At 29.8% G+C, this 53403-nt stretch overlaps 3 protein-coding genes and 1 non-coding gene across 5 annotated transcripts; 3 read left to right on the forward strand and 1 right to left on the reverse strand.

The window, feature by feature from the left end:
* The first annotated feature begins 1689 nt into the window (after positions 1-1689).
* On the forward strand, positions 1690-11879 carry LOC107444269 (uncharacterized). 2 transcript variants are annotated; one of them, XM_043051832.2, is made up of 3 exons: positions 1690-2099; positions 9588-9640; positions 11344-11879. In XM_043051832.2, exons 1-3 carry the CDS (start codon positions 1910-1912, stop codon positions 11611-11613), a joined length of 513 nt encoding a protein of 170 aa, XP_042907766.1. In that variant the 5' UTR covers positions 1690-1909; the 3' UTR covers positions 11614-11879. The 2 variants fall into 2 exon arrangements, with proteins under 2 accessions (XP_042907766.1, XP_042907765.1); XM_043051831.2 differs by lacking the exon at positions 1690-2099 and adding an exon at positions 7523-8019.
* Positions 11880-18529: 6650 nt separating this feature from the next.
* On the forward strand, positions 18530-27077 carry LOC107444266 (uncharacterized PE-PGRS family protein PE_PGRS46). Its single transcript, XM_016058365.4, has 3 exons — positions 18530-19548; positions 26179-26231; positions 26363-27077. Exons 1-3 carry the CDS (start codon positions 18807-18809, stop codon positions 26849-26851), a joined length of 1284 nt encoding a protein of 427 aa, XP_015913851.2. The 5' UTR covers positions 18530-18806; the 3' UTR covers positions 26852-27077.
* An 8140-nt stretch (positions 27078-35217) lies between these two features.
* Positions 35218-35301, reverse strand: TRNAL-UAA (transfer RNA leucine (anticodon UAA)). The gene has a single exon. It is a non-coding gene; the product is annotated as a tRNA-Leu (tRNA).
* Positions 35302-40451: 5150 nt separating this feature from the next.
* Positions 40452-46271, forward strand: LOC107444270 (uncharacterized). Its single transcript, XM_016058371.3, has 3 exons — positions 40452-40790; positions 43058-43110; positions 46035-46271. The coding sequence occupies exons 1-3, from the start codon at positions 40496-40498 to the stop codon at positions 46179-46181; spliced, it is 495 nt and encodes a 164-aa protein (XP_015913857.1). The 5' UTR covers positions 40452-40495; the 3' UTR covers positions 46182-46271.
* Positions 46272-53403: the final 7132 nt, after the last annotated feature.

Genomic DNA, 53403 nt, shown 5'->3' on the forward strand with positions numbered 1-53403 from the left:
TAAGACCTGTCAACTCTCAAACTTTTGTTTAAGTTTTATATAATTNGCTCAAATTTATTGGTAAATTTACTATTTTAAAAACGTGTATCTTAAATGCTTTATAATTTTCACTAACTTATCTGACTTTATTCATGCTCCTTACATAACTTTTTAATTTGTTTTTAAATTTTCATTATTATTTACAATTAATAAGTTGTCTCAATATTATAAAAAAAAATTTATTTAATATAATATGCATATTTTAAGAAAAATTAAACATAAATTAGAAATAACATTTTCCAAATAATAAAATTCACAAATTTCCGATTTCCAGATTATAAATAGAATTTATATGGTAAATATTAAATACAAATTCTCCCAATCATATATACAAAAAGTTGGCTTCTACAGCATTCTCTCCTCTTTGAATCAATTTAGGTTCATCAGAGAAAAACTTTACGATATGGAAAAGCTTAATTATACTTTCTCTTGCCATTTCAGTGGTTAAATTCGACTCTATATTAATATATTCAAAGATTTAGTTGACCCACTTTTAACTACATGAGAAACGCCATATTGTTTGCTCCGTTCAAAACAAAGTTTGGAACGAGGAGAGCTAGTGACGTCGTTGATGACGTAGGACTAACCCTGTCTATTCTGATAATTTTAATAATACTTTTTCTCTCAGTACACATTTTGTTTTATATTTTTTAAATCTCATAGTAAATATGCATATCACTTATTTCATTTATTAAAGATCCATCATCAACCCATTTTCATTAATTGAAGACAAATTTATGTTTTTAATTTAAAACAACTTGGTATACTTTTTATTAACTTAACGACAAATTTATGTATTCTTGATTCTTTTTTTATTAAGACATTAAATTTAAGTTTTTTTTTTGCACTGTGAGAAACTCTTTTCGACTTTTAACAATAAATTTATACATTAAATCATAATATGCAATTTTTTTGCAACCTTAACAACGAATTAAGGCTGCGGCTAATTTTAACGATATTTTGGTTATCAAATTACCATTATTACACTGTCGAAATTTCTCAAGTTTTATAAATGTTTGACTTCAGAAAAAAAACATAAATTTTTTTTAGCGAAATTGATCTTAATTTCGAGAAACTTTTAGATATTTGGAACCATGTTGGTTTTAATATGTCTACCATTTGCTGCAATCTTAATATGATGCCTAAGATTAAACATATTATAGAGCAAAATGGTATTTCATATTCTCAGTACTACAGTTAAACTTGAAGCTGAATTAAGATTACATTGTAGTAAAGATTACAATGTAATTATATTGAGTTTTAAGGTTACATTATAATTCTACAACTTAATAAACCCTTTAATGGGAAAATGTTTACTAAGATTGCAGCAAATTTGCATGCTATTAAAGTTAAAGGTATGATATGATGATTAACCGTCTGAGAGGGTAGTTAATTTTTTAACTAAACCGGTTTTATATATACCATTAAAATTTAGATAGAGCAAATTCACTGTCCAAAAAAAAAAATTGCGTTCATAAAGTGAAAGACGCACTGGCCTTTCTATTAACAATTCATAAATAAACACAAACCATAGAACAAACTGACCTGTCACCCATTGTGACAAAACCAAACGATATCACGAAATACATACATCACAACAGGAAGAGCTGAATACAAATTTTCCTGTTCGAAAGTACACATAAAACTTTCTAAATAAAGCCTATAGAGTGCGCACTAAACTGGCAGATGCAATAAAAGCTTAAAACTAAAGTGATAGGTACATCCTTTGTTCAATTTTGGCGACAAAGTGTCGAAATTAGACAAAGAATATAAACAATTTTACTGATAGTTATATATTTAAGAGGTAGAATTGTTCCATACCTTCACAGAAATAACATAAGAGTAAAGTGAAAGATCAGTTAGTTAAGAGATGAAGTTATTGTTTATTTCGGTTGTTTTTCTTGTTCTTGGAGTGGTCAGTTCGGGAAGAAGAGGTCGAAATAGAAATGAGTCAAATGGACAGGAGAGACGTGGTGGTAAAGGTTGGCGGGGAGGTGAAATGTTATTAAAATTTTCTGAATGTAAAGATTTTTCCAATGCTTTGAAAGAAAGCAAAAGAGGTAAATATTTTTTTCCCTAAAATTATGCTTTTTAAGATACAGAGAGGGGTTCTATTTTTACCATTGATTAATGAGAATTGTATAATTATGATTAATTTGTTTACATTTTTTGTTTCAATTTATTCTATGAAATGTGTTCTTTTGAACTCAAAAGTTTTGAAGATAGTCAGTATTTTTGAAACTTTAACTTCGAAATGCTCGAAATTTGGGAAAAGTTGCAACTTTATTTAACTAGTAAACAACAATATTTAACTAGGTATAACTATTATAGTGAAACATATTTCAATAAAAAACTGGAAGCAAAATTCATTTAAAAACATTAACTAATTACTGAATAAAGAGGGAATTGCGTTCATGTAATTCTGGATGGTTTAATACAGAGACAGAAGAATTCTTTTTCGATATGAAATGGAAATATTAATGAAAGTGCGATAAATATTGAAATAATGGGTTTCGAATGTCTGTTTTCTGATAGAGAGAGTGTCAAATAAATTAATTGTAATTAATTGTTTTTTCCCTGTCTGCAGACAGAGCATTTTTTTAAAGAGAAGAATTTTGAAAAAAAGAATTTTTTTTTCACTGAATAAAAATGTCTAGTCCAAATGATAAAATTTCTCATTTCTTTTTTCTTGTTCAAACAGAATATCAAAAAGCTCGGTAGTTTTTTTTTTTACAGAAGTGTTTTGCTGATGACTTTGGTAAAATTAACAATAAAATATGGCTTTATAATGCGTGATAAAATTTGGTAATTTTATCAATATCTAGAGTATGGCATAGAAACCATTCATTCTGTTAAATTTACTTTTCAGTTTGTTTTTTTTTATTAGATGTGTGGTAATAAAAACTATAATTTTGAATATCAGAATTTTCTATAAACCTTTACCATTCGAACGGAAAAAAACGAAATGAATGGTTTAAGTACGGTATAGTTCGTTTTTATTAACCAAAATTATTGTCAAAATAGAAATGGTAGAAAAGTCAATGAATGGTCAAGGCAGAAATGTCATTACTACACAATAATTTTATCAGAACTTTTTTCTCCGTGTGATGAGATTAGCTAATGGTTGCATGCAATATCTTAACAATATTTCAAAATATATTTATAAGATATTTATAAATATTTTGAAATGGTATTGGGATCATGTTTTAAGCCAATCACCCCAACATAAATGAATTAAAATAATTACAAATGTCTTATTCACTAAAATTTAGCAATGGATAATAGCCTCTTAAATTGGAAAATGTTTCAGAGAAACATTCATATAATAACAGTATTTTGCAATTATATCACTACATACACTGAAAAGGGCATAAAAATTAAACATTCCTGCTATTTCTGAATACTTCTGATTTTTACTTCTGAATTAAAATCTGATTTTAAATAATATTTTCTGATGTGAATGATTTATTATTTAAACTGATTTTTAATTCTTAATTTCATTGACAACTATATTCTATAATAAATTTAATACATTATGCATAAAAGTTTTAAAGTCATTACCGTTTTTGAATTTTTAAAAATTCGTGTTAAAAAGTTTTATTATTTAAGCTATCATTTGTGAAAATTAATTTACAATGTTACAGCTAAAGATTAAATCGTACATTCATACATATCGTACATATATATACAATCGTACATATGTATTATATTTTTAAAAACCCTTGTTAAAAACTGTATCGATTGAACTATTATTTGATTAAATTAGCTTATAATCCTAAAATTAAATTTTAAATTGTAAAATATAAGACATATTTATAATTTTATAAACGCTTGTTAATATTTATACTGTTTGAAATTAAAATTATTATGTGCGTAGAAGTGAAGAAAGACTAGCGAACATTATCAATAAACATAAAATAATCAAATTCTCCTTTAATCGGAAGAACGTACTTTCCTTTATCAGGTAAACAAAATGATAATGAGAGGAAAATGAAAAGGATAAGAGTGAAATTTACATGCGGACGAAGGGAAGGAAAAAAAAATACAAGAAAAGTGAATTTGGAAAAAAAAATGAAAAAACAATAATTAGAGGAGAGAGAGAGAGAAAAGGGAAAAAAAGGAAAATGAAAAGAATGGAGCGAATATTGGAATAAAATAATTTAAACAAGTTTTTCCAAGCAGTTTCATGAAAATAAAATAAACAATATTGGATTGTTAAGAAATATAAATTTAATTTACTCTTTTAAACCCTTACATTATTTATGTTTTGAATATTAAATGATTTAAATCTACGACTTTTTGTTTTTATTAAAAGATTTTCGCTGTTTGTATATAAGTAGATTTTATTACTGGCTACCACCTCTTCATTAATTAGAAAAACCATTTAGAAATATGTTTTAGTTATTTTTAAGTATTAAAAGGAATGGTGTTAAATATTATCAGGTAAAAATTACATTTATTATAATTTTGTTATTCTTTATCCCTAAAAGTTAACATTAATTCAAATCTTCCTTGAAAGAGAAAAAAATAATTACTTCGCACAATATCAGGTAATATTCATGTACTTTAGTTCCTGAATATCAAAATAAAGGAATCAAAATAAAATGTTATGGAATAACATAGAACAATCTTATTTCATTAATAATAGATATGAAGCTGAGAAACTAACATCTCCTTTTTACCCATTTGTAAAACTACGTAGTAATTTATAAATAGCATGTAAGAATTATTTTTAATAAATGTTTATTATATGCTTTATAAATACGTGAGATATCTATGAAGTATTAAAACGAATATAGGTATTAAAACGAATTGTTAATCAAAACTATTATTGAATCCTTTGTAAAATAAAAAGATCAGTAAAAAATTTCCTTGAAAGCTGTTTAATAGAATTATTAAGATATTATTAAGATAATAATAATAGAATTATTATTATTACAATTATTAATTTGAATGATTTTATATTCAAGGAAGCCATGATGCACAGGCAATGAATTGTTTGGTATCCATTTCCTCAAATATGATACAGCACGAATATTACTATTTTATAAGGATAAACATACTTTCCATTTTATTTGTTCAATAAACATTAAAACTGGTATGAAAGAGAGTAAATATAATATTGTCACGAACTACGTTATTGTGAACATTCACAAAAGAACGAACTTCACACGCTTTGGAACAGGATACAACATGAAAATGACACATTTTTCGCTCTTACAAAAACACTCTTAGTCCAGGTATCTCATTTCGTTTGAATAATGAAGTGCCTTGAACCAATAATTTTAGTAGCTTGGTTCGTGTTACATGAAAAAGCACAGGTATTGTTTACCAAAGACATGACTGGGGAGAACAAAGTGGTGCTCCGGGAGCTATTTTGTCACCAGGATTTAGAAGACCGAATGGCAAAAGAGTACCTTCTTTCTACAGATAACCTGGAGTCGCAGGGGCAATTGAGAGATATGAGTCACAAATGATTAGTGCTGTCCGAAATGATGAACACAAAAATCCACGAACGGTTCAAAAAGGCTGTAAGATTCCGGAAAATTGGTATGGGCAATTGTCTCTGGGTCCCCATGGATTTCGCATAGCCTGGTAGACCTTATGACCTAGATAGTTTAATTACCTTTCGTGAACTAGTATCCGTGATGACTTCTGGTACTTCACAGAGTATTTTGTATAGGCAAGTGAGCCTCATGGTCAAGGCAATCCCAATAGTTTTAATGGATCAGTATAAGAAATTGTTTTGGGGCCCCCTGGTGGTTTTGTAAGACCTAATAGAATTTCTCATGGTTTCAATGGACCGGTACCACCAATTACTTTCAGCAAACTTGAGGGTTTCGCAAGGACTGGTAAACTTCTGGATCATTTTGCTCCTAACTTATCAAGAGACAAAATTGTAATTTCCCATCTACCAGAATCTGTACCAGAGATTGTTAATAATCTTCCCAGAGGTATTTTTCAAGGTTTTAGTTTACCGGTACCTGGGACCTGCGATTCCATCAGGATACCCAGGGGTTTCCGTAGGAACTGGCGGATCTCATAGTCATGGTGGTTTTACAGGGCATCGTAGTGATATACCTCTTGCTGGGGGACATAATGAGCAGTGTATGTTGATTTCTTTGTATGAGGAATGCAAACATTTTACCATAGCCTAAAAGGTATACACAAAAATAAGAGTAAGAAATACGCATTTCGTAGTTTTTTTAAGTTTAATTAAATTAGTTTTCTTTTAGTTTTCTGTATTCCCTATTGCCATGCGAAGTATCTTTTTTTCCCATTTTAGTTTTTTATATCTTTCGTTTCTCCTTTTTATTATTATCAACAAAATATTGATATTATTAGTATGCAGATAAGGAAAATATTTTGAGATATTTCGAGAAGAGATGATTAAAATCGTACCATTACACTTATAAATGTTTTTCGATTTTTCTTTGTTGTTGAAAATTTGCTTTTTTTTGTTTTAATTAAGCTGCAATTTCATAACGTCAAATGAAAGATTATTAAAAGATAGATAATTTGTGACAATTAAATGAAACATTAAAATAAAAAAAAATACTGTTTTTCCGAATCTCACAATATACAGGGCAATATAATGTTGAGAAAGAGACGGAAAACGTTGATTGACATTGAGGAAAAACGTTATTATTGTTTAATGAATACTTAATAAAATGAATAATAACTTATGTTTCGGAAACTCTTGGTAAAGTTATCCTTTTTCGCTGTTTTATTTTATGATGATGATTCCGTATCTACTGCTGCTTTTTCTAACATGTTTTGAATAAAATTAAAAATTATAATGCAGTTAAAATGTTGTGGATCCAGTAAACAATAAAGAATCTGTAATTCAACTCAATGCAATCTTTTTAAAGGGTTTTAAATACCTCAAATGGTGAAATTGCAATAACAGTTAACTGAAATTATTCCATGTATATAACATCAATCAATCGCAATATTGACCCATAACATTAATTTATCATAAACATTGATAGAGATTAGTGTTATAGGTATCAGTTATGAGTATAGATCAGTATTATAGGTACCTATGTTTTACTAATTTTTACATACATGGTTTTAGCGATTTTTATACCAAATTAGGACTTTAAGTAACAAATGCATAAAATTTTAAAATCACATTAACAAATGAAGCTAAATATTGTGTAACAGTAATAATATTATTTTGAATTAAAATTAATGCACGCGTATTTAACATAGCAATGTTCTAACAAAACATCAAAAAAATTTCAACAATGCTAATTCCTTTTTTTTGTTATACTCGATGAGTAATGCTGAAAAAGACTATTGTTTGAGTTCCGAATTGTCACCTGTTTCTTCTATGAAAAAAATCTGTCACCACCAATAAAGCTTTGACAGCTATATCTAATTATCATCTCCTTCTCTTTCATTAAAAATCTGAAGTCATTCTCATTAATTCGACAGCTGCAATCTTACTTTTAAATTGACTTTAGGCATAGTTGTTCTAAAAGAAAATAGAACATGCCAACACAATATCCAGTCAGCATACCTGTCTATAGACCAACTAAACAAGTATTTACTTCCCATTTTGTTAAGAAAAATAAGAAAGAGCAGCCACAGATTTTCAGTTAGAAGAGCTTGTTCAAACACCATTTCTTTTAGACGATATGAAGTGTTTTGTAGCATTAGTTCTGCTGTCCAAAGTTGCTATTTTTGCAATAGCCCAAGAATCGGAAGCCGAAGGAACACGACGTGGTATGCTTGATGGCAGTGAAGAATCTGGGGATTTTATTAGAGATATATTAATTGCTTTCGAACCCATTTTGGAAAAAAGAGGTTTCAGAGAACCTCAAGAATCACATCGCCCTGGAGGTTATGAACATGGTAAACACCACGGTCGTGGTCGGCATCGCGGTCATCACCGTAGAGGGAAGACGGTGATAATGATACCATTGTATGAAGAATGCCAAAATTTTACCGCAAGCATGCAATCAATGTTTAAAGGTGAGATTAAAATGTATCGTTATAGTATTATACCGTATCGTACAGCTTTTCGTATCGTATAGATAGACATAATATTTTGTATTGTTTCGTACAGCTTTTCGTATCGTATAGATAGGCATAGAATTTCGTATTGTATCGTATCGTACAGCTTTGCGTATCGTATAGATGGACATAGTATTTCGTATCGTAGCGGATAGATTAAATTTATCGTACAGATGAAATATTTTTCATATTTCTTACAGTGTTTTTACTTGTTAGTTTCAAAAAGTATAAACTTATTTTACGTAATAATATTTTCTAACATTAACTGGAAGTCTGTTATGTTTTAACTGCATATTTGTGTAATTTCCAGAATGAGCATACCAATGCATTATGAATCCTTATTTTCTTAATGAGTATTGATCTTCTTGTATAGTGGTCAAGGAGATCATACTACCGGTCTGTATTCCTCAGGTGCGAAAGGTTCGGGGGTTCGATTCCCGCCTCGAGCATGGATGTTTTCTCTCTCTTTGTTCTATTTGCCTTTGCGATGTTTGGGATGACCTACGAAGAATGGAGAAACAAAAAAAGGGTAAAAAAAGGGTTTCTCAAAATGTGCCAAGATAGCTTCAAAACAAATGTAGTCGAATTTGAAAACCCCGGTTCGCATTAGTGAGTATAGTGATATACTCAAAACAGTTCCGAGAATCTGTCTTTTATTTGTAAATAAACATGGCATGTTGATTACCTATTTGGAAACATTATTTATTCGTGAAATAAATCTAGAATAGCGGTAAGTGCAATAAATCTTTATCTAATTAGATTTTCTCTTCGAATATTTGATAGTTATAAACTGCTAAAGTTTGAACTTAGTTACATTTGATGACCATATGTTATTTTATCATAATGTGTCATTTTTGTGATTATGCATTTTTTTTAAAAAAAAATTATTATTTGCTGTTTCAATTTTTTAGTAGATCACTATACTCAGCAATAATGAGTACATGGATTTTATAACTAGACTGTATTTGTTTCAGAGCTATTTTGACATAATTTTGTTCAATATTAAGAAACCCTTTTTTCACAGTGTTGTTGATAAAGTTGAACAAGTGTTATTTAGTTTGTATAATGGTTTTTTTTCTTTCTCTTTTAAATGCAGTAATTACTAGAAGTTGCAAACTTGCATATTGCCAGGCTTCTTGTGGTGATAAATGCACTGTCAACAGCGGTGTTTTTTTAACAATCTATTTCCTTCAAATGTATCACAAAATAAAATATTTTTATAATAATTCATGATTTGGTGCGTTATATGTTTTTTAAAAATTTTATTATGTATTTTAACGCTTATTTTAGTTGTTATTATTTCTAGTTTTCGGTGAAAAGGTGTTAAAATATATATTTTTCTTAAAGTAATTTCTTCTTTTTGGAAAATTTAATAACTTGCTAATTTACTTAATAATTTACTAACTTCTTAACAAACATTAAGCGTTCTTGGACTTATTTAAATGCGTTAAATGTTTACTATTTAAAACAATACATTGGACACATTATTGTATTTATTAATACTTCTATATGATTAATATTTTCAGAACTGTGGACAAATCGAGAAATTGGACCAAGTCAGTGTCAAGGAAATTTTGATGTAAGTAAACACAATCAATATAATAAACAAAACCTACTTTTAAAATAACATCCATTATTAATAAGCTCTAAAATAAAAATTGCCCCGTAGTGAAATAGTCGTATGAAACGATTCCCATTAGATCACCTAAATCAAGCATCACTGGTTACGGTAAGTGAGCTGGTGGGTGACCACTTTGATCAACCTGCGACGGAACCGAGGGTGTGCCGTATCGGTTCTCGTCATGCTGTTATACCTTAAGGTTATCGATTCCATGCGTAGATCATCGGGCTATAATAACGGGAGATCCCATCTTCGCTGAAGAGGATCAAAATTGTGATTGCATGTTTTTGGATCTTTCTCAGGAGTGTTTTCTTGATCAACGCCATCAACTCATTGTGCTCTAGTGTAACTTACCAAAATTATTGCTATTAAAAAAAAATAGTGCGTTGAGTCTCTCCGCGCGGCAGAAGTTAAACTTCGCAACCTGCGACGTTAATTGTAGAAGAATCAGCAGTCGTAGAAGGATCACTAGTTCTATTCAACGACTCTTTCTCCTGCTCCGCTCGCTTCCGTGCTCTGTAATCACGGTAATATTGTGCATTTTTCCCTCGTGGACCTCTTGAACCAGTGGAAGTGCTTGTGGTTGCCTCATCGTCTCGCCCTGGAAAATGTATTTGTATTAATAATGTATGTGAATGCGTCATAATGTAATTTCAGAAGAGAAAACCTAACAATCAATTGATATTCACAAGAGACGTACCTTGACATAACCTTAAATCCGTCGCATTGTCCGTGGGATTGTTTTCACTCATTTTTTACAATTGTTATCCACTAAATTTGAAAATAAAAAATACTACCCTATTAAATTATATGTGTATCAAAACAAACTAAAAAAATATTTATAGAAAAACAATACTTTTATGACTTTTATTATTTTTATGCTAGTGAGAACCAAAACAATATGGAAATGAATGAGGGAAAACTGGATCCTACCACCTGATTTACCGGCCAATAAAAATGTAGCGTTAAACTTTTAACGCAACCTTGTTGGAAGTCGCATAAGAAGTATAACTTCAATAAAAAATACGTAAGACACATCAAAAATTGACAATAAGACAGAATAAAAATCTAAATACGTGACTAACTTTTGATAAAATGATCGGATTTTTATATACTGAAATAGTCTATATATTTTAACGGATAAACCTTGAGCATGCTTATAGTTTATATGTGCGGATAGTTAGAGAAGACTGTTAGTGCAGAAGATAATTTATGTTAGAAAATCCGACTCACTTAAGTACTTTCTTGGAGTAAGAAATGTAAGTTAAGTGAGTGTTAAGTAAAGTTAAAAATTTTTTACCCAAATTTATATTTTGTTTTCATAAAATTAATTCCAAGCAAAAAGTAAGCTTTTATAACAATTTATAATAGTTTGTTATTATTTAATTTTATTATCTAATTTCTACTTCATTTCACCTATTTTTAAATGACAGTAAAATTGAAAAATTTAAACGAATTAAGTCGAATATTTCGTGTATAATAAATTCAAAAAAGTAAAAATATTTGATTAGAAGAAAATTTGTAAAATATATTTTATTCTGTTTTTAACTCTGGATATATCGTATTTTGGACAGTATCGTTTTGATTATTTTTTTTAATCGCATTGGCGTTTTTTTTATTTTTATTTTCAAGATGTTATATTTGTTTTCCCTCTTTTCTAGGAATGCGTGAAACAAGACATGGAAAAAGTTCGTTGTCGAGTAACAGAGCCACCTAGTAATCAATGCATAGAAAAAGTGACCCAGTATTTGCAAGGTGAGTTTTGTGAGGAAAGTGAAGGAAATGGTGGGACTGGAGGCTCTGGAGGAGGGAATGGTGGTTCTGGAGGTGGAAATGGAGGTTCTGGAGGAGGAGGGAATGGTGGCTCTGGAAGAGAAAATGGTGGTGGTGGAGAAGGAAATGGGGATTCTGGAGGTGAAAATGATCCATAAAAAAGCTATATCTATGAAACATTTTAGTCACAATCAGCCTTATCTAACCATTCTATATAGGGCGTATAATTTATACCTCACGTATAATGGAGGTTTGCTACATGTATAATTTATACCTCATGCACATTGGATATTAACATGGTTTACTGAGTTTTATGATATGATTTAATGAGATTAAATATTTTTTTTAATGTAACACTGCTTTCTTTTATATAGTAGTGTCTTGGTGGAATGTATTTTGTTTTATTAAAAAATTTATTTTATTATTTCATGTATTTCCTCTTTAAATATTAAATTTATTTTTCATGTGGCATATTTACATTAACAGGAAAATCATTTTAACGTGGAGCCCTCATATAGTCCCATGGGTACCTTAAACCATTTTATTGGGAAATATTGTCGTAATCTTACTGTGCTTAAGCATGTTTTCATTTAAATTTAACGATAGTAGAGTGTAATCAAATTTAAGATGGATAAATTTGAAACCATTAAATTTAGCATATCCAATAATTTGAAATGCCTACGCCCTAGGATTTGTTTTCTAACGTTGGTACCTATGGAAAGAAAATAGGATAATATTAAGGTGGCAAAAGGAAAAGCACAGTCTTCTTACTGCGAAAGAGATTTTTCAAATGTTGTTTTTATCATAAATTATTTTCTTGCTTTTGCTCGTTTTGCTTGCATTATTTTGTTACCATACCCGTTGATTTTTATATTAAAAAAACTTTCAAATTTCCATTTATATTGCTGACCACGTGAAATGGAATTTGGATAAGGATTTTTAAATACGAACAGACCTATAATTTTTGAAAATAATACTGATGACGCTTACCCGATATATCACACACTGTTACTTTTTTTATGGTTAATTGCCATTGCCCGGTATACCCCACATTAATATTTCTTTAGGTAAAGTGCCCCTGTTCAGTATACCCTACATTGATGTTTTTTAAGGTTAAGTGTCACTACCCGATATGTTTTTTTACGGTTTAATGCCTCAGTCCGGTATACATTTACCCTACACTGACATTTTTAAAAGTTAAGTGCCACTGCCTGCTATATTTTTGCTCTGCATACCCTACACTGATGCTTTTTAGGGTTAAATGCCACTGCCCGTTATAAACTTTCCCTGCTATCCTGCATTGGTGGTTTTTTTCGGGGGGGGGGAGTTGAAGCTTAACCCTTTCGCGCCGACTGTCACAAATACGTGCCAGCATAAAATCGTATCAACCAGGGTACAAAGATAAAACTGGTAATGAAAGTAATTCCTTAGCAGTTTATTTGTGCGCGGGGTTACAATTGTTTGCTTTATTTAATTCACCACTACTTATTTCGAATTAAAAATTGTATAGTTACACTTTTAACATACACGGTTTGGATGTGTTAGATTTAAAGTGAAAGCAAAAATAAATCTGCCAAATTAGCTATGTCAAAACTTAAGCTACCGCTTTTTACTTTTTACCATCCTGATACTTATTCCTTAGGAATAACATTCGTGACTCGCCCGTCCCGAAAGGGTTAATCCACCAACGGTTTAGCATAGGGACAAAATTGAACCACAATTCACGATTTCCTTATCTAATTAAATATAAAAACCAGTCGTGTTATGCGGAAAGCTCTGCAGGTTAAAATACGACATTTTGAGCACGGGGCTTTCGGTGCGTTAAGTAGCTGTTGTTGTTGTTAATTTACGTCGCACTAGAGCTGCACAATGGGCTATTGGCGACGGTCTGGGAAACATCCCGGAGGATGATCCAAAGACATGCCATCACAATTTTGATCCTCTGCGGAGGGGATGGCACCCCCGCTTCGGTAGCACGACGACCTGCGAGCGAAGTCGAGCACATTACGGTAGCACAGTTTAACGAGGACCAATACCGCACACCCTCGGTCCCTACGCAGACTGATCCAAGTGGTCACCCACCCGCCCAGTGATGCTTGACTTCGGTGATCTGCTGGGAACCGTGTCTTATCAATCAGTCCACTACGGGACGCGTTAAGTAGCACTGCCAGGTATAAACATTTTGGTGCCTATTATAGTTACCCAGATAGTTATTTTAAAACGTTCTGCTTAGTTATTAACTGCTTAAAATCCTCTCCTAATAATAATTTGTTAATTTATTATTACCTTCCTTACTTTTTATTCACTTGGAAAAATTGAAAAACCAATTCAAACGTTTCCTTAAAATAATGCAAATGGGCAGAAATGATCACTCAACTGTCATTACGTAATGATAGATGAGTAGGGAAAAGCTGGGGAAATTTCAGTACAACTTTTGCATGCACAAAACCAGGTTCCAAACTTAGAACGCAGTCATTAGAAATTTATGAAATAGTTTATGAAAAAGTAAAGAACAGTCTCGCGTTCCAAAATATAATTTAAAAAAAAAACCGATGTTAATCAGTGTGCACCTTTGCGATTCTGCAATCCCTGGTTCTCGAAAAAAGCTTTGGTTTGAGAATTACAGCTTAAAATAAATTTGAAAAATTCTGAAATTTGAATTAAAAATTAAATTTAAATTGTATTTAGAGACTCCTATTAGTTATATTCTCATCTGAAAGATATAGTCGGAAGTTTTGGAACCTATCCTCACTGTATCACTTATGCTATAATAGATATGCTATAAAATAAGTTATGAGTTTTCTTCATCTAAACTTTTGGAGATTCACTTGCCATAAAATGCAACATGCACTAATTTTCCATACGAAAAGCTGAAAAAAATTCCCAAAATATACTTATTTTTCCCCATTGCCTAGAAAACATTCCACATTCAAACATCCAGCAACCTTAATATGATGTAATGTTGAACCATATTATAGGACTTCTTAAACTTGATTTAACTCTACTATGGTACAACTGGTTCAATTCAACTCTTCTCTAAGGTTGTAGCAAGTTAACACCGTATAATCGTTCGATTATACGGTGCAAATCAATTCATCTAAGAGTGCAATGTGACCTCACCTATTTATAAAAGTTGGGTAGCTTTTATAGAGATGTCTGAGCCAGAGGCTGAACTATATCACTTGAATGGAATAAATCAATCAATTGTAAAAATTGTATCCTTAATTAAACGTTTCGTATTCCCATCTCAAAGAAACGTATTTCTTTTGGCTGCTATCTGTAACCGATTGATCAGAGAGGGATTGCCATTGGACATCTAAGTTGAGTGACTTAGACGTTGAGTCTATTCAATAAATTATGGTTGGAAAAACTGCAATCACCATAGACACATTTTGTTACACTTATCTAAACATTTGCCAAAATATACGCTTCAAAAAGTAATATTTTTTCGACTAAATAATATCATGTATATAAATAATTACAGAAAATAGGAGCATGTTAATTAAGCACAATGTAAACAAAATGCATTTTATTTCGTGATAAAAATAGCATTTATATGATTTTTTTGCAATTTTTATTTAAAAGCAATGAAAAGTAAATAAGCCAACCTATATTTAACATTGCGCTCAAAATAAATTTAAATTTGTTTTCAAAAGTTTGGTAAAGTTAGAAATGATGGAATTTCGTGAAAAAGACGCTTATGATTTCTTTGCCTTTGTTAATTTTATAACTTAATTACCGAAAATTATGTTAGCATTTTCGAATGAAGTAGTTAAATTACTATTTAATTCAGGTTTTGTTTGATAAAGTGACGCAATGTGTAATTGAAAGTTTTCTATATTTCATGTTAACAATTAATTAAAAGAATAGCAATCAATTATCATCAAACATGTAATTAAAAGATGAATTAATTATTATAAGACATAAAAATTACTATATTTGAAATTATAAGAAAGACGTGAAAAAGAAAGGCAAATATTTTCGCTTGCTCGTGAAGTTTTGATGCTCAGTTTCATTCCTTAACATATAGTATAAATTGACCAGTGAATGAACATTTACACACAGTTTGTTCTTAAAAAAATCTAAATATTTTTAAAATATGTAATTTATGGCAAATGCAATATCAAAATATTTGTTACAAAATGCAAAATACAAACTGCAAAAATAAAAGTAATTTATTAAATATTGTTTTAGGATTTGTAGGAATTCAAATAATAAAGGAATAGTGAGATAACAAAGTAAATGAACAGCTCCTACCTGTGAATAAACACAATTTTCTTTCAGCGTATGAGCACTCGATATTCCGATTATATTATGACATTTTAATGAATTACAATTTATACAAATGCCTGAAAACAACTTTTATCCTGAAATTAAACTATATAATACTATATAATATATTTAGGAAAGTTTTATCCAGTGTCACAGATTGTATATGTGTGTATCGAAAATAAAAGTCGATTAAATAGAGAAAAAAAAATCTTATACGTTGAAGTAAAAAAGTGTACTATATCAGCGACAGCAGGGAAAAAGGAAAAAATAGTTAGAAGATCGTGGAAATGTGCCTGGACGTGAGGAGAGATACGAAAAGTTTTAGAACAGAACAAAATCAGTCGTCTTGGAGATAAAGATATATGAGCAATGACGGAAAAGAGAATGATTGAGTTTTGTTTGACATAAGATGCTGTAGACAGTTGGTCTTTGTCTTACTTAAATTCTTTCTTTTTCTTTTTTTTTGTAATAAAGTTTTAAATTTGTTTCTCGTTTAATGGATTTATCTGGATCGTCACAGAACAGCTTTTTCATTGAAAAAGCTACTGTAAGCAGTAAGGTCAAGTCTGACACTAATTCTAGAATAGCAAGAAGATAGCTCAAAAACAGGTTGAAGAACATCAATAATTATACACTGCTGGCCACCGTAAATGCAACACCCTGAAGGAAGGATGCAAATAACATGAAATTTACAACATGCATCTGCAGAGGTGAGATATGCAAATGATTAGAATTTCAGAGCAGATGCACGTTACGCGCGCCTGTGGCGCCACTTCAAAACGCTATTTAAGGCTTGGAGATTTCGACAATTTCAAGTTGGGTAATTGTGTTTTTCTTGTGGTTTTTTCAAAAAACGATCAATTATGCTTCGTAGAAAACAGCGATCATCTTTTGATCAAGTATCCGAGTTCGACAGAGGAAGGATAGTGGCCTACCGAGATTATGGATTATCTTTCAGGGAAATCAGTAGTCGTGTTGGACGAAACCAAACAACTGTAATGCGGATATGTGATCGTTGGATGCTGGAGGGTACGACGTGTTNGTGACCACTTGTTTATCGATGTTTTTAACAATCAATTACTGAATAAAAACATCGATAAATAATTATGCTAATTTTTTTTTGTTATTTTCTTCATTTGTTGTCTATTGAAAACTAAAAGTAATTAACTTCGAAAATGATTATTCAGGTGACAGGTGATCCTAATTGCAATGAATTCACAAAAATTCTATAATAATTTATAGAAATGCATTTTTTATCCATATGAATGCGGAATATATATATCATTATTTTTTGTTTTAGTTTATAATTCTATTGTTGCGTTTATTGTATATATATATATATATATATATATATATATAAGTGAGTGTGATTACCTCGGACACATGTAGCATCTGTTATTTTCACAAAAAAACTCGAAGAGTTCTTGTGGGATATTGTCAACCATCTTTATCAAGGCGGCTCATCTCTTGCGCGGTTTCAAAAGGGTGTGTTCTTTATGAAATCACGTCTGTCAAGAGCAACCTATGCATACTCTATAGGATTTAGGTCCGAGGAATATGCAGGGCATTGCATATGGTCCTTACTTTCTAGTATGCCTGATTGCTCAGCTCACCTGTGTGTTCAAGCATTGTCACTCATAAGGAGAATGTCTGGACATACCACACCCCAAAAAAGACAAATATGATCCAGAATAATCTCTCTACAATACCGCTGCGAAGTAACGTTATCTCGCTCAAAGGTGTGAAGCGGTGTTCAGCTACTGAACTTGATGCCTGCACACACCGGAACGTCTAAGCCATACCAACCCCATTCATGAACCTATATGTTCCCCGCTCTCTATATACTAACTGGTAACCTCCAACCAATACGTTCCTTACACATACGTAATCTTTCTCGACGATGGAGTGGTTTGAGCAATATGCAGCGAACAGGTTTCCGTACATGACAGAATCCAACTTGATTTTGCCACCGTGTAATGGCTCTGGAAGAAACGTGTGCTCCAGTAGTGGTTGCAAGGTCTGTAGCTATCTGCCTAGGCGTGACATTTCTGTTTCTATGGTGTTCTTACAACGGCAACCAGCATGCTATCGGGTAGAATCCCCATTTTCAGCGGTCTTTTTAATCGCTAGATGACACTTTTTAACAGTCCCGTGTTCCACTATTGTGACATTTTGACCTGCCTCCAATCGTCTAACTGCTCATCCACAATCGCAAGAACTCAAATGATATCTTGCTAACATTTTGCTCTTAATTTCTGCAACACCACACTGAATTTCAAAGAAGCAAGTTCAATTCTGTTGCTATTTTGGTAAAATCCCAAACATTATGAATTTTATAATGAATGAAGAGAATGAAGGATAGCCTGGTTGGTAGGGTACTGGGCCCATGCCCAAGAGTTTGTGGGTTCGATCCCCGCAGGCCGGAGTCTCCCCGTGTACTAAATGGTGACTGATGCGCTTTAAATCAGTCGAGTCACAAAGTCCTCCATGTTCCCATAACAAATCCTACCTCTGGGGGTGCAGATTCAGGAGTTTCCTTGTCTACTGGATTGGTTCAAAATTACAAGGCTATGGATTGAACATTAGTAGTCGTAAACCCGAAATTGGGTTGGCTGTTCAACGACGGATATGAAATATAAAATAAAATACATAAATGTTAAATGTAGAAAGCCTTTTCCTGTATTAAGGCTATACACCTGAGTTTTTAAATATAATCCATTCTACTTGCATTGTGACATTTTTCGAAGAATTTTCCTTAAATTGAAATATTGACCTCAAGGTTTTTTTAATTGGGGTAGTCACGAGACATTGAAATGAATTATTTGTTATCTATTTCCTGAAACATTATAAAGCACGAATCCTAATATTTTATTAGGTTACGCATACTTTCCATTTTGTTTGTTCCTTGAAAAATAGATCCGGAAAGGAGAATAAATATGATCTGGACTATAACTAGATCATTGTGAACATTCACAAAAGAACGAACTTCACATGCTTCACAACAGGAAGTATGAAAAATGACACATTTCTTTATTCTTTTTAAGAACACTTTGTCTAGGTATCAAGCTTCATTTGAATCATGAAGTGCCTTAAGCTAACCATTTTAGTAGCTTGGCTCGTGTTACATGCAACAGCCCAAGGTATTGTTAACCAAAGACATGACTGGGGAGAGCATGGTGGTGCTCCGGGAGCTAGTTCACCACCGGCATTTGGAAGACCAAACGGCAAAGGAGAGCCTCCTGACTACAGTCAACCTGGAGGCCCAGGAGCGATTGGAGGATTTGGATCACATGTGATTAGTACTGTATCAAATGATGATCCTAAAAGTTTAAGAGGTTTCAGCGGATCAAAAGAGCCAGATGATTCTGGAAAACCGGTATCGGTAATTGCTTCTGGGTCCCCAGAGTATATTTTAGTACCTGGTGGACCTCATGGCTTAGGCAGTTCTAATAGCTTTGGTGGACCATCAGCAGCGATTGTTTCTGCTCCCCCTGGTAGTTTTCTTGGACCTAGTGGAGTTTCTAATGGTTTTGGGGGACCGGCATCATCGATTGCTTCTGGCTATGATGGGGGTTTTGTATGGTCTAGTGGACCTCCAAGTCAAAGTGGTGACTTTGGTGGATCAGTACCAGTGATCGCTCCTGGGTACCCAGGGGCTTATGCGAGATCTGGCGGACCTTATAGTCAAGGCGGATTCGCTGGGTATCAGGGTAATGGCGGTATACCTGCTACCAATGGGCATAGAGAGCAAGTAATGATGATGATTCCGTTATATGAGGAATGCAAACAGTTTACCACGTCCGTAGCATGCACATGCAAAGGTAAGAGTAAGGAAATAAACTTTATGCAAAATAATATTTTTGTGATACTTTAATTATATTTAATTACTTTAAATTTTTCTCTTTACAGTTGTTATAAAAATTATTTTTTTTGGACATTTGCTTCAAGTTCGATATTTTAATATTTCATTTGTTTTTTTTAATGCTCTCAACAAAATATTAACAATATTAGAACTGGATATAATATTTTAAGACGGATTAAATTCATACCAAATACTTATAAGATTTTTTTTTTAAATAAATAATTTTCTTCCAATTTTTTTACATCATTTTAAAGATTTTTTAAAATTTCATTTGAGACTTTTTAATTTTAATTAAGGCCTAATTTTTTATTTTAATCTAGAGTTAACTCTATAATGTGGCATAAAATTTTATTTTAGATGATGGGTGAGAGATTAAAGGAAATAAAAAAACAAAAAAAAAAAATGCAATTTTGTCAACCCCTCAATATATACTGCATTAAATTCTAAGAATGTGAGAAGATAATACATCTATTGATGAAAATTTTTATTCTTGCTTACGCTTTATTATACAGTTACAGATAAAGTTAGCTCATTTGTTGTCTTATTTATCACTATATTACTTATCATATTATAGTTACGCATTAATCGCTGCTTTTTCTAACATGTTTCTAGTGAAATTAAACATGGAGTATTATTTAAATGTTAGAAGATTTCAAAGTAGCATAATGAATTTTTAATTTAACTTAATGAAATAACATTAAAAGATAATCAATATATTAAAAGTTGATATGCAAAATGAAATAAGGGTTTGCAGAAACTGAACAATGTACATAATATAAAGTTATCACAATAGTAACCTATAACAATTTCTAATAAACATTAATTTCATAATATTGAACATGTCCCGCAGAAACTCTTCTAAGAGTTTATGAAGTGTATACATCACTCTATCATCAGAATGAAATATTTTATAATATACAAGACTTATAATTCGTAAATATCTGATATAATTAGTAAATACGAAGCTCATAAACTATTCACTACTCATCGCAGGCTTTAAAATAGAATAAAAACTACACAAAACCACAAAACAGCTATTGATGATTTTTTTGTTATTCATAGATAAACGAAATTTTATTCTTTGTGCTTTAAAACGAAATAATGTTTAATAGTTACCAATTCACTACTGAAGAATAAAATTTGATTTTAATTGATAAATGCTTACAAATGTTTCACTCGAAAGTTATAAAATAGAATAATCTTGAATATTACAACATCATCTTTGATCCCTTTTTTGTGCTTTTATTTCATAAAATGCTTTTACATTTATAATTCTCCTTGATTTTATAAACTTTGAATGCTTATCATCATGATTGTTCGAAATTCTTGAGTAATATCACCATCATCCAAATCGAATTCCTCTTTGCTCTGTATCATCCATTATTGAATTTAACAAATTGGGATTTTTGAATGAATATTTAATAGCAGATTTTGTTGATAAAATGCTTTAAAAGTTAAAAATTTCGAGGATTTTATAAATTTCGGTTGCTTAACATTGTATAAGTGGCAGGGTGGCGCAGTTGGTTTGTCGTCGGCCTTCTGAGTCCAAGTCTGCGGGTTCGATCCCCGGGCCAATCACCGGATTTTCGGGATGCAGAAAATCCTCAGCGGCCATGTCGTATGATTATGCGGCATGTAAAAGATCCCTGGAGTGCCTTATTGGCTCTTGGCATTTCCAGCAAAATTAAATTCCTAGTGCACTTTAGCATCCAAAGAGAGTCTCGGTGCTGCCATCTAGTGTGCCAGAACTAGACGTCCAAATTAACATGACCAACGGTATCTCACCCATTGTGGTGGTCCTGAAAGAGTGGATACCACCTCTGGAGAACGCACTAGGTCTGCTCATCGGCAAGACCGATTGTGCAGCTCATTAGAAATAAAAAAATAAAAGAAAACATTGTATAAACCAGCGATTCTCAACCTGTGGGCGCGCCCCCCTAGGGGGGCGCGAGCACACTAGAGGGGTGGCGCGAGAATATTCAAGAGAAAATATTATTTAAAAAAATTGATTAACTGGAAGAAAGGAAAGCGCACATACTAATAGAAAACAAAATATATTTCGACATGTTTAATAACTTATTAAAGGGAAACAACTTATTAAATCAAAACTTAAGGTGCTTTGAGGATTTTTTCTAATTTTCTGATTAAGTCTGTGTGGCTGAATTTTTTTCTGTAACATCTTACATCTATCTCTAATATATACCACGTATACTTTTAATTGTAAAATAAAATTTCATTTATTTTGTAGTTCAATTTCAAAATTGTAGCTTCTGCGCCTAAGGTTTCCCACAGGTTCCATATATTGAAATCACTTTTCCACTTACTCAAATTATCTTTAGCAAAAACACTTGGACTGGCAAACGTCTTTTTAAAAAGCACTTTAAGTGTCTTGCTGGTAGGAACAAGTTTCCCGACTTTAAGAAAGATATTTGTTTTCAGAGTGTATAATTTGTTTATTGATTTTACATTGATAGTCCTTGTGTGAAATCACTAGCGATTCTTTCGAGTTAACTCATTAGAATTAATTAAGAATTACCAAGTTAATTTTTTCAAAAGGATTAACTAACAAGTAAGAGTTAAATAACCATACTAGAGTTAACTTACCTAACCCATAACTAGTATAAAAATACCCAAATTTACAAGAAAATATCAGAATCGACCACGAAAACACTCATAACTACCACAAAAATAAAAAAATACCTGAAAAATAACTTAAAAATGCAAACAAAACAAAAAACTTGAAACAAAATATCGCAAACTCTACTAAAGTGCAAAAAAAGTCAAAATATTATAAAAATTTAAAAAATACCAAAGTTTCACATTTGCTTAAAATAAATTAAATCAATTGGCATTCAATTCAATCATTCCTTTTTGAGAAATAATATGCTACGTAATGATTTATAATTAACACTCTTATAGATTTCACGTTTTTTTCCGAAGGTGGCCCACGTGTCCCTAAGGTAGCACCGGTGTCGGGCCACCTTGGGAACATGCATATGGTCTCTCTCACCATTTGCACGACTTAAAGCTATTAATCTGATAGATTAATTCGAATTAAAGTGATGTGGTTATAGAAAAAGAAATACATTTTCAGAAAACATATCATAACTCAAAGTTCTAAGAATTTAAACACATATAAATTACAATATCTTCTCACCCGGATATTAGAATGACAACTGCAAAAATTAAATCACTTCATACAATGGAGGCCATTCAAAGAAATATCTTCCAATTAAGCCTCGTGCACCTCAGATACAAGATTTACAATGCAGCAGGGACATCTTATGATTCAAAATAAATTTAATTTTACTTTGGGGGGTGGGCTACGTTAGGAGCACTGGCCACCTTTGGCTTACCCACCTTACTTAATCAAAACATACTAAATTTTTAAAAAAAATTATTTATTTTTAGTGATTTCCTTAGGCCTGTCTTGCAGAGCAAAGTTTTTTGAGGTGAGGCTTAATATTAGAAATAGTCACTCTCAGTTTTGTTTCTATATTTAACCATGATCTATATTTTGTCTTCAAAGAAGCCACAGCAGAAAATACAGTTTCACAAAGGTAGGATATTGAAAATGGTAATAGAATGCAGAATGCCCTTGTTTTCAGTGCAGAAAAATCATCCTCCTGCCAAAATTCAAATAGTTATTTATTACTAAATTGTATTTTGGTTTCGCCACTTGTCCTGAAGTCTATGAATTTTCCTTCCTCAGCAATTGAGAGTCCTTCGGGAGTTTTATGAAATGGATTCCTAACCCACTCGTAACTTGCTATCAGTTTGTCGTCAGCAGGAAAATACTTTTTAAAATTCGTTGCCTGCATGGCTAAATGATTTTCAATGGTTACAAAAACAACTTTTGCGTGTTTTTTCGTCAGCCTCATAAGTTTTAGTACAATTATCCACATTTGCAAACATTGTTAAGTTTTTTTTCTTTAAATTTCTGCCCCACAATTCCAATTTTCTACAAAAAGCATTAACTTTATCACTCGTATCCAACATATGTGTATTTGCTCCTTGGAGTTGAAGATTCAAGTTATTTAATTTCTCGAATATGACGACCAAGTAGCTCAATTTCATCACAAATAAACAATAGTGAAAATTCTCGGTTTCCGGTCTATTATCGTCTTTTAAGAAAATGGCGATTTCTTCTCTTAATTCATAAACACGTTGCGGGAATTTCTCACGTGATAAGCATCTTGCCTCGCATTTAAATAGTAACTCTGAATGTACTGAACCCATGTCTTTACAAAGTGCGGAAAAGATTCTCGTTCTCAGGGTTCTCATTTTTATATAATTTACAACATTTACAACAGTAGTTAACAGAATATTCAAACCAGTACTCATTTCTTTCGAAACCAAAGCTTCTCTGTGGATCATGCAATGTGTCCAGACGCATTGAGGCGATTTTTGTTTTACAAGTGCTTGTATACCTTTGAACCTTCCTGATATTGAACGAGCACCATCGGTGCATATTCCGATGCAATTTTTACATTCTATGTTTGCCTCATTCATAACATCATTTAAAATAGCAAATAATGCTAGCGCTGTTGTTTTGAGTTCTATTGATTTGCAGAAAAGTAGTTCTACTACTGACATATTATCACAAAATCAAACATAGGCAATTAAATGAGCATCTTTATTAATATATGTTGCTTCATCAAACTGTATTGAAAACATTTTGTCACGCAACATCGAGAAAAGCTGACACTACATTTTCAGCTGTATCACCAATTCGACGAGCAACAGTATCATTTGAAAGAGGTATGGACTGTAATTGTTTTGAAAAATTAACTCCAAACATAGTTTCTACAATCTCAATTGCTGCTGGCTTTTACTTTACTTTTGTTTTGGCAGTTAGTTAAAAATATTTTAAAGACAGAATTCAAAATACTCAATATACATTATTGTTGTATACATTTTACTGTAAGTGGGGGGCGCGATGAAAATTATGATTGAAAACTGGGCCGCGAATACTGAAAGGTTGAGAAACGCTGGTATAAACAATTATTGTGTAACAACGTATCACCCTCATCCACGTCAAATTCCTCGTTATTTTGTATTTTAGACTGCTATTTTTAACAAATTGGAATTTTTGAATGCTTAATTGCAGACAAAATATTAAAATTTATTGGCATTATAATTTTAGAGCTTTAAATTTTTGATATCATAAATTTAGGCTTCTAAACATCAAAGTTATTAAAAATTATAAAACAAGTAATCACCCTCATCTAATGCGAATTCATATTTTCATTGTATCTTTAACTAATATTTAAAAAAAATTAATGGATTATCATAGTATTTTGTATCGTACAGCTTTTCGTATCGTATTTCCGCATTGAATTGGATAGATTAAATTTATCATACATATTATGTATTTTTCATATTTCTTACAGTGTTACTACTTGTTAGTTTAAAAAATATAAATTTATTTTAACTAATAAAATTTTCTAAAATTAACTGGGAATCTGTTCAGTTTTAACGACATATTTGTGTAATTTCTAAGATGGGCACACCAATGCACTATGGATCTTTACTTTCTTAATGAGTATTGATCTTCTTGTATAGTGGTCAAGGAGATCATACTACCGGTCTGTATTCCTCAGGAGCGAAAAGTTCGGGGTTCGAATCCCGCCTCAAGCATGGATGTTCCCTCTTTGTTCTATCTGTCTTTGTGTTGTTTGGGGAGACCTACAATGAATGGAGTCCACCTGCGAAGAATGGAGAAACAAAGAAATAAAGGTTTCTCAAAAAGTGCCAAGATAGCTCCAAAACAAATGTAGTCGAATTTGAAAACCCCGGTACGCATTAGTGAGTATAGTGATATACTCAAAACAGTTCTGAGAATCTGTCTTCATTTGTATATAAACATGGCATGTTGATTACCGATTTGGAAACATTTTTTATTCGTGAAATAAATCTAGAATAACGGTAAGTGCAGTAAACTTTTATCTAACTAGATTTTGTTTTCAAATATTTGATCATTATAAACTATTACAGTTTGAACTTAGTTACATTTGATGACCATATGTTATTTTATCATGATGTGTTAATTTTTGAGATAATGAATTTTTCTCAAAAATGAGTATATACTGTTTCAATTTTGAGTAGGTCACTATAATCAGCAATAATGAGTACATAGATTTTATGACTAGACTGCATTTGTTTCAGAGCTATTTTGACACATTTTTGCTCAGTTTTAAGAAACCCTTTTATTACAGTGTTGTGGATGAAGCTGGGCAAGTGATATTTAGTTTGTGTAAAGTTTCTTTCTTTCTTTTTTAAATGCAGCAATTACTAGAAGTTGCAAACTTGCACACTGCCAGACTACTTGTGCCGATAAATGCATAATCAACAGCTGTATTTTATTTTACAATTTATTTATTTCAAACATACCACAAAATAAAATTCTTTCATGTTAATAATTGGATGAGTTATATGTTTTTTAAAAATGTCATTATGTGTTTTAACGCACATTTTAGTTGTTATTATTTCTAGTTTCTGGTAAATGAGATGAATGTTTATTATTTAAAGCAATGCATTAGACACATTATTGTATTTATTAGTATTTCTATAAAACTAATATTTTCAGAAATGTGGGCAAATCGAGAAATTGGACCAAGTCAGTGTCAAGGAAATTTTGGTGTAAGTAAACACAATCAATATAATAAACAAAACCAACATCTAAAATAATTTAAATTATTAATAAGTTATAAAATTTGTATTTGATTAGAAGAAAAAATCAAGATGTTATATTTGTTTTCCCTTTTTTCTAGGAATGCGTAAAACAAGACATGGAAAAAGTTCGTTGTCGAGTAATAGTGGCACCTAGTAATCAATGCATAGAAAAAGTGACCCAATATATGCAAGGTGCCTCTTGTACGGAAAATGAAGGAAATGGTGGAACTGGAGGTGAAAATGGCGGCTCTGGAGGAAAAAATGGAGGTTCTGGAGGAGAAAATGGTGGTTCTGGAGGAGGAAATGGAGGTTCTGGAGGAGGAAATGGAGGTTCTGAAGGAGGAAATGGAGGTTCTGGAGGAGGAAATGGTGGTTCTGGAGCAGGAAATGGAGGTTCTGGAGGAGGGAATGGTGGTTCTGGAGGAGGAAATGGAGGTTCTGGAGGAGGAAATGGAGGTTCTGGAGAAGGGAATGGTGGTTCTGGAGCAGGAAATGGAGGTTCTGGAGGAGGGAATTGGGGCTGTGGAGGAGAAAATGGGTGCACTGGAGAGGGAAATGGGGGTTCTGGAGTTCGTAATGAACCATAAAAAAGTTATATCTACAAAACCTTTAGCTACGATCAGCCTTTTGTTACCATTCCATAGAGGGCGTATAATTTATACCTCAAGCACATTGGATAATAACATGGTATACTGCAATTTATGATATGATATAATGAGATTAAATATTTTTTTCTAATATAACACTACAATCTTTTATATAGTAGTGTCTTGGTGGAATGTATTTTGTTTCATTAAAAAATTTATTTTATTACTTCATGTAATTCGTTTTTAAATATTAAATTAATTTTTAATGTGGCCTATTTACATTAACAGGAAAATCATTTTAACGTGGAACCCTCACATAGTCCCATAGGTACCTTAAACCATTTTATTGGTAAATATTGTCGCAACCTTACTGAACTTAGAGCAGGTTTTCATTTAAATTTAGCGATAGTATAGTGTAATCAAATTTAAGATGGAAAAATTTGAATGAGAATATATGGTTGAATTTGACAATATATTAAGATTGCAGCAAATTTGCACGATATTATGTTTCTAACTGTGCAGAAAAAATATATTTTGATACACATTCCAAACTTCAAAAATAAAAAGGAAAGAAGAAGAGCCTATACTTATTACCAAGCCGAGTAACATCACACAGGTTTTACATGTTAAAAAGTTTTAAATCTTTTGAGGATGTTTGTACTAGATATTCAAAATTCAAAGAAATTTAATATTCAGTCTATAAAAAAAGCTGTGTTATTCGTAAATTTAGAATGGAAAGATGGCGCATTTTTTAAAATATAAAGAATAACCCTATGAAGACGTATAACTACCTGAGTAAATTTAGCATATCAAATAATTTGAAATGCCTTGGGTTTGTTTCCTAAAGTTGGTACTTAGAGAAAAAAAAAAGGTAGTATGACGGGGCTTAGTGAAAAGGGAAAAACGCAGTCTTCTTACTACGAAAAGGATTTTTCAAATGTTGTTTCTATCATAAATTATTTGCTTGCTTTTGCTCGTTTTGTTTTTATTACTTTGTTATTATACCTGTTGAGTTTTATATAAAAAAAAAACTTTTATATTGCTGACCACGTGAAATTGAATTTGGATAATGATTTTTAAATACGAACAGACCTATAATTTTTGAAAATAATACTGATGACAGGGAACATATTGTGGACGGTTTACGCTTTCCCGATATATCATACACTATTATTTTTTAAGACTAATTGCCATTTCCCGGTATATCCTACATTAATGTTTTTCATGGTAAAATACCCCTGTTCAGTATACCCTTCACTGATGTTTTCAAAAGTTAGGAACCACTGCCTGCTATATTTTCGCTATGATTGAAAAGAGAATGATTGAGTTTTGTTTGACATAAGATGCAGTAGACATAGTCTTTGTCATAGCTAAATTCTTTTTTTTTGTAATAAAGTTTTAAATTTGTTTCTTGATTAATGGATTCCCCTGGATCGTCACAGAACAGCTTTTTCATTGAAAAAGTTACTGTAAACCGCAAGGTCAAGTCTGACACTGATTCTAGAATAACAAGAAGCAAAAATAGGTTGAGGAACATCAATAATTATCTTTTTATAAAAAAAAATTAATTCGTAAATAAATACCAAATTTTGCCATTATGTAGAGTCCATTTATAGTAAAATCTTGTTGGTTACACATGTGGGGAATTGACTATAGACTATGTAAACCTTCAATCAAATGATACCCCACGATATAATCGAGTGAATATGTTTTATGTGCTAGTAAATTGGTATTTAATAATTGTAGCGGTAGACACTTTACACACATTTCCTTACCTAATACATATTTAATTTTAATTTCTTTTCTTTAATTTAATTCCTTAATTTTACTTTTCAAGATACGTCAAATTTCTTAAAACTGAATCAGTTTCTACAAGGTTTGTCTTTTAAATTTACTCAGTGTTAAACTGAGTTATCGTCTTAAAATGATTCACCTACTTCTCATCAGAACAACTTCCTGAGAGTCTTTCTTCTAATTTCTAAGCATAAAACATTGTATAGCCAGCAATTTTCAAGTCGTTCACAAGCTTATGAAATCCTGTTTTTGATTTCTATTTATTGAATTTTCTAATGACAGTACCACAAAAAATGCCTGTACTTATAATGGTCCTAATTTGCTTGCCTTTACTTGTTATCATCCTAAATTTTGTTAACAAGTTTTGCTTTCGGAGCATGAAACTGAACAGATGTTGTTTAGATTGAGTTGTTGTGACCTCGAAGCTTCAATGAAACGTTGTCAAGATCGGTTTCTGAATAACTAAATTTCTCATACTTCTCTTTTAGTGAACATCGCTAATCGAAAGGTAATATTTGTCTCAAATTATAATCCTAAATAGAAAAGTTATAAAAATAATATCTTATTATAAAATAATATCTAAATAGCTCAGTACAAAATACAATCTACACCATTAGTTTCAAGCAAATGTACATAACTAAAAGCCATGTAAAATCATATTATATGCACACTATTCATTCACTGGGAGATTTGCTTCCAGTGAAAGAATATGCATTTTCAGTCGCTGGTTAGAAGATGTATGTCTTATTTATATTACCATGGAAAAATCCTGGTGAATGAACATTTTGTCCATTCATTGGTTTTTTATCATTTGATAAGTTTGATAATAAACACCTCCTAATCTTAGTATTGGCTTATGCTATGATGCTTAGAAAACTCTTACGTAACTTCAATAATCTTTTGATTTTTCTTTTTCACAGTGAGAAAAAAATCTATTACACACAACTAGTTCTAATTTAAACAGATAACTACACACACTCACTTTATAATTTTGTCAAAGAAATAAGGTGCTACGTAGACACTAACAAATTTCAAAACTTTCCCTGCGAAGACCATGTGACCAGGTACTTCAATAAACTGTCATATGGCTTCCTATTGTTATGCAGTAAGTTACTGTTGCCAATCAATCAAAAGAATAACTTTTAAACTATCATTTTTTAAAAACAATAATGAAATGTTCTTTCACTGATTGGTTTACCCAACTTACATATTTTTGACGCACAAGTTTTGCTTACATTTGTTGCAGAAGTGCTTTAAATAGAATTGTTCTGTTAATTACGGTATATCGGGAACCAATAAAATTAATATTTTAGAGTTAAGTTTTGATGATTTTCATTTTTTATTATGTCTCTGACAGTTAGAAAAAAATAATTAAATAAACAGATAAATAAGTAAACAAAAAAATAATAAATTAATAATACACCCGGCTGTATCATTTTGAATACTTTTTAGTGAGACTTTTAAGTAGGAAAAAAAATTATGGTTGGTATTGCCGTGTTAGTTCTGACGTTTTAATTTTTATTCTGAAACTTTTTCTTAAATAAAAAAGAAGAAAAGTTAAAAAAAAAAATTAAATAAAAAAGGAAAAGGAAAAAAATCACTACGCATACGAATTTTAGTAGTTTTGACCCCTCTCCGCAGTGCTACTAAATATTAAAAACAATTAAAGTTGGCTTTCTTCCGTTTAACAGAAAGTTATAAGTTCTTAAAACAATAAAAAAAAGAAGAAAAGAGAGCACGGTCAGAAAAAAAGAAAGAAGGGAGACAAAGAGAGATAGAATGAAAACTTTTACTCATTAAAAAATTTAAATAAATTAAATAAAATAAAAATAATACTTTTTGCACGTGATATACTAATATGAAGCATTTTAACTTCTCCTACAGTTTAGCTGTAAAAAATAAAGAGTTAATAGGTATTATGTGCTCCTGGATTAAAAACGAAATTTTAATCCCTATATTTCGACTGCAACTTGCTATCCGTATTTTTAAACTAGTCTTCAACAGTTATGACTAGTTAAGACTAATTTATAAACTATATATATAAACTAGTATACTGGAGAGTTCATAAGTTTAATATAATACTTCCTATTTATTTTAGGAATATCGATTTAAACACAACGGAAAGACCATTTTAAATAATTCTTTGGTCAAATGGTTTACGCTTCAAATAATAATAATAAATTCTCATTATTAAAAGTTTAGCTCGTTTGAATGCTCAACAGTTTAAAAAATAATCTAGGCAAGTATTACAAATTGTCACTTTCTTTGTTTGAAAATACTTTAAATGAAGCAACAAAAAAATACAGCGTTTTTAAATTAATTGTTTCTCAAAAAACTTGCAAACTAGTTACACAAAAGCAATTATTTATGAATAAATCTGTCTTTTAAAGTACGTAATTTGATCTGCACCGCGACCCCCCTAGGCTTTTATTAAAGCCCCAACACCTCGCACTTAGCAGAGCCACAAAATAAAATGCCTTAGGAGATTCAAGCTCATTTATCCGAACTTTCTCATTAAATGCGGATTACTGATATTTGGATAAATCTTTTAGTTAAAGTTTTCAAGTTAAATGGATAGTTTATTGATTTTTGTTCGTCCTTGAGACGAATCGTTTTAACTTTGATTTGAAAAGCAGCATTAGAATTCATTTATGATTTCAAACACAGTTTAAACAGTTTTAAGTTTGTTTAAAACTATTTATTGTAATCGTGGTGTGGACTAAACTGATTCTTCTAAAAAATTTTGAGTATTTATTTCTTCACTACTATTTTTTTTAAAAAAATTACACTTTTCATCTGAAACAAGTTTCAAATAAATTTCGATTTGCAAAAAATTATTAAAAATTCGAAAGTTGTCCTCCATTATGTTATTGATAAATATGCTCATACCGTGAGTCAATAAATCCTTCATAAAAATTTTGAGTATTTATTTCTTGAAACAATTTGTTATTTTCTAAAAAAGTAACGTCCACTTTGAAATCTTAAAAAAGTTTCAAATGCAAAAAATTTAAAAAATTCACAAAGCGTCCTTCATTATGTTAACCATATATATATGCTCTTAACGTGGCATGATTTTTAGACTAAACAGATGCTTCCTAAAAGTTTTTAGTAGTTATTTATACACCAATATGAACATTTTTAAAATAATTGATTGAAAGAGCATACATATAAAAATAAAGAAGGACACTTTGCAAATATTTTATAACTTTTTCCAATGAGAAATTCAATTGAAACTTAATTCAGATTACAAAGCAAGGGCCAAATTATTCAAAAAATACCCATAGATGTGAAGAAATACATAGGGGAGAGGGGGGCACATGTGAACAGGGGGCACATGTGAACATGGTATGTTTTACCAATATGATTTGAAATAAAAAATCTTAAAAATTTTTCAATTGATGGCAGTACTAGTCCTACCTCTTTGCAAAACTTTCAGAGCAATGAGACATTTTGTTGTTCTATTCTGACAATTTCTTTGTATCAGCTGGTGTTGCATATATTATAATCGCTCGCTTCTTCAAGGAAAGCATAGTATAAAACAACTAATAAACTAAAGTTAACTATTGCAGACCATTATATGAACATTCAGGTAAGTTTATGACAGTTATTATTTTTTTTTTACTCAATTAAAAATTCTTTATTTTTCAAGTTAGATTTAAGAAGGATGATGGGGAACTTGTGAACAAAACATTTGGGGCAGATGTGAACAATTCACATGTGCCCCTACATAGTATTAAGATTATTATCCTCGTGATATTATAAGTTTGAAAAATATGTATGCACTTAAAATTATTATTATTTAATTTTCCATAACTAATTTATTCATTTTTTCTTTAAAATTTTTTTTATTAAATGGTTGATCGCGCATCACGCATATTAACTGGTACACATGAGATAATAGAATTGCTAAAGCTACAAATGAAAAGATAGAAAAAAAAGCATGAAAGAGTATTAGAGAAGAAAGAAAAAGGCCCATTACAACTCCTGCGGAACATGAAGCTGCGAGAGACCCAACAGTGGAAAAATTATTGTGCAGCTGAAAAATTATTTTCTTATTGACAGTACTGCTGTACAATTTATATTCACATAGTAATCTACAACCCCTTCAGTATAATGCGTATCTATATCTGTTATATAAAATATTTTTTTTTTTGTTGAAATATGATGATTGCTTTGTGCTTTTAATCTTGTTCATATGTGCCCCCTATAGGGGCACATGTGAACAATTGAAGTCATTTTTCCAAAATATCATAACGTAAAGAAATATTTTATTGATAAATCTCCAAAAATTCCATAAGACAAATAAAGGATTATTTAAACATATGGACTTCTTTACTGTGAGAAATTGATGATATTTTTTGAAAAATGAAGAAATAAAAAAATTTGTTCACATGTGCCCCCCTCTCCCCTACTAAATTTTTAAGAAGCATTTGTTTAGTTTAAATCAGGCGACGTTAATAGCGCATATATGGTTAACATAATGGAGGACACTTTGCGAATTTTAGTATTTAATTCATTTAAAACTTGTTTCGGATTACAAAGCAAGCGTCAAATTTTTTAAAAATATGTGAAAAAATAAATTCCCAAAATTTTTATGAAGCATATTGTTTAAACCATGCTACGTTAAGAGCACTAATATAGTTAACATATGAAGGATATATTGCGAATTTTTTTAATAATTTTTTTTTTCAATGAGGAGCTCATTTGAAACTTGATTAAGATTTAAAAATGAGCGTCAGTTCTTTCGAAAATACACATATATGTCAAAAAATATGAACTCATACTTTTTAAGAAGCAAATTTAGTCCAAACGAAGCTACGTTAAGAGCATATTAAAAAAAAAATAAAGAACGAATTTTTGCGAATTTTTTGTAACTTTTTCCAAAGAGAAATTCATTTGAAACTTGTTTCAAATTGCAAAGTAAGATCAAATTTTTCAAAAGATGTGAAGAAATAAGTACGAAAAATATCTTAAGAAGCATTTGTTTAGTCTAAACCACGCGACATTAAGAGCATACATATGGTTAACATAATGAGGACACTTTGCGAATTTTTTATACCATACTACGTAAAGAGCCATGCAACGTCCTCCCTACTAAGAGCTTATCACTGGTGTTGAACTTTCATCCATACTGAGGAAGTGAGGTGCAGTGCTCATTCTATGGACGAGAGGTCGTCAATCCGAAGTGGGGTGAAGCGCTCATTTTTCCTCTACTCACGTCCATGGAATGTCGTACAAACCGGAGAGAATTACACAACAATAAATACAATGGAAATAATTTAATGTCCCTTGGGTAGCCCGGGGATTGGAGACCACTGCCAAAAACTACATATGTAAAAAAATTATAATAAATAAAAGAAAAGAAAAGAAAAACCGTAATAATTCCTTTGAGTTAAATATGACTATTTTAAACCGTTTTTCAAAGACGCATTTGATTTTATTTGAAGATTGTTTAAAATAAAATCGATCATTTCAACGCAAAAATATTGAATCTGGTTCCACTATAGACAAATAAAGCGTATGTCATAAGAAGGGTTCAAACCCTCGTCCTCTTTCTAGACTCAAAGCGCAAATTTTGCGTCTTAGACCACTTGGCCTTCTCACTACGCCCACGTCAATTATTCGTAATTATAGGCATTTTTTCTTCACAATAATAATTTGGTTAGACCAGCGATTCTCAAATGATGTTTCACGGAACCGTAAATTCCGTGCAAGTGTCACAGGAGTTCTGAGAGTTAAGTTTTTTTTTTTTTTTACCAATTATGATTTTTGAAACCTGTAATTAAACTTAATTTTAACTAATCTTTCTTTATTTATTGAATATTTCCACTACTTTAGGGAAATTGTTTAATTGAAATGCTTGTAAATGAGGAGAAGCCAAATTAAAAACAATTTTTTTTCTAATAACAAATATTGAAAATATAGAAGCTTCATGTATAACATATGCATTTATGAATAATTGCACTAGTATTCACATCTAATAGAATTAACCAGCTTCAAGTATGTCCTCTGTAACCATTTTCAATGTTTTTTCTTCGTCTTTTTTTCGTTTTTATTAAGAACTAGACAAGAAAATCAAATTAACTAGACAAGAACATGTGAATTCAACTGTCAGACATAATATCCAAATTTAAGACTATTGATGAAATTATATGAACATTTTTTTTTATACTTCATTCATTCATTTGATGTCTTTAAAATAGTTAATAAAATTTCAGTCATTGAATATTTTCGAAATAGCTTTCCATTTATTTATATGTTCAGTATTGCTAAAAAATTTACTCATTAAATCTCGATAGTTTCACCAGAAAAAGATTTATCCTTTAGGGTTCCATATTTGAAAAAAAAATTGGAAACCGCTGCCAACATTCTATGTCAAAAAACTATTAAGAAATAATATAAAACGAACAAAAAATAGCAATCATAATAATTCCTTAGGTTTAAAAATTACTTTTTAGAACAGTTTATCAAAAGATGCACTTAATATCCTCGAATAATTGAATGCTCAAAGTAAAATTGAAAATTCCATTGCAAAATTATAGAAAGAGGTTCCACGATAGACAAAAGTTATATGTCAGAAGTGGGGTTCGAACCCACGCTCTCTTTCGAGAACCAGAGCTTAAACCTGGCGCCTTAGACCGCTCGGCCATCCTGACGACGAGCACTAAGAACTTTTCTAAAATCAAATAATATTGTAGCATAATTTTATTTTTTTATGAATAATTTGGAATGTTAGACTATTCATCTCTTTTTTAAAAAAAAAAATATATATATACATATTTTATAATATAAATTGACGAATGAATAACGAGCAAACAAATACTCATGATAACTTAGATGTGTTGACTCATATTTGATACGTGGAGTGACGTTTAAGTGTTTATTCAATGACGTCATTCCGCCACCTCTTCTTTATTGTGAAGACAGAATTATTACATTATTTCGAAATATGTTTCTTTCAAGTGTTTGATTTTGATGGTTTTTGTGAATTGAAAATCATTTTCGATTTCCTGTGTTTTATTATTACTTTTTATATAATTATAATCGTGACGTGCAAATATGCGGTTCATTTTAAAAAGAACAAAAACGCATATAGCTTTTAAATTTATAAAAAAGTATTTGAGCTAACGAAACGAGAGTATTTAAAATTTTTTTGTTAAAGTGGTACATTTAATTTAAGAGATTTGGTTGCTTTATGTATATTTCAGTTGTACTACAGTAAGGTGACCAGAGTTTTCTAAACCATGATTTGAGGAAAAATCAGAGGAGAGTCCTTAAAAAAGATTGTGATTTGAAGGCACCCGTATATTTATGTAAAATGTAAATTTGTATATGCAGCAAATATTTCTTTTTTATTTTTAATCGATAATTAATACCAGGTGCAGAGATATCTTCAAACTTAATTTCATTAATAAGGAGCTTTGACATATTTTATGATATTTTTTGATGAAGTTATTTTCAGCTTGTTTTCTTTTTAGATTGCTGATTTCTAACTTTTCGCTTGTTTTCTCCGAAATACAAAATTATATTGTTTATTAATAATCTTATTTATTAATTATTGTGTTTAAAAAACATGAGTTTTTTTTTACATTTTACTGTTTTTAAAAAGGATTAAAAGTTTTCGGATAAATATGAGAACATTCGAGAACATGTGTTAAGATTTGAGATGTTAAGATTTGAGATTCAATATATTAGCAAATTGATAAACAAGTTAAACTGCATCCTGTAAAACTGAATCCGATGCAATATATTAACAAACTGATAAACAAGTTAAAATGCTTCCTGTGAAATTGAATCCGATGCAATATATTAACAATTTGATAAATAAGTTAAACTGCTTCATGTGAAACTGAATCTTCTGTAATATATTAACATATTGATAAACAACTTAAACTTATTCCTGCAAAACTGAATATGCTGCAATATATAAACAAATATCGGAGATATTTAAACTGGTCATCTTACCTAAACTTACCTTAACTTATCTATTGCTGCCATTTATTGAGGATATTATCAAGTAATCTTCCTATTTAAATTTTATACTCTTATTTTTATTTGTAAACATCTAGACACTTGCAAAAAAATTTTTTTGGTGTTACATTAGCTCAGTTAACAACATAAAGGTAGCGAATTAGCCTTTTTTGTCAAAAAAAAAGTCATTGGGGCATATATATCATAAAATAAGTTGTTGTTGACATTTAATTGTGTCACTAGACCGAACTATAAATTAACTCTAAAATGTTCAGTTCTTGTTTAATTTTGATATAGTTAATATTAGCTGTTGTACCATTTGATTCCGTCATCAATTCAACCTATTTCAGTTTGATGAATTCGTATAATTGATATTTAAAAATGGTTTTTATATTAGAAATTTAATTAATTACTTTGTAATTTTGTGTTTTAATTATTCGTTTTATCTAAGATTTCGAAAAAAAAAATCATAAAAACTAGCATAATCTTACATAACTATAACATAACCATATGATAGTGCAACGAAAATGCATAACCTTTTTACTTTAATAAAATTTTGTTTCGATAATGATATTTGATAAGAATTTTTGAAATAATATTTAAATTTACTGTATTTCCTCATTTACCATTATCTTAATTAAGTACATATCATGCTGTAATTAAATACGCTTAGAAAAATTATTTTTTTTGCACCAAGTATAATTTCAAAATTCTTTTCGTATAAAAATCTCGATATTTCTTAATATCTGATTAGCATAGGATTTTTAAATATTTAAGAAAATTTTAAACTTTCAGATGGATTTAATTTGAAATTCAGCAAGCATTTTTAATACAAATTAATAAATTATGAGAGGAATAATTTTCATGGAACTTTTATTTTCATTCTTTTTAATATTTTTTAGTTTTTCAAATTAAAATATTTCTTTATAAAACGTTTTCTGAAAATGTTTAATTCAAATCTAATCCTTTGAGAAATTAAAAATTTGAAAAACTAGCACTATATTTATCATACATTTAAGATATTTACATATTTGAAAGAAAACAATTTTGCAGTCAGTAAATTTTTAATATACTACGTATTCTCAAAATTATGTAGCAGTTTGGCGATATTCTGCTCAAACAGCGAAATAATATGTATTTTTTAATAATTTTCATTTCATAACAAATTATCTTCACTATTTCTTTCCTTTTTAACATTTTTCAGAAGAAGTAAAAAAAAAATGAAGCATAGAATATAAATTTATTACGCATTCATTTAGATTTTATGAATATTTTAGAAAAGGTACAAAACAATAGCACTATTGAAGGCTAGGCAAAAAGATAAATACCTAATCTTTACAAACAAAAAGACTAATAGCTTCCTTTCAAAATGCGCATCCTATTCTAATTTATAAAACATAGAAAAGGGTTATAAAAGAATTCTTTGTAAAAATTTCCTTTTATGTAAGCAAATACATTTTTAGTAGCTAACCATATTGGACTGTTTTTGCGTGTTACGAGATTAGAATCTGTGTTTAGGTTTAATGCTTAGTAGGAGGTTTTTAAATATTTCCAAGAAAGTAGAAGAGTTCTACTTATGACCAACTTGTTCTACTTAGGACCAATTTTAACTTTTTATTTTTCTACTCAGGAAGTAATAATGCATAAAAGCACGAAAATTTTGTTGGATGACACAATTTTGCCTATTTTAGCTACTATATTTTTTTGTGAGTGAATTCTATCAGGCCCTTAAAAAAATTGAAATTTTTATAGAATAACAAAGTTTAAATGAACAGCGTTTAACTATAACTATAAATAACGATAAAATAGTACAATATTTAATCATAAAATCAACCTTTGATCATAAAAGCAAGCGAAATGGCTGTATTCGTAATTAGGGTTGCATTGAATCATGATAACAAACCGTAGAATCTTGTAGAAAATGTAATATGGAATCATTCACATGATGGTATATTTCAACATGGCTTCATATAATGGTTGCAAAAAACCTTGTAATAACGTGTAAGCCTTGTAACCCTTGTAACTATATTTCAATACTCATCAAAATTTCAAACAGTATAAAAAAGTTTTTTGACAAAACTTTTTCCAATAATTTTGATAGCAAATTGTTTGAAAGTTAAAAGTTTTGAAATGTTAAAAAGTGAAATTTTTCTTTTAAAAAGTAAAGACACAGATTAAAGTTTAATAACATATAAATAAGCTTTTATAAAAATATGCAGAGTATTAATAAATAACGTGATTTTACATTTTAAAATAAATTAAATTTTTTAAAGAAATTCTTGTGAGAACTTGGAATATTCCGTCAAATGTCAAAAAAAACTTTTTTTGTTGCTTTTCTTTCTCTTAAATTAAAAATGTTTCGAGTTTTCTGAAATTAAATGTAAATTGTCCTATAAGGCCCATGTTTATTGATATACAAACTACAAACTTTGGCCTAAAATTTTTTCTCTTTAGTGTTTTTTCGATTAGAAGTTTTAAATAAATATGTTTTACTGATTTTAAGTATCGAGATAGCTTTTTTCTATTGGCTGTGCTTTTTGGAGATTCATTGAGATTATATATACTTTATAAACAAACAATCAAAATCAGCTGATTAACTTTAAATTGATTTCAACTGTATTATGCCTATTTCAAATATTAAAGTTACTTTTTCTTGTCTTTCTGCCTTTAGAATTATAGAGTATTTACTCTACGCTTATCCCACTTAAATAATTTAAAAAATAAATCTTATAGAGAAAAAATTTCTTTGCTCAAATCAGCACATCAAAACATGGTTGAAATTAGCTTGAAAATTATGTCGATAGAACTGTGACTTACAAAATTGCTATTAATTATTCGCTTATCAGGATTATAATCCTTAATAATTACTATTACTCGATTCTCATAACTATAATCCGAATAAAGATTTCGCTTCTAATAATTATAATTATGTCGCATAATTATGTCTAATAAAAATAATTTTGTCGATAGAACTGTAACTTACAAAATTGCAGTAATTATTCTCTCCTCATGATTATAATCCTTAATAATTACTTGATTCTCATAACTATAATCCGAATAAATGTTTCGCTTCTAATAATTATAATTATGTCGCATAATTATGTCTAATAAAAATAATTTTATCGATAGAACTGTAACTTACAAAATTGCAGTAATTATTCTCTTCTCATGATTATAATCCTTAATAATTACTTGATTCTCATAACTATAATCCGAATAAATGCTTCACTTCTAATAATTATAATTCGAATTAATTATTTGATTCTCATAATTGTAGTCCAATTTAATAATTCGCTTCTCATAATTATAATCCAAATTAATCCATGATCAATTAATCACTTCTCATAACTATAATCCGAAATAATTATTCTACTTTCATAAATATCAAAGCATTTAATTATAAGAATTTCGTGATTAAATTAAAAAGCGCTGTATACAGGTAAAAAATTTAATGATTATTATCAACGTTTTACCACAGTGGGGAAAAACAAACTTAGATATGCTCAGAAAATTATCTATTGTTACTTAACACGACTTTGGCAAATTTCCACCGCCATCTCCTCCACCACTTTTCTTAACAAATTAGTCGTGAAAACCAAGACAAATATAACAGTAAACTTTTTTGCTGTAAGTATCTCGCATAAAATATATTTTACCTTAAAATCACATTTTAAAGATTGCAACCTCGCATTGTGTTTGTATCTATAAATGATGCTCTTCCTAAAACATAAATGAAATGGCAAAACACAATGGAACATAATTAAATTTCATCAAAAAAACGAAACTACTATAAAGATAATTGATAGGCCATACATATTGGATATTTATAACCGGACATTCTCAACTGACGTCATCAACTCGAAATAAAAGGAGATTATCATGGTTCTTCGTCCCATTGTCAACATGGAACTCCTATTATCTGTCTTTATAATAGTTAGTTCTATGCTTTTAGCATTTGCCCAAGGTCCGGCTTGGGAAGGACGTGGTGAAGAAAGAGGACCTTCTTTTGGCGGATCGGAAGGAGAAGATAGATTTTCAGGACCCAGAGGGTTTGGTGGTCCAGGTAGACACAGAGGACCTGGTGGTCCACCTGGGCACAAAATGCCAATGATAATGATTCCCATGTATAGTGAGTGTCAGAATTTTACATCTGTCATGACTGAGAAATTTAAAGGTGAGTTAATATCTGTTGTAATTATTTTTGTGATTGTTTTAAAAGGATTAAAACGTTTTTGAGATATTTCCACAATGCTTTTAAATTTATTAATGTATATTTTTTTAATCTTTAAAGTTAAATAATAAAATTGTTTCTGTCGAGAAAATGGAACAAAAATAAAATTCAAATTGTAATAAAAAATGCTAAACTTTCTTTTCTTTTTTTTTTCAAAATTTGTTTTTACTTTTAGTACATACTCTTTAAAAACTAAAAACTCTCTTAAACTGAAGTTTTAAGCTTTTTATAATAAAATATATAATCTAAAAAGCTTTGGGCATTAAGCCAGAGTTTCATATTCTTCAAGAGAGCTTTCAGGGAGAAAAACATCGCAAACGACTTGAAGGCTACAAGGTATTTCTGTGTATTCTTAATATGTTCTGTGTCTCATCTTATTATTATGTATTATCTTATCTTTGTTATCTAGAAGGAATTCTCTAAATTTATAGAATGCCCATTAGAGTATCTTTCGCGAATGAGTGCTAAGGGACAGTTTTGGGTAAATTTATTAAGATTGGAAAAAGTATGGTTTACTCCTATTTTGTTCTCAGCCGATTCCTATACATTTAATATAATTGTTTTTTAAAATTTACTGTAACTTTTCTAAAATTACTTATTTTTTTATAAAAAACCACCTCAAATTTAAAAAAATAAAAGCAAAACAGCATATTTTTACCTTACATTACAAAACTAAATATTATGTTCACTTAATATACATATTTAATAAAGAATGCTCTTAATTGTTTTTCCTTTCGGAGTACTTTTTACACAACGTGTACCAAATTCCGCTTTTTTTAAATATCATAAAACTTATTTTTTGTTTCAGTCAAATTCTTATTTTATCTTTTTTTTTAAAGTGATCACTGTTTAAGGAAAAAATAAGTATTTTTTTATTTTAAAATAAATCAGAAGCGTTTATATAAAATAAAAAAATTTCACTATATTATTATAAAGACGTTTCATTTCCCTTAAACTTAATGGAGAATTCGGAGCTAAACTACGAGAGTACTGGAAACCATTACCCACGAGTCTCATGTAAGTTTACTCTGAATTAAAATCAGAAATTAAACTCTGAATTAAAGTCTGTGTAAAGATATTCGAGACTGAAATTTTGCAGGAGGAACATAAATAAAATCCTAATAGCGGCTCTAAGACATTAAGACGTTATCAGACACCCTGCTTTTAGCAAGGAAAATCGTACCGTGGCTGAAGTTTGGTAGGCGAGAACGATGCATCGTATTGTTCATTCCAATTAAAACAGTTTAACTGCTTCAAATTATGGAATTCTAAATGTTTATATATTGATAATATTAGGCAAATGCACACTTGATCATTATTATGGTCTTGTGAATTAGTTTATAGTAGAATTAATTTATTTGTGTTTAATTAAACATCTAATATATACACATAAAGCTCAAATTACGACACAAAAAAGGCATACTGTATTGGCGGCTCTGTAAAAAAGAGCCTTTTTCAATGTCAAGTAATACAGAAAGTTTCAGTGCAGTCATTTATAAGATTATTAATAAATGTTCTTATTTATAACTGAAATTATGAAATGTCTGTTTCTTGTGTGGCTTTTTTTTTGGTTCTATAAACAAGGAGCCTTTTCAGTGCTAAAAACACAGAATATAAAAGTGAAGTCATTAGTACTCAGTAAAATATTGTACCAAGTATGCCCTATATTCATTTAAATCAAATATAAATGCTTATTTTAACGAAGAAACCTGATTAGTGCAGTTTCTAATAAACAAAACGTTCCAAAGTTTGCTTTTCTTTGGTTGTCAAATGTGGTGGAGTTTTTTTTATTAGAAAAAAATAAACATAATAGAATGTAGAGGAGGTATTATTGCATGTTACAATAATGGCTTCAACTAAAATTTGCGTGCAATGAAAAACTTAGTTCGCAGAGAACAGATAGTACAGTTAAGGCGGCGTGATTCACTTTTAAGATATAAGTCTCTCACGCGATTCTTTAAAAAGTATCTAAATTTTTAAATTGTATGTCTAGTTGAGAAAAAGAATCACGTTAGTTGAATTATATGTAAAATAATTTTTAAGACTCTTGAAGAAACGGAACTATTAAATAATTATTTGGAGTTAGCCAGTGTAAACAAAGGAAAACAGTAACGCTGCTATTAAAATTCGAATGATGATTCTAAATAATTTTATTTTAAAACTCAATTTCAAATATTTGAAAGTAAAAATAGTTTATTATTTATTTTCAGAAATGTGGACGAATAAAGAGATCGGACCCGGACAGTGTGAAGGAGATCACCATGTAAGTCGTAATTGTATTAATTCTTCAAAACCTCGAAATATTTATTCTAAGATGCTTTATTTGTTGTTGATGCATTATTTGCCGTTATTTACCATTGTTTTAAGCTTGGAATAGCCTTAAGTCCTGAAGTGGACTGATCGTTAGGACACGGTTCTCAGTCAGTTCACCGAAGTCAAGCATCATTGGCTACGATCAGTGACGTGACCACTTGGATCAGTCTGCATAGGGACCGAGGGTATGCGGTATTGGTTCTCGTTGAACTGTTCTACCGTAAAGTGCTCGACTTCACGTGAAAGGTCACCGGGCTACCGAAGCGGTGGTGCCCTCCCCTCTGCAGAGGATCAAAATTATGATGACATGTCTTCGGATCATTTTCAGGGATGTTTCCCAGACCGTCGCCAATGGCCCATTGTGCAGCTCTAGTGCGACGTAAATGAACTACAACTAGAATAACCTTAACAATGTAATTTTTGTGTAATTAAAGAGTGTTTCTTGAATTTACTTTTTCAAAACTACTATATTCTTTATTCAAAGATAAAATCTCTCTTAATAGTGTCGTTATTTATAACCAACAATTTAAATCTGATGCCATTTAATTGGAATTTACGTATTTATTTTTACAAGACTGCAAAATATTTCAATTCTCAGATACGTCTGTAGTCTTTAAAAACTATAAATAAAAGTCTCAGACAACGGTAGATGAAATCAAATTGTTAGCGTACGCAATATTTTATTGAAATTCTTCTTCTTCGTGCAACTTCCCCTTTTAATATACGAATAAAATAGTTATATTTGGTGCAAAAGAGAGCAATTATTTATTTATTTTAATATTTAAACAATCTTGTGTTGTGAATTTCTAAAGGAAATGCATTTTAACATCTATGCCACAGGTAAGAAAACACTGCTGAAACATTATTTTATATGGCTTAGACATAGATTAGATATGCTTAAAAATTCTCAGACTTGTCAGATTTTTACACATATTTTTATAATCTCTTTTAAATCTTTTATGCATAGTTTATGCATAGTAGCAATCGCAAAGCTTTGAAATGAATTACAAAGCATAATGGATTGTGTTAATTTGCTCATGCGTGTTTCATCACATTTTCATTGATCTGATAAAAATATAAGTTAATTTTAAATTTTTAGTATTTTACTTGATTTCCGAACCAATTTAATAGAATAAAAAAAATAAACACAATCGAAAACAATCGATTATGTAAAAAACATGTTTTATATTTTTTTATTATTTTTTATCATTGAATTTAAAAAGAAATTAAGTTGTAACGTTTATATGATTTCAAACTAAGTAATTTTAAATGGCAAAATTTGAAACTTGAAAGAAATGAAATAAACCGTTCTTAAAAGGAAAATTTAACAATGCCGATTTTAAAAAAAAAAAATCATCTCAGGAATTATTCATCCGATTAAGTTCAAATGTTGTTTTATGTTATTTACAACCATGAAGCACAAAATGAAGTAAAGTTTTCATTTAAGAAAATTTATGGACCAATTATTCATTGTTAAATAAATTAATAAATCTAATTTAAAAATTATATTTTACATGAATTCATATTTTGCTCATAACATTTGTTAAAGTAGTTTCATAATTGCACACATAGTTGCACAATAGTTGGAAAGATGTGACAAAATATGCAAAAATGAAATTAACATAAACTTTAGGCCCATAACTTTTATATTGTGGTAACCACCTTTCCACACTTAAGGCTCAAAAATCGATATCCGCCCGATATATATATATATATATATATATATATATCGTTTAGGAAAATAGAATAGTTCTAATAATTTTTTTTAAAATAAGTCTTAACACAATATGTTACATCTATAATAATTACCACTATTTAATTTTTAAAAAAAAATTGAATTTCACAAAATTGAAAATTTTAAAAATCGAATTTTTAAAAATTGGAGGAAGCGTAAATGACACCAAGACTTATTTTCGAGGAAATTAATAGAATTACTAATATTTTTTGACTGGGTTATAATTTTTTAAAGTCGCAAATACGACATTCAAATATGGTGGAATTTCTCACCATCACTGTAAAAGAAAGTTTGGATAAAAAGATGCAGGCACCCTGAGTGCACGATCCGAAAAATCTATTTTACATTAAAATCTATTTTAAACGTATAATTTTACATCGCAATTTTTACAGTAATATTTATTTAATTACAGTGATTCATAAAAATTACTGTAATTATGACAGTATTTTAGATTTTTTGTTAAGTAAAATTTGAAATTAAAAAGTATCGATGTCAGTACTTTTTACCTTAATTTTTTATGGAATTTCTTACAGAGTAATTATTTCTGCATTGTATAACTTGTTATTTTTTACCTAATCTCTAAGTACAATATTTTATACTGTATTACAATATTGTATATTGTATTTCAATAATTTTTTTATTTTTATTTCCAATGAGCTGCACAATCGGTCTTCCCGATGAGCAGACCTAGTGCGTTCTCCAGAGGTGGTATCCACTCTTTCAGGACCACCACAATCGGCTGGCATGTTAATTTGGACGTCTAGTTCTGCCACATTAGATGGCAGCACTGAGACTCTATTTGGATGCTAAAGTGCACTAGGAATTTAATTTTGCTGGAAATGCCAAGAGCCAATAAGGCACTCCAGGGATCTTTTACATGCCACATAATCATACGACGTGGCAGTTGAGAATTTTCTGCATCCCGAAAATCCGGTGTCTGGGCCGGGGATCGAACCCGCAGACTTGGGCTCAGAAGGCCGACGACAATCCAACTGCGCCACCCAGTCACGTATTTCAATATTATATATTGAATTACAATAGTGTATATTGCATTTTAATATTGAATATTGTACATTTTGTATTTGAATATTGTATATCAATATTGTATGCTGCATTTCAATAAAATATTTTTTGTACAGGATTGTATGCTGAAAGACATGGAAAAAGTTCGATGCCGGGTGCAAGCTACACCTACTAAAGAATGTGTAGAAAAGCTGAGGGCGTTTATGCAAGGTGACACTTGTTTAAATGATGGAGAGGGTAAAGATGAAGATAATGAGCCTTAGTATGAAAATAAACAAAAAAAATAGTTCTGAAATAAATAGAAAAAGACAAAAATTAGAAATAAAGAAACTATAATGTTTTGTTTTCCTCTATTTCTGCCATTTTTATTTGAAAATATTCTGCATCAAGAAATGTGAAAATATTCTTCGAGAAATTTGAATTGTTCTTTTTTTTTATTTCTAATGGTAAAGCATTATGCAAGAACAAAGTAAGTTCTTAAGTAAAGAATTAAGAAAGAACAAAAATGTCCGTAGTGAAAAAAAAAGCAACATTTTCAAAAAAATGGACTACACTCCTGAGATTGCAGTTTTATTTTGTAGCAATTATATCTTTGATTATCTTTAAAAAAGCTTTTCTAAAAATATGATTAGAGTATCTTTAAAAAATATTTGTGTAATACAGAGAAAAGAATTAACTAAAAATAATCCTAAACATGAAGATAATTTTTTCAAATAAATGTTTGGGGACAGGATTGCAAGATTGGCAGGGCGCTTGGCAGATCCACCGATCAAAAACTCCCCATGTAGTAAAGGGTGACTGGTGCACACTAAATCCATCGGATCACAAAGTCCCCCATGTTCCCAAAACAAATTATACCTCTGGGGGTACTTAATTGGAGATTAATCGTTCTTTGGTTAACGTCAAAATTACGATTTGTGGATGAATGAATGAATGTATGAATGAGTTCATGCTATAAAAACGGTTGTGAGGTATAGGTGTGGAAGAAGTCGAATTCTTAGTCATAGATGGCGCCACTGGAGAACAAGAGCAGTCGCACCTCTTTCCTTGATGGCCTATGAAAGCAACAACAACAAATTAATATTCAAAAATGATTCTGCATGATTTAGTTCAATAAAAAATGTTAAATACTCAAATTTTTAAATAAGTTCAAAAAGAGTAAAAATTGAACGGTGTGAATGTTAACTAGATTACACGCTGATGAATTCATTTTTACGGAACATTTTCTAAAAACTGCCAATGCTCACAAGCTATTCTGTTAATAACACTTCAGATTTATAAAGGAGTGCTGCTCTAAAAATTTGATTCGAGTATTTCTTAAGAATTATTTGATGAATATGGTGCAGGGTTTCTAAAAAATGTTAAAAAACAAAACAGAGATACATTGAACATATTTAAACTAAATATTTAGGCGAAGTCTATCATTAAATTATCTAAATTGCATAAAAATAGCTAATACGCTCTAAAATTTAGTTTTATTGGAGCAGTACTTTCAGAAAAAATGTATCTTTTTTCGTCACAGTATAAAAAAAAAAGCAACTAAGAAGGTAGTTAATAATTATAAAAAGTACGCAAGGAGTTCTTGAAAAATCATATGAGATATTTCTAATGCGCATAGAATAAATAAAAAAAAACAGTTTAAGAATTATTAAAATCCGAACTTCTCCATAAAGTAAAAATTAAAGGCTTTTTTAGTCAAAAAAGTTTCCCAGTAATGGTTTTACGCAAATATATTTTCTCAGATTTATGTATATAAAAATGAATGTCAGTCTTTCTGTCTGTCTATCTGTGCGTCCTTTATAGACTCCTAAATCATCTGATCGAGAGCGATGAAATTTGGCATACCGATAGTTCGAGAATTTCTTAGGAATTATTTTATTAATATGGTGCAGGGTTTCTAAAAAATGTTAAGAAACAAAACAAAAATATATAGAAATTTTTTTAAAAACATTTTGGCAAAATCTATCATTAAATTATCTAAATTGCATAAACATAGATAATACATTCTGAAATCCATTTTATTGGAGCAGTAGTTTCAGAAAAAATATATCATTTGAAAAGTAACTGTCAACATAAGAACATTCTACAGCGAAGAATGAAATGGAATTTTCTGATTGGTTAAACATTAGAAATTGTTTAAATTTATCTATAGACGACGAGGTTTTTTACAAGCTATTTAGTACACTCTAGCTATTATTTTTTTAGGTTTTTATGGTCCCTCTAACGGAATAAATACCGTAACAAATCACTAGAAAAGGATAAATTTTGACTGTCATAATTTACATCAAGCAATAGCATAATGCCAAATGATATTGAATACAGTTAATCTCTATTCTGATGGACATAAAGTACAAAAACATGTTTTGCTTAGTTAATTTAATAATGTAAAGCTCCTTGAAGGGAAACAAATAATAATAAATAAAAAATAGAAATTATTTTAGCTTTATTAATTGCGTCAAAATATGTCAGTTTTGTTCATGATTTCGTACTGTTGCTCGTTGAGTTGTTTATTATTGATATTTTTTTTTCATTTTATTTACCTCGTATGAAGAGCAGCCATTCAGCTGATTTAATATTAAATTAGAAAATAGAAGTTTGTTTAAATGAAAAAAAATGAAGGTTTTCAGATTAAATTTTGAAATACATAAAATTAAGCAATTTAAAGAAATTATTATTGATTTTTAATTTTTGGGTCTTTTAGGTCTAAGTAAACCTAGGCGAAAAAAAGTCTATCACTATGATAACTATTGTTCTAACCATTGTATTTTCCCTTACTTTATTCTTAACTTAATCATCTGTAATATTTCTTACTTTATACATGTAATAATATAAGTATTTCTTTATTGGATTCTCTACAATTAATTGTTTTTTTTTTATTCAAGACAATTATAAAAGGGCAAACACCTGAAATACTGATAAATTAAAGACAGACACTAATTAAAATTAGAAGAAAACACATACAAAAAAAGTAGTTTTTCTCAAAATTTCTTTAAAACTATACTTACTTTTAAGATAAGCAATGAATATCAAATTTACGATAATTCAAAGTCATATAGAATGTTACGTAAACACTGCTTTGAAAATATTCTCCCAATAGAGCACAAATTAGTATAAGGAGTCGAAAATTTAAATTTTAGCATAAACGAAAATTTTTTTATCTATATTTAACGAATCATTTGTGAGGAAAACATTCTGATTTCCTGAAAAAACATGGAGTTAATTCGAAATATCATCTTTCAAACATTAAAGACAGTCCTTACGGAACGTCATCAATCGAAAAGAAAAAAAAAACACTTTAAGGGAAATTTGCCGTAATCAGCGTAGTTTTGCTCATTAGAATATAATAGTTCGTTACAATTTTGTTTATTAGAATATAATTGAAATAGAGAGAAATGTCCCATAATTCCAAAACGAGCCTAGTTAGCAGAATGTTTCTAATTGTGTGTGAGATAGAAGAACTCAGAGTTTATTTTCAATTATTTCAAATGTTTGTGCATATAGTTTGTAAAGTAGACAAGGTTGCGTAGCTTATAATTTTAGAGATTAGAAACTCGTTATCTTATTTTCGAATAAGAATTAGGGGTTACAAACTAATTTTTAAACGGGAACGATTCAGAAACTGCAGAATGACTAGTGAGGAAGGAAGAATGAAAAAAAAATTGAATGCTCGATGAAATTTAATATTATTAAACTTAATATTATGATAACTTAATTATTACAATTATTTATAACTTAATAGTATTAAACTGAATATGATAAACTTTATAATAATAGCCTTTCACTCAGTTTCGTTTCGTCGAAATAAAAAATCACGTTTTAACGTTATCAGCCACGCTTTCTCCAGCAGTAATTTTTTTTTGATTTTTCTAACGCTCTTGTTTTTCTCTCGCTTAAATACGAATTTGAAACCTTTAGCATGCACGTTGTTTCACTTCATTTTTAGAGTAAGATACTTAAAAATTACTCACAGATAATCAGTTATATGTAAGTAAATATTTCTTTGGGCAACACAATATTAAAGTTTGTGTAATGAAATTAGCAAAAAATTTTAAAATGAAATCACCTATGAGCTTTTTATTCTGAACTTAACTCAAAAGACGTGCTTAAGAAAACAGGCATAACTCCAAATACGTATTTAATAAAATGGACATATATATATATATATATAGTGTATTTTTTAAAAAAAATAAACTAATGAATGCAAATAAACTTGTAAAGTAATGATGTAAATTTGTGTAAATCGCTTAATTTTTAAAAAATTTAAATTAGCTTTTATAAAGACTTTAAAAGTCGTCAGTTGTTTTTACAAGGTTGTTCCTATTAAATTTATAATAATGGTAATAAATTCACATTGTAGAGGTGTTTAGATTCTTAAAAACCATTTTATCTTTAAGTGTTCTGAATACGAAGAGATCTTTTGAAAACTTACATCCGTAATATATTCAACTACCCCAACCCCGAAATTCTTCTTAACGATTATGATAAATGCTTAAAAAAGTAATGAAAATTACTTTTTTAACTCGTTTAGTAGTTAAATTTGAGTTTATCCAATTTCTTAAATAGACATATTGAGTCATTTCCACTTTTTTAATTATGCAATTTGAGTTGTATCCATTTTTTAAATATTCATTTTTAATCATTTTCTAAGAGACATATATTTAGTATCGGATATTTTCTTAAATATGCTTTTAGAGATTTGATCATTTTCTGAAGCATGCAATTAGAGCTACACCCATTTTCTGAAATGCGCATATTGAGCAAACGACGATTTTCTTAAATGCGAATGTCAAACTCCAAATACGTTTAAGAATAAGTTCATATTCTTAAACACGTTTCTTGAGCTATGCCCATTTTCTTCAATATGCATTTTGAGCTATGTGTATTTCCTTAAATGCGCATATTAAGCTTTGACCATTTTCTTAAATACGCATTTTAAACTAAGTTCAATTTCTTAAGTACGCCTTTTAAGCTATTTTCTATGTCCTAAATGCGCATTTCAAGCTGTGTCCTTTTCTTTAATACGCAATTTGAGCTTTGTCCAGCATAAAAAAGCTCATTGATGAGATGTCTTTCTGAATTGTGCAATTATTTCAAATACTTGAACAATTATCAAACGACAATGCCTTTGATAATTTCTTTTAATTATAATTTTTAAACAAACACTGCTTTCAGGAATTTAATTCATTAGATTTAATTAAGGAAGAATATTAATTTTATTTTACTCGGATTAATCAATATTGCCTAAAATTAATTCGTTTTAATTGGACACAAGCCATTTATGCCAAAATTGCATTAAATTTTATTTAACAATGATTTATTTTAATTAAATCAGCACTAACTACAATAAGAACATTTAAAAAACTACATATTTTTAGTCATTAATTTTTATTTCCCAACTGAATACTAAAATGAAAAATAGCACGTTATAAAAACATTGTTTTCAAGTCACAAGGGTTAATTTTTTTCAGTTAAAACTGCTTCAGCTTTTTAAAAGCTCAGAGAATTTATGTGTACTGAAATTAATAAGGAAGAATTTGAATTTAGATAACATTTTCGCAAGAAAGCACGGTTTTAAGCGTTTATATTATCGATCGGTTAAAATATCAAAGGGTAAGCTAAGAAATTTTACAGCACAGGGCAAATGATGTATGTAGTGTCTTAAAAAAGTAAAGGTTTAATGAAAAAAAAAGCATTTAATTTATTTAAAATTATTTATGTAAAGAATAAGTATTGGTTGATAACACATTGGAACAATTTTTTTTCTTCTGTTGTATGAGATTTTTTTAACAGATCTTAGACAATTTTTTTCGCTGGTTTTAAATTTGAAATTGTTCTTACTCTCCAAGTTGCAAATTTTTTAAATAACGCTTTTAGTCTATATTTTGTCGAAATGTACAAGTTTAAAAAGGTTATATATAAAAGACGATTGCACAAATATTGCGACGAATTATAGGAGTTGAGGCACATCATCATGATTAAATTCACGAAAGAACATATGCCCGGAAGTGTTGTCATACGCCGATAGAGGCACTTCCCCTATTGTGAACTATTTTTTCGCTCACTTCTAAATAAGTCATAATAGGAAAGCACCTCTAGTGGCGTGCGACGACATTTCCAGAGTTCCTATCCAATCTTAATCTTGGTGATGTGCGCTAAGTCTCTTAAAAGTTTGACGCAATATTTTCGCAACCCTCTGTTATATTATAACGTTTTCAAGCTTGTACATTTCGACAAAAAAAAAAGACTAAAAATGTCGAAAATAAATGTGGTTTTTATACCAAAACTAATGTCATATTTGAAATCCCTCGATCCGAATTAGTAAAGATCAATCATTTTGTGTAAACGTAACAAAAAATTTGTTTCCCTGTGCAATGGGTTGAACCGAAAGATCGTTCAAATTTTCTCTAACTTCAATATGATACTAAGATGAAGCATATTATCGTACTTCTTAAACTGGTTTGTATAACAATGTTCAACTAAAGGGAAAACGTGATTTAATTCAAGATCTTATTCAAGTTACTTAAATTTTCCATCGTATTATGGTTCAAAAGTATGTTTTAATAATATACTACGTTAAAAAAAATCCGAATAAAGGTAGGATAAGAAGAACCGGTACTTTGGGTCCATCATCCGTAAGTCCATTTTTACCGTAAAATTATATAATGTAATTTTTTCAGTAATATTTGCTTAATTAGAATGATTCAGTGATTTTTCAGTAGTCATTAAAATTACGGTATTTCTTATTATTAATGATTAATATATTAATTAATTATTAATATATTCCGGGAAAAATGGATACCAGTACCCTGAGTACCGGTACTTTTTACCGTAATTTGAATCAGAATTTCTTACAGTGTATATTATTAATCGTTTTGTGATGTCACTGTAAGGTAAATAAGAAGCAGGAGACTAATCTAAAGTTTGTACTCCTTAATGTTAACTTTACTTCTTGCCTATTTCGTCCTATCTGGAGAACGTTTTAAGGGAGTTTTAAAAAAATTTTAGGCACAATTGTCCATTTATTCAATGCTAAGACCATGCAAAGAATAATTTTCAGTAAATTTTATTATTTAAAAATAGTTGAAAAAATTTTGAATTGTCAGGTATAAATTTTTTTATATCATTATAGAGAACGTAATTTTACAAAGCAAAATACAGATTTCACCGAAATCGGTCGAATACTTCCTGAGAAATAAAATTTCAAATATACAGGTTTTTTATTCGTCAGAGAAAGTAAGTTTTTGTGCCTGTACTTATTTCGCAAATTAAAATATCGTCTGCACTATTTAATAAGCATAATTGGAGTCAACTTTATGTGCCATTAAGATTGAGACTCTTAGAAAGTGATCGCTCATTAGATCAAAAGTTATTAGGGTTGTTTAATTATCTTTTTTAATTATATTACTCAAATTGAAGTTTTTTTAAAAAATGTTTTATCTTCACATTTAATTTAATAGCGAAATAATACCGCATGCGAACGTAATC

The sequence above is a fragment of the Parasteatoda tepidariorum genome, chromosome 10 (genome assembly GCF_043381705.1).
Source record: "Parasteatoda tepidariorum isolate YZ-2023 chromosome 10, CAS_Ptep_4.0, whole genome shotgun sequence".
Lineage (NCBI taxonomy): Eukaryota > Metazoa > Arthropoda > Arachnida > Araneae > Theridiidae > Parasteatoda > Parasteatoda tepidariorum.

Coding starts and splice junctions, on each gene's coding strand:
- LOC107444269 (XM_043051831.2), top strand. CDS start 7,683: ATGAAGTGTTTTGTAGCATTAGTTCTGCTGTCCAAAGTTGCTATTTTT. Junction 8,020..9,587: donor CATGCAATCAATGTTTAAAG/GTGAGATTAAAA, acceptor TAATATTTTCAG/AACTGTGGACAAATCGAGAA. Junction 9,641..11,343: donor AGTGTCAAGGAAATTTTGAT/GTAAGTAAACAC, acceptor CCTCTTTTCTAG/GAATGCGTGAAACAAGACAT.
- LOC107444266 (XM_016058365.4), top strand. CDS start 18,807: ATGAAGTGCCTTAAGCTAACCATTTTAGTAGCTTGGCTCGTGTTACAT. Junction 19,549..26,178: donor CGTAGCATGCACATGCAAAG/GTAAGAGTAAGG, acceptor TAATATTTTCAG/AAATGTGGGCAAATCGAGAA. Junction 26,232..26,362: donor AGTGTCAAGGAAATTTTGGT/GTAAGTAAACAC, acceptor CCTTTTTTCTAG/GAATGCGTAAAACAAGACAT.
- LOC107444270 (XM_016058371.3), top strand. CDS start 40,496: ATGGTTCTTCGTCCCATTGTCAACATGGAACTCCTATTATCTGTCTTT. Junction 40,791..43,057: donor CATGACTGAGAAATTTAAAG/GTGAGTTAATAT, acceptor ATTTATTTTCAG/AAATGTGGACGAATAAAGAG. Junction 43,111..46,034: donor AGTGTGAAGGAGATCACCAT/GTAAGTCGTAAT, acceptor TTTTTTGTACAG/GATTGTATGCTGAAAGACAT.